Source organism: Ostrinia furnacalis, unplaced genomic scaffold (genome assembly GCF_004193835.3).
Source record: "Ostrinia furnacalis isolate ACB-3 unplaced genomic scaffold, ASM419383v2 OfSCF1435, whole genome shotgun sequence".
Lineage (NCBI taxonomy): Eukaryota > Metazoa > Arthropoda > Insecta > Lepidoptera > Crambidae > Ostrinia > Ostrinia furnacalis.
The window spans coordinates 1-51,858 of record NW_021131674.1 but is presented as its reverse complement, the minus strand read 5'-3'; the positions used below and the strand labels follow the sequence as shown (position 1 = coordinate 51,858).

Below are 51,858 nucleotides of genomic sequence, written 5' to 3'. Positions count from 1 at the left end.
TTGTTAAATAAATTATGTATTTACTCCGCCATTTTCCGCAATTAATTGACAGGGTGGTACGAAGTCATTGGCCAGCTAAATAAGCAGCAGGATTGAAAGAAATGAATATTGCGATCTTTTTATTGGCTTTACGAAGATCGCCAAGTCTGATGATTTATTTGTTTTCACATGAAAATTGGTTTGACCGATTGTTTTTCAAATATGTTAACAAAATTAGTAGGCTGTAATTGTTATCAATATCTGCTGATCATGGACTTTATCACCCATTAGATTACTACTATCGAGGGCGGAGCGTGGGTGTCGTAATAGGGATTAAATTTTTAATGTCTACCACGTCGTGTTTACTACATATTAGCATGATAAATATTAGTCAATTTTATAGTGAAGCGCTCAGTCGTGTGCCGGGGCGCCCTGAAAGTGACGGTTTGTAAACCAGTCACTCCGCGTATTTAATTATCATCGTTAATTGTTAAAAAAAAAACAATTTAATTTAAGTAACCTTTCATCATGGACGCAAAGAACATGAACGGCAGTGCGCCAAAACAAGAAAAAAAGGAATTTCCTAAATATGAATCTCCCTTGCAAAAGACTGTGCCGAATTTTTTTTCGCGGTTTTTGTTTTGTTGGATGATCCCCATATACTACAATGGGACGAAAAGGGACTTAGAAGAGTACGATTTAGTGCCAGCGAAACGACAATACGACTCGAAACGTGTTGGGGATGTGTTAGAAAGGTCAGTGTTTTCAATTTTTCAGGATTATTGAGATAGTGCATACGAAAACTAGTGTATGGTTCCAGTGTATAGTGGTACAAAGAGGTATGTATTTTTTTAAATAGTGTTGCGCCATGCTATGTTTCATTTAGCAATAAACTTTAAACAATAATTAGTCACTCAGGTAATTTTTAAAATAATAATTTTAGGTAGGTACTTACACATAAACATTTTTGTACATACATAAACTTAAATAATTCGGTTACAAGGTAAACTATAATATCTTCTGGATTAATGATGGGAGTTAGATTAGGCTATGTAATTATTTAGTGCGTAGTTTAAAAGCATCAAATATTTCAAATTAGATTTCACTGAAAAGAAATAAAATAAGAGTTCGTTTAAATTAAAATAACATTTGTGTTGTTTACAACACACTAAAATGACTCTCCTAACTAAATAAACGGAATATTCAATAAAACAAACAAAGTAATAATTACAGTCAATACTAATTGCACAACATACGGTCTGCAGTGGAAATCTAGTTTTAAACGTTCGATAACCTTCAGTAAACAGTAAATAAGTATTTACTTAAATCTTGAAAAGAGTACCGTTGTTGTACTATACAGGGTGTCCTAAAATTAGCACGTCATACTGGACACCAGAGGTAGATGAGCTTAAGACGTATCGAAAGTTTATAAGTCCATTTTTATAAATAACTAATCAGTCATAATAATTCAAAAGTTATGAAACTTTTCAATGGAAATATTAGGTTTGTTCGATGTGTCTTAGGCCCAGCTACATCCAGTGTCAGTGTAACGTGCTAATTTTGGGACATCCTGTATATCGGATCGGCAATAAAATATAATATAGGTATTTTATTGAGATTATTTGATATTTACGCGCCACACATTTACGAGATTATTAGTGATGATATCTGCAATTATCATTGCGTAACATAAATGAACAAAATGAAATGTCTATTTAGGTTGGTCAAAGTATAAATAACTAGCGGATAATTTTTGGTAGGTAATTAAATTGTTGTGGTTTAGTTGATCAATTAAAATACCACCTGATTCATCGGTTTAACTCATATGACGTACATTCATTTTAAATTGAATATGAATACCTATCATATTATTTGATTACGATGTCGGTATTTTGATAGCTAAATTAACGTTATTTAATTAAATAAAGACTATTGCTGGCAACATCATGACTTTTAAACCAACAATTTAATTTCGTTCAAATGATTTATAAAATAGGCTAAATTATTTCAGTTATAAAATGCAATTACTCGTACTTCCATTTTCTATGTTCAAAGAATAAATTTTATTGAGAGGTACTCGTACCTACTAGGTAGACAATAGCAAGGTACTTCAATTATATGTGGGCATCAAGGTCATCAATAAAACACTGTTTAAAGTAGGCCTGAACCAGCAGACACCTATCAGTTTTTTTTACTGGAATTTTACAATTTGTATTACTGCCTAGTAAGAACCACACGTCTTTAAATGAGCGCCAGGGTAATTTTCAAACTTTTCACTTGTCCATAAAGTTTTCCATTGGAGTTCCAAAGCGTAATACAGTGAGATAATAAATCATATCAACCGAACGTTATATGATTTATTACGTACGAACACTAACTGCTAGCTAAATAATAAAGCGCAAAAGCCTGATTTGACCTATTTAATAATTCGCCAAAATTTCAGTAGGTAACCAAGAGTTTTGGCGAATTTCTGACGCCATTAGCTATCACGGAAAAAGTGTATTGACTGTAATTTAATATTACGTGACTAATATACTGAATCCGTTTAAGTATCTGTATAGAATATTCTAGAAAACGATCGCACGTACTAATCTTTTACTATAAATTTCCTTTTTAAACAATGTGATTAATTTATTGAGTTTTTTTGATAAGATATTTAATCTAAAATAGGATCTCAATTACTTGCAAGAAAATTTTAGGTCTACTACGACCATATACATTTATAACTTTGTTTATCTAGAATTTACACCAGAGACTCAGTAAAACAGATTTAAAAGTATCATGTAAAGACCTTAGAAACAGATAAAGTTATAGTAGGTAAGTACCTACGAACGAGTATCAGCATGATAGTTTCAATGAGTAGGTACTTATTTGTTCAAGTCTTTATGAGTGATTTTTCCCACATATTTAATACGTTGAGATTATAAGCAGACAAAGGATTAAAGTCCTTGTCTTGTATAAAAAAAATATCCTTGTCTTGTTTAAAATGCAGTCTACCTGTCTACACATTTTTCACCCAATTTACCTTAAAATTACTTTATTTTCTAAAGGCACTTTCCACTTGTTCCAGTTTCCTTTGCCATTATAATCCTGAATATAGCTTTAGATACAAATACCTCCAGGGATTCATAGCCTTTGACAAACTGAAATCGAAGCGCACAGAGGCGTGAGTCATTTTAAGATGCGCAGTGAATTCAGACATGCATATATTTTTGACTAGGTGTCCCATTTTCTACTACGAGTATGATAAAAAAACTATTACAGAAGTAAACTTTACGTCAGCTATCGTCACTTTTCTTTCACTTTATTAAGGAAATGCATATTATTCATTACTTGGAAATTTCTTCTATTACGAGTAAACTGTAGAAAACACATGCTATTTCCGTCATACAATTTTACAAGAAATTATATTTTTCTAAAATTTACCGTTCAACCCATTTTGTCTCTCTGTACATTTGTTGTTCGAATTAGTTTGAGGTTCTGTTATTTAATGTTTTAGCACTTGATTGTATTACTAAATGAGCATTTGTCCTCAGATATTGGCTTAATGAAGAAGCTGCAGCCAAAGCCGCTGGAAAAAAGCCATCGTTGCTGAAAACTTTCGCCAAAGCTTTTGGGCTAAGTTTCATATCTGCTGGGATAATGCAGTTTTTATGTGTTGGTATAAGGTAAGCTACAGACTAATGTATTTTTTTCTATTCATCATAATAGAAGGTAACTAAATGTAAAACACAGTTAACGTCATTCAAATGTGTTTTCCATAATTTCAATGTACCTATGACTAAGATTATCTTTTCCCGGAATAAACAATTTTATTAATCATACACTTCCAATATATTTTCCGTTACAATTATTATTCAACGATAATACATATAGCTACTAATCCATACTTATATAAAAAGTAAGTGTCTGTAACCTTTTCACGCTTTAACCACATTAAAATATAAGGTAGGAAGAAAGGGGAAAATGTGGGAAATATTTGTCACTCTGTGAGAGATAAGCACCTATTGTATGAGCTGTCCAGATGACGCGTTTTACTCGTGCATTTTAGTCCAGTCCAGTAGTTTTAAACTGGAAAGTTTACCGGAGTTCAGAAAATTAGTATTTATGTAGATTTCGATGTGGTCTTTTTAAACCAGATAAATACCAATTTTCAAAACTCCCGAAAAACTTTCCAGTTAAACACAATATTTCGAACCAAATAACTGGACTACCTATATCGAATCAACTAATTGTGAGAAATGTGAGATACTGATGTTTGTTCATTCATGTAGAATTTTTGATAAATACCAATCTATTATTTAATATAGGACCTTCACACCGCTGCTGTTCGCCCAACTGCTGCAGTACTGGTCGGTGGGTTCCACCATGTCGAAGGAGACAGCCGCGATGTACGCCGGGGGCATGATCCTGGCCAACTGGGCGTCGGCTTTACTCAATCACCACGGGAACCTGGCTGCACAGCAATTCGGAATGAAACTCCGAATTTCTGCTAGCTCTCTTATGTTTAGAAAGGTAGATTACATCAGCCATTTGTTAAGTCAAATTAATAATAATTATTAAGAAGAATAAACTTTTCCTTTCAAACAACCCTCGCCAAAGGTTGTCTGGAAAAGCTCGCTCTTATAAGATAAAGCAGCATAAATCGTGTAGTTACAATTTTTTGTGTTTTTAATAGGTAAATTTTGTATGGGTTACACTGAATATAAGAGCGTAACGGCGCCGAATCATTTCATGAAAAAGATTTAATTATTTACATAATTCTTGTTACGTTAAGTACAATTAAATGTCAGTACCTCTAGTAGGAAAAACTTTCGAGTTCGTTTCGTTGCGTATTCAAAGTGTCATCGAAAAATTTTGTATGAAAAATTAAACAGCGCCCCCTATATTATAGCCGCCCTAGGGGGCGCTGTTTAATTTTTCATACAAAATTTTTCGATGACACTTTGAATACGCAACGAAACGAACTCGAAAGTTTTTCCTACTAGAGGTACTGAGCAAGTGAGCATGTCGATGACGCATTTTTACTCGCTCGTTTCGAATCGCACGATTGAAAGATACACGTTCTAGAAGTTCGTATCTACATATTACAGGGTGGAAACGATAAGTGATCTCACTCGATTATTTCTAAACTATATAAGTTATCCAAAAACAGCTGATCCTGAAAGTGCTTCACGAGCTCTATCCAACGGTACCAACAATAGGTTACAAAATAAACTGGATCTATCCGAAAATTCAATGTTTCCAGCTTCCATACATTTAGTAAAACCACATAATATTAAAAACTATACAAGATATCCAAAAACTGGTTACTGATCCTGAAAGTGCTGCACGAGCTCTATCCAAGGGTACCAATAATAAGTTATCAAATAAACTGGATCTATCCGAAAATTCAAAGTTTCCAGTTTCCATACATTTAGTACTGCTACAGTCATCGCACTCATGTCTTGATAATATTGTAGTAAGTAAAGCATAAAACAAATGTTTTCCATTAATAATTTTAAATACGAATGCAATTTACGAGTTCATTTTAAGTGTTTATTAATTATTATTTAATTAAAAAAAAATATACTTCGAATATTGTGTGGCTGGCATACATTTAGTATGGAGGCTGAAAACATTGAATTTTCGGATAGATCCAGTGAAATCTGTAACCTATTACTGATACCGTTTGAAAGGGCTCGTGAAGCACTTTCAGGATCAGTAATTCGTTTTTCAATATGTTGTATAGTTTAGAAATAATCGAGTGAGATCACTTATCGTTTCCACCCTGTATAGTCCACATGTAGTCGCGCGTTTTGCCTATGTAAAACGCGTTATGTGGACTTAGGCTGAGTACCATCTTACTTTAACTTTGACAAACGTCAAAAATGTATCAAACTTCATACAAAAAGCACCGGTCAATGTTATTGTTACGGTTAAAATTAGGTGGTACAACTCAGCCTTAAACGTATGAAGGCCGGTCATATTATTAGGTTTCACACTATTTCAAAACACGTTTTTGACTTCCATTATTAATTTGTTTAGATAATGCGAATGAACAACAGTTCTCTGGGCGATACGACAGCTGGTAAAGTTGTGAACATACTTTCGAACGACATGCAGCGGTTCGACTTGGCCCTACTGTTCCTGCATTACATCTGGATCATCCCGATACAGCTGGCCGTGGTGTGCTACCTGGGGTACCTACAAGCCGGGTATGCAGCTCTGGTTGGGCTGGCATCGCTCGTTATTATAGCGTTGCCCATACAAGGTGTGTACTGTGAGGATTCCGCATACTTGAGCCTAGATTTTAAAGAAGGAACTGGCAAAAACAAAAGCAATAAGTAAAAACTAAGGACCGTATAATGAAACGAACCTCAAATCTTTACTTTACTTACTTCACTTTACTTTAACGTTTCAATCGAGCTCAGATTTAAACTATGATTAGTTGAATTTCAATCCTAAGCTAAGACCAATCATAGACCTGAATCTAATATTACTTGACTTTGTTATTTTTCGATTGGTAAATTGATTTATGATTAAATTAAATCTAATTCTACAGGTTATGTTGGTCAAAAAACCGGTAAAGTCAGATTCCGGACTGCTGAAAAAACAGATGAGCGGATTAAAGTTATGAGTGAAGTTATCAGTGGTATACAGGTAATTGCATTAAATTTATTAATTTATGTAAAAGTACCTACTTAACATAGGACACATCCACAAGGATAATATTTTGTCCTTGTGGATGTGTCATAAGTAGATACCTTTTACTTTTCCCGTTTTCGGAACAAATACTGTTGCGATTGGTTTTACTAAATGACCATTGAAATGGGACTTGTTTTAGGTGATCAAAATGTACGCTTGGGAGATACCATTCCAAAAAGTGGTGAGCGAGAAACGTGCCAATGAGCTGAAGGAGATCAGAGTGGCTTCGTACTTGAGGATCGTCTTCCTTGGCTTCATGCTGTTCACGGAGCGATCGGCCCTCTTCATCACAATCCTCGTCTTCATCTTGTTCGGCAACACAATGTCAGCTAATGTTGTGAGTAAAATATGTTTAATAACATCTGTTGCATTGTTAGTACTACATAATACAATTTATTTATTGGTCCCTAACCTTGCCATGTGCGTTACTAAGTGTAGGCATAGCCATGCAACCAATTCATAACAGTTTTGGTTTTTGACGCCATCACACTTTTATTCTTTTATCGATTTGTTTCAACCACTTTTTGTATATTTTTTCATTGAAATTCTTTCAATTATATTTTGTTAATTAATGTGAAATAAAACCCCTTTTTTAACATTATTAATTTAAATATTTATGCCCTCAGATATACCCTCTACAGCAGTTCATGAGTGCAGCCCAAATCAATATCACTCTAGTCCTACCCTTGGTGCTCGCATTCACAGCTGAACTTTTCGTCACCATAGGAAGAATCCAAGATTTTCTACAAGCAGGTACAGTTAATGTATAATTGAATCAAATAATGTTGCTTTTTTAAAATCACAAACTTAACAAGAGTATTTATTTAATATTCAAATCGTCATAACCTTGTTGATTGCATTAAAGCACCTGTCATCAAAATATTAAATCATCATATTTATGACACAAATAATTAAAATGCCATTAAATGTTATTATCAAGATAAGTAACCTAATAGGCTAGATGACAAAACTTCAATTATTTGTCCGTCAGACAGATGCAGATGCTACATCGAGTTGAAATGGCGCGATACGTCACGCTTGAGTAGAATTTTTACTCAAAAGTGACGTCACGCGACATTTCAACTCAATATAGGTACCTAATAGGTACTGTAATTATTCGATTATGGAAAAAAATAAAAAAAATATGAGTCTAATACAGGGTGGCCCAGAAGAAAATTCACTTTTGAAAATTCAAGGAAACGAAAACTATTCATATTTGTACAACTTTAACTATTGCAATTTAAAGGAAATTTTCTAATTATCTGTGTGACGAACTAAATAGAATTTCGATTTCATTACCCAGTCATCATCCATATTATCCCCAATCCCAACTAATATTATAAATGCGAAAGTAACTCTGTCTGTCTGTCTGTCTGTCTGTCTGTCTGTCTGTCTGTCTGTCTGTCTGTCTGTTACGCTTTCCCGCTTAAACCTCGCAACCGATTTTGATGAAATTTGGCATAGAGATAGTTTGAGTCCCGGGAAAGAACATAGGATAGTTTTTATCCCGGTTTTTGAAACAGGGACGCGCGCGATAAAGTTTTTCTGTGACAGACAAAATTCCACGCGGGCGAAGCCGCGGGCGGAAAGCTAGTGAATTTATATAACGTTAAAATCTGATCTGAATTTACTGAAAATATCATGTTATCTATGAAGATAAACGAGATTAAAACCGCTATTAAGTGATGTTTGAATGTAATATAACTATAGAGATTAAATTATTATGTTAGATCTATAAAAAATGATAATGACAAACTGTTGGAAAGAACGTCTCAAAAGAGAAGCTATTATAATGCCTTTCCTAGATTGCTCACAGACTCCAACATCCCATACTACGAGAATCGAGCATTTTTGAAAAAATAATCAATTCTGCTGAAGTCTTATTTGCAATCATTTAAATGGTTCGCAAATATTTTATTAAGAAAAGTAATTTACATAGAATGAAATTTTTCAGAGGACCGGCCCGATTTGGCAAAAAATCCACAATCTGCTGCGCCAATGCAAAATTTGTTCAACAAATTGTCCGCTGAAGGGGCGCTAGAAAAGGGCGATGACCATGTCAGGCCCCTTTCGTATCAAAGAAAGTCTGAAGCTAAGATCACTGGTAAGATAGAAATTAAATCCCTTTTACACTGTCTTATCTCAAAATACCTTTGAAACTTGAAAATAATAAAGATACAAAAAAAATTACAAACTCCACTCTTGTGGCGGAGTTTTGGGCTGACACTGTGTAGGTTTGTTGTCGACACGAAAGAAGAAGAAGAAAATGCAAAATATTTTATTCATGCAAACAAGTCACATATCAAAGTTTTGGATCTAATCCTTTTAAGTTTTACCGACTTGTATTAAGATCAGACCGCTCTATCTAGTAGGATGTTGTACGCGATAATATAAATGTATTACAGTTTTTTTTTTCAACAATTTTATTTTCTCTGAAACATTGCTAAATTAAATAAATTCTTCAGCAGCATACCTAATTGATTGTTTCTGTATATTTCCAGTGGTAATTTGCCAAACAAAGTAATGGAAATGACACCAATTTTTCACAAAGGTTTTTCTTTCAGAAACGCCTCCAGTGAATGTGAAGCCCCGCAAAAGCGTGTCGCTTCCTGGTGACATCGCTGTAGAACTTCGCAACGTGTCAGCCAGCTGGACGAACGACCCCACTATGTCGGCGCTTAGCAACGTGTCGTTAAGGCTGCGCAGGGGCAAGCTCTGCGCCGTTATAGGAGCCGTTGGTTCTGGAAAGGTTTGTTGATTAAGCATTTATTGGCAATGCATAACGTTACTGAAACTCAGATTCAAAGTTTTTTTACAAAATTTAGGCCCTTTGTAGAGCACTAATACACACCTTAAATAATTCTTGCCCTACCACCACTTCACGAAAACATATCAGCTGGCGCTTACAAGGTGCTGTATTCAAATTCTTCCAATCAACTATTACTAGATATCGGATAAACAAGCTACAGGAAAAGATATACATTAAAATACGATATCATACACGCACACGTTAACGTCCATGACTCTGGGCATAAATCATCGTCCTAATTGCGTTAATGATTGCCCTACATGCATTACATGAATGATTATTATTTCAGTCATCAATACTTCAAATGCTGCTGAAGGAGCTGCCTCCATACTCGGGTACGGTGTCAGTGAATGGGACCGTGTCGTATGCGTCGCAGGAGGCGTGGCTGTTCCCTAGTACTGTGCGAGAGAACATCCTCTTTGGACTGGCTTTCGACCCTGAGAAGTACAAAAGAGTACGTTCAGTTTCTTAACAAACACGTGATTAGCAAAGGGCTGTCGTGCTGTGCGTTGTTGCTGTTTTGATAAAATGTTGTCTTCGTCTTTTTTATTGACTATAATATACCTAATGCCACCAAATTATCGCGATTATATCATGCTTATCAATAAACATGTAATTGCAATTAAAGAATTACGTAGCAGTATTTCCCTATACAATCGTGCCAAAAAAAGTGATTTTGGCAACGTATTTCAGTTTAATACGAGTAAGGTACTAAATGAAAAACCTTACCTTATCTATAGTATGAACAGGTATTAAGGAAGTCCAAATAATCACGATTCTTCATTAACAATTTTGATAAGAAAACAAAATACGGAGAATTTCCACAGAGCACGTCCGCAAGATAAAAATCGTTCGAGGCACCTGAATAATGCAGAAGTTGCAATGAGAAAACTGATCCAAGGACGACGATAGGAAAACATTATTATACGGTATTGTTTTTGGTTCAGGTGTGCAGGGCGTGCTGCCTAGAGAAGGATTTCAAACAGTTTCCCTACGGCGACCAGACCCTGGTAGGGGAGAGGGGGGTGTCCCTCTCGGGGGGGCAGCGCGCCAGAATCAATTTGGCCCGCTCCGTCTATAGAGAGGTAGGTAATTGGTTTCTTATTTGTTATTTGTTGCACAAACAGTCGGTTCATAACTCAATAACATAGTCGAAGTCCACGTTGTTTTCCTTCGTCCGAATGTCAGAAATCAATTTTTGCAATTTATTCTAAGAATGTAAAATTACAAAATTTTCATTTGGTTTCGCCGTAATATAATAAATTTTATGTATATTTTATCTAGTTTTTACACATTGGTTTTTACACGGCACGAAGACAGGAACATATTATAGCCTCATTTAACGCAGATACGAGTATAAGTAATAAAAGGCCGCGGGTTTAAGACCCAAGGCAGTTGATTTTTTATTGGAAATTATGGGAATATTTATCATTCTAAATTGACCAATGTCAATAACTAAAATTCATGGTGCTTTTGTAACAATGTCTTTAATTTCAGTTGTGATTTAAGTTTTTAAAAATTTAGGAAAACGTCTTTCCATTTCATTAGCATATCAAAGATAAGAAAGTAGGCACCAAGAAACAAGATAAAACGTGATAAATGGAACGAACTGAAAATTCAGGAGGATATTTTATTATAAAGTTTAAATGTTTTAATGCTTTCCTACCTACTTCTATGGTTTACTCGTATGTATACCTATGCAAAATAAATAGATTTTGCATAGGATAGATAATCCTGCGTTACGGTATATTTTATAAGCAGGATGACGATGCAATTTCATATAAATTATTATCTCATAGAGTCAGGGTTAGATTAAACCCTTACACAGGCATTGTTACACATATTTTGATTAATAAATACTCAGCAAGATCTGATAAGATTAATGTAAGCTAAGCAAATAAATTGATCGGTATCAAGTATTTTTGTAAGATAAATCTAATAAATTGCGTCAATTTACATAGTTATTTAATTTTTAGCGTTAAGAGTCGCATCTCAAACTAATTTGAAAATTATAAATAACTTGAAAAAATCGAACTGCCTAAGGCGGGAATTGAACCCACGACCTTCCGCTTGCCGGGCGACTGCTCTTCCAACTGAGCTACTTAGACACTGGATGAACCTGTCGAAATTTTCAAGTGTAATACGCTGTTACAGCCAGCGTTTGTTTCATCAATGTTGAGTATACCTACCCTACATCTAACAGATGTAGATATTTCTGTTAGATGTAGGGTAGGTATACTCAACATTGATGAAACAAACGCTGGCTGTAACAGCGTATTACACTTGAAAATTTCGACAGGTTCATCCAGTGTCTAAGTAGCTCAGTTGGAAGAGCAGTCGCCCGGCAAGCGGAAGGTCGTGGGTTCAATTCCCGCCTTAGGCAGTTCGATTTTTTCAAGTTATTTATAATTTTCAAAAATGCGTCAATTTATTTTCGCACTATTGCTGAGTTATTTTCACTAGGTACTTATATGGCGTGACGTCACAATTCACATTTTCCTAAAACGTACAAAACAGGTTACAGCCGAAATATGAATTTCAGACACAATAGTCAGTACGTTAAATAAATGACCACATCCTGGATTTTTAAAGTTATTTGTCATTGGGAGAGTTAAATTTATTTTATCCTGCAGTCTGACATCTACCTATTGGACGACCCGCTGTCGGCGGTGGACGCGAACGTCGGTCGCCTGCTGTTCGAGGGCTGCATCAACGGCTACCTCCGCGGACGCACGCGCATCCTCGTCACCCACCAGATACACTTCCTCAAGGCTGCCGACTATATCGTGGTGTTGAATGAGGTAAATAGCGAAACAATACCATTGGCGTTTTTGATAATTTTATCCTTAATCGTTTATATAGTTTTGTGTTATTAACCGTAGGTATTTTAGGTGCCGAGACGTAAACAAGTTCACTATCTTTTAAATTATGTTTAGGTAGAGACATCTCATAGGTACTTTTTAGAGCAAGTAGGTAAATGAAAATGTCAAAGATACATAGGTAAATGAGAATACAATTGTGTCCTATTTGGAATAAATTTTTAAATGGAATTTTAAGGAACTAATGCCGCAAAGTATATGGAAATAAGCTGATATTAAAACAAAATACATTGCAAATTATCATCCTTCCGTCCACGCTATAATACTCTTTCAGACCAACAATGAACGGCAATGACCTTTGGGATTCTAAAATATTTGTTCAACACAGGGCCAAGTGGAAAACATGGGCACTTTCGACGAGCTGGTTGAGAGTGGCAAGGAGTTCGCGACGCTGCTCGCCTCTTTACAAGAAGGGAAAGATAAGGACGCGGACAGTGTTGGATCAGGTGTCGTAAGTACAGATTAACCGTCATTATGTCCTGTGATGTCCTACTCCTAAGACGAACGATTTAAAAAATGCATAACTATAACGCTAACAGCTTACCTTTTTTCAAGTGGATAGGTACTGCTGTTTTCTAAGAATTGATTTTGATATGTGTCAACAACTAAATAGTCAATAGGCTAGTTTCCTAAAAAAAAATTGTTTAGTCCGTCAGGTTTAATATCAAAAAATATTGGACACTTATATTTTTATTTGTCAATCTAACAAATAATTACTTAGTTATGGTGCGTTGAAGTTCCGCGCGACGTCACAAAGTGCGGCACTTTTATGCACTCATTGACGTCACGTGCCTCTTCTTATGAACTTTGGCGCGCTTTATCTCTTTAAATTTTCATTAGTTTGAAAAAGTGAAAAATACGTGTAGAGTATTTTTTGATAAGTTAACTGACGGACTAATTAAAACACTTGCTTTTTGACCCAGGAAACATCCTTATTGCGATAATATAACCAACGTACGAGTATGCTACCATAAATACTAGTATGTTTATTCTGAATAGATTTTACTTAGAAGTATTTTGTATAATGTGCAAAACGTGCATCGTTAAAAAGAATTAACATGCTCATAGACTGTTATCTGCTGGCCTTGCAATTAACTTATTATAATTTTTGTGACAGTAATATGCAAGTCGAAATTAACTTAAACATTTTGCAAAAAGCAGGATGAAAGATCTAACTCTAGAGACGTGGATCCGCGCTCTCAACTCGACCTCAATAGGTTTGAAACGAGGTCGGCTTTCAGGCGCTGAGCATTTATTGAAACTAATCTGGATGTTTTAACCCTTGCTGGAGCCAAAACTTACTGCGTCGGCATTATTGGCACCGTCTTGCGTTCAATAAACCTAATGTAATAACTTCCAGCAACCGCAGTCGAGGTCCTATTACGGTTATTAAACTAAAATGTTTATTGATTTCATTTTGTACGAAGTAGCAACTTTACGTGAGTTTATAACTGTAAATAATTTATTTAATTCTTTTCCCCGAAGAGGGCAAAGTACTCAGCTCTCAGATAATTACTTAATTGCAATGATCAAACACTAAAAACCTCGGAATGAAATAGAAATGACCTGATAATCTGTTAAGTGCTCTGAACAACTGCTAAGCTTGGCCTCGAGCCAAACATGGCTACGGACCGAATAAGTAAGGTATTTTAGTGTAAAACGATTCGATGATGTCTATTGATGAAAATACGTGACTTTTAGTGTGATAGCATGTGTTTAATGCACTCGTCGTTAAAATAACAATATAAATTAAATGCTCAATAAACGAGCACTGTTTAATTACTTAGGCAATTTTGGGTAAGTGAAGCTATAAAACACATTATCAGTGTTTTGTAAAGTATTCTATAGGAATGGTACTGTTTTTTTCTCGTTGTATGAATTTGGTTAACACTTAATTAGTGACGTCAATAAGTCAACATTTTTATTAGCTAGTATTCCTTGATACGAGTCAAATTGCTATTCTATATATTAACCTTTATTATGTACCCTAACATTGCAAAAAGAAATGCTGTGTATACCTGTAATTGAGGTCATATACGCATCATGTTAAAATGTATAAACTATATGTATGTGACTTTGTTGGTGTACCTAATAAATAAATAAATAATTTACAGGTGGTAAAAACTATGACGTTCGCCTCTTATTTCCTTTCATGTATTAATTTCTTCCGAATTTCAATACAGAGCATTGAAGACAAAGAGAAGCGCGATTTCAAGAGGATGATATCGTCTGCGTCGACAAACGAAAACGATGATATTGAAGAGTTTAAGGCTCAAACTCAGGAGGCCGAGGAAAGGCAGTCGGGCAACTTAAAGTGGTCCGTAGTGTCAGCGTACTTCAGTTCCGGAGGCAATATCTGTTTCATTGCTTTCACGGTGACCATGATCCTGCTGGCGGCGGTTGCAGCTGGAGCTACCGACTATTGGATCAGTTTCTGGTAAGCAAAAAAAAAATATTTTGTGAATATTTCACATAAAGGTCGGCGTCAGATGCTGGTTTCGGTGAGCTCTGTAATGACAAAATGAAAGATCTAGACTATATCCGCGTCTCTACTGTGCTCTCAATTCCTTTGTACGAGTATGAACAAATTAACTTTTCCTTTCTTTATTCTAATGTGCAGCTGAGTGAAGGATATCTTGCTATACATACTAATACTACTAGATAGGAAACTGAAACTCAGTGCCGGATTAAGCTAGCGCGGGACCTGTAGCAAATTTCTATCAAGGGGCCCTTGGTTTGCTTTAGGTTCTCAAGTTTAGGGTATTAAATGAAACAAAACTGTTACAAATGAACTTTTCTTGATTTAATGTGAGCAAATTTAGAGATAACACTTTCAATATCAACTTCTTTAAGCAAATCATGCTCTATATTCAATAAAGTAAGATGATTAAGACGTTCTTGTCCCATCGTGTTCCTTAATTCATTTTTAATACGTTTTAATGTTGAAAAAGAACGTTCGCCACTGCAGTTAGTGATCATGAGAGGCATGTAAATGCGCAAGGCAATTTCTAAGTTTTGAAAACACGATTCTAAAGAATTATTTATTAAAAGTTTATAAAATTGCTGCTCCAGAGGCTCCGGTTTTTTGCTGTCAATAACAGTAGCCACATCTGTTTTCAGCAGCTCTGCAAACTGCACTAATTCGCCACCTAGGCTGTTCTCCAAATCATCTTCGTAAGCACTGACCATACTTAAGGATTTTTCCAAAATCTCTTCTGGTGTAAGAGATTTTAATTGTCGAAATACTTCAAAAATACTAGTAATCTTATGATATGCTTTCATACGTTTAGTTAAAGCAGACAGTACGTTATCAATAATGACAATAAACACCTGAACTTCGAAACGTTGTCCAGGTGTTTGATTTTTAACAAAGTCGTCGAGTGTAGTAGAGCCGCTGAAATGGTCGTACTTTGTATTTCGCTTGATTCGTCTTGATGTCTGTTGCTGGTATTCTTCACAATTGGTCAGATCTTTGGCTCTTGCCTGAATATCTGAAATGTGGATCGCATTTTTTGGACGTAGATGATTCATAAAGAGTGTATCCCGTATTAAGGTCTTGATCAGACGATTGCAGCGAAGCACTAGTCGCTTGCATGCATTCTAGGATTCCGGATTCCATGTAATTGTCATTATTCCCGTTTATAACTTATTCATCGTTGAAACTAGTCCGTAAGCTATTTAAACAGCACTCCGGTTTTTTATCCACGTTACTGAAAATGTCTTCCAAAACTTGCTTAATAGTGACGAAACCACATAAAAGTGCCTTCGTAGCATCAGCTCGGGCTGGCCGCTTGAAGGGTAGAAATGTGGTATAGATGCTAGTCTAAATATATCGATTATAATTAAACATTACAACATTCACGTTAAAAAGTTCGTAAAATAGCTACCTACTTATTTTTATGATTTAACGTGATGAAATCGAGTTTTAGATTTTCAAGTGAAAGTAAAGCATAGCCTAAGCGCGTTTAAGGCATACAAGATATTTTACGCTCCTATCTAAATTAATCTTTTTTTATTTCGGTCAGACAGGCGTTGGAGCGCGGGGCCCCCAAATTCGCGGGGCCCGTAGCATTTGCTACTCTTGCTACGTGGCTAATCCGGCACTGCTGAAACTTTAAACGAAAAATGATAAGTGATTGATTTTCAGGTCCAACAACATGGCTCGTTACGAAGAATCATTGGAAGGTGGCGTACCAGGTATCAAAATCTTTCTCATCTATTTACTTGATTATTTTACCTTAATTTTTAATAGCCCTACGTTCATGATAAGGAGGTTATTGTAATTTTTGAACATGATGGAATAAATTGTCCCAACAGAGTCTGGACTTGACGTGCAAGTGGGTCTGTTCACCACCGGGCAGTACCTGATCATCCACGGCTGCCTGGTCATCACCCTTGTTCTGCTGACGCATCTGAGAATTTTCCCGTTCGTCGCTCTCATTGTCAACGCCTCGAAGAATCTCCACGACTTTATGTTCTCTACAATGATAAAGGGAATCATGAGATTCTTCGATACCAGCTCTTCAGGTAATTTAAATTTAATATAACAGCTATGTTTATAATTTTAGAGATGATTTTGAAATCTTGGTTAGTCTGCAGTTCTGCACGGCAATCCACCAAGTACCAATTCGGCATTTAGGTACTTGGTGGATTGCTTTGATAATCGAATAGCACTTTTTTCCAAATTGCCTGACTGATGTTAGAAGATTTTTCTATGAAAACTTTATCCTTATTTTCAGGTCGAATTCTCAACAGATTTACAAAAGACATGGGAGCGCTGGATGAAATTCTACCTCGAACATTACTGGACGTGGTCCAAATCTACAGTACCCTGTTAGTCATCCTGATACTGAACGCCATTGCTCTGTACTGGACGCTGATACCGTCGTTTGTTCTGCTCATTTGCTTTATGTTCATGGTCAGAATTTACATGAAGACTGCTCAAAGTATTAAGAGATTGGAGGGAATAAGTAAGTTATATTTCATATTAAGTAAGTATATGAATATAAACCCAATTAGATCCATATTTTTTATTAATGTTTTATTTTTTACAGCAAAAAGTCCTGTATTCGGTATGGTGACATCTTCACTCAATGGAATAGCTACTATCAGATCGGCTGGTGCTGAGAAAAGGCTTATCGATGACTTTGATAATCACCAGGTACATTAATATACCAATGCTTTTAATTGTTTGTTAACATGACGATGACAATTAATAGAATTGGTCCGCCAGCTTGTGGATACAAGTTACGAGCATATGTAGATACCATAAGAAACTATTAACGATTAATGTTTGTTACAGGATTTGCATACAGCCTCGTGGAACGGGTATCTTTGCGGAGGCAGTTCTTTTGGCCTTTACCTCGACACCGTTTGTCTTATCTACCTCACTACAGTCATTTTCATATTTATCTATATTGATTTTGGTAAGTTTGTTTTTACTTTCTCGCCAAAATCCTATACAAATACCTACCTATCTCGCATCTTTACGAATAGATAATGAAAATACACAAGTATAATTTACCATAACGGGCCATCGTCTGTACAAACTATGGCTCTATGCTATTTGACGTAGGTACCTTGAAGAAGAATATGAAAGATTAGTAGTTTCATAGACATTTAGTCATGGCATAAGGTTTAAAATAATGTCACAATGGTTGAATATGACGTAACCTTGCAGGAGACCTAATCGCCGTGGGCAGCGTGGGCATAGCGGTGACACAGACCAACGCGTTAACGGCCATGCTGCAGCACGGTGCCAGGATGTTGGTGGAGTTCATAGCTCAGCTCACCAGTGTCGAGCGAGTGCTCGATTACACGCGCATCGAGACCGAGAGCAACCTGTTTGAAGGACGTGAGTAGTTCCCAAGGGTTTAAGTACAATATTAACCATTTTGTTGCGGGAGAGCAACCTCTTTGAAGGACGTGACTAGCGCGCAGTTCGCGGGTTTGGTTAAAATATGAATCATTTTGTTGGGGGTCCAATGGCACTTTCCACTAAATCTAGTGCACCTTTTTCCCTCTGATATGTGGTTTTTATTATTAATTTTGCTGTAATACTCGGAGAAGTGGTAATAAAATATATAAAAACTGTCTTAACAAAAAGAAAGAGTGACAATTTCGTGGGATTTTTTACATTATGTAGAGAGAGAGAGAGAGAGAGAGAGAGAAATCATTTAATATAAAAAAAATGTGTGACTACTCCCTTAACTTACCGGTAACAATATCACATAACACTATTAAAATATTTTTATGTTAATGTTTCCATAGTTTTAAAGTGTGTTAGTCGCCAAACAAGTTGGAATACCATTTAGCAGTCGCTCTGCCATCCCTTTTAAAAAATGATGCTCTTCATCTTTGCTCAGCCTACAGACAGTTCGATATAGATAAAGCACGTGCCGAAGCTATTAAACGGGAAACTAATTTACCCTGTTTTGCAGAGATCGAGTCGATTCCAACGTGGCCCTCGGAGGGAAGGATCGTTTTTGACAACGTCAATATGCGGTACTCGCCTACCGAGGAACCTGTCCTCAAGGATTTGAACATAACCGTCGAAAGTGGGTGGAAGGTAAGAAAGAAGCGAAACGTTTTTTTTAACTACTAGCTGACCCCAGCAAGCATTGTTTTCAACCTCGGGGTATAATAAAACCTCTGAATATACACACAACATTTCATAACGATCGGTCACGCCGTTGCGGAGGAGTCTTGTTACAAACACTGACATAAGATTTTTGTTTTGTATCAACGGGGTATAAAAGATTTTTGTTTTGTTTCCAGGTGGGCATCGTTGGTAGAACAGGCGCTGGGAAATCGTCTTTAATTTCAGCTCTGTTCAGATTTGCGTACCTCGATGGAAAAGTAACTATCGACGGTGTGGACACTTCTCTAGTCGCCAAGCAGGTAAAAGATTGTAAATGAATGAAATAAGGCAAATGAAACAATGATGATCGTTTATAATGAGAATTATAACATTACATTACAACATTTTACAGGAGCTGCGTTCTAAAATCTCAATTATCCCACAAGAGCCAGTTTTGTTCTCAGCAACGATTAGATACAACTTAGATCCGTTCAACCTCTATAGTGACGCTCAGCTTTGGCAGGCACTTGAGCAGGTAAGTTCTTAATAAAACGCTCGTATGTAAATGTTTGTTTTATTTTGATTTAACAATTTTTAACGTTTTACTTTTAGGTGGACATGAAATCTGCTGTGCCATCATTGGACTTCAAAGTGACGGAAGGTGGATCGAACTTCTCCGTTGGGCAGCGACAGCTCATGTGCTTGGCTCGGGCTGTGCTCAGGTCCAACAAAATATTGATTATGGACGAAGCCACCGCTAATGTTGACCCACAGTGAGTATTACGTCACGTTGTTACACCTGAAACATTACACAGGTCTGCAATGGTTTTCCCCTTTGAAATCTGAGCAACGTTTTCTATAGTTTCTGATGTGCTGATTACGAGAAAAATAATAAAAAAAATCCATCACGTCAGGAATTTTTAATATTGAATATTTAAGATTTTGCTCAAAAATGTCTGAGCGCCTACATTTTAAAATTTATAAAACGTCATTAAATTACTTCAGCTTAATTTTTATTCCATTTAATTAATGTAAGGGGACATAGAAATTAATGCAAATCAGTAATTTGTTAATTAGTACCTAATGAGTATATGTAATTCGCATTAAACATGTCGAAAAAGGGATATTTTGGCTTAATTTCATAATGAGCTCATTCATACATAATGAATAGGTAATATTACCTAATTATTGTAAATATTATTAGAAAAGGGTGTAATAAAGACAAACCAAAGGGTTTTTGTATAAGTGATTTAGCAAATTATGTTATTGAACTGCGGATCTTGCAACATAAACTTTAAAATGTCATCGCAAAGTTGTTTAAATTCTCCGATCAGTTTTTGTAATATTTGCGGGAAATTTATGGTTATAAAACAATGAAACAGCATTACAGATTTTGTGAAAAATATTTACTAAAGTTATTTTGGATACGTTTTAAGTAACCAAGACAAAACTTGGACTCCTCATAAAATTTGCAAGGCTTGTTTATTAGAACTTTGCAAGTGGTCAAAAGGATAGAAAAATTGCTTCAAAATCGTTTCGCCTATGCTATGGATATGTCTATGCTCCGACTATAAAAAAATAGTGGCCAAAATGATTGCAAGTTTTGGTGTAATGGGTTGTAACATGAGCATTAAACTTAATTTCCTTAATTCGCCCATTGATTACTTCCCAGAAAATCTAGGAGCCGTTAGTGAAGAACAAGGCGAAAGATTTCACCAAGATTTGAAAGAGCTTGAAGTCCGGTATCAAGGAAGATGTAATACTAGCATGATAACGGACTATTGTTGGTTATTGAAGCACGACTATCCAAACCGGAAATTTAAGCGAAAATCGAACAACCGAAGCTTCCAGGAAAAAAAAGGACCAGGTTTCACAAATAAAATTTACATGTAATTTAGACTAGTAAATAGTTATCATTATATTTTAGTAGTTTTTTAAGTTAAAAGTAATGTACTTCTTTAAATATATATTTTTTTATGTGAAAACTTCTGAATTTTTCCTATTTTCTATCTGTACCTTTTTTTGAAAAATCTGGAGGTGATGGAGAAAAACTAAGTACATATTCGTAATCAGCGCACCAAAATACCTTAGAATCAGCTATCAAATTCTAGAGAGGAAGTTATGACCCTCATTTTGCAGGCCTGTGTTATTAAACTTATTAATTGAGTAATGGTGTCACCATTAAACAATAAAACTAAGGCACAATTTTCTAAAAACAATTTTGTTCCTGAAGATAGATTCCAATGATCTACAAAATGATATTTTCAGTTGCTTTCAAAACAATAATTACTTAATCGAGTTGACAAACAAGTGACTTCATAGTTATCGTTTTGAAGGCTAATAAAGCCTATGTAAATTGTAATGGTAAAATGATTGATAGCATCGAGAAATAAATTACATAAAGCAATCAAATTAATGTTTCTATTCTGAAAAAAAAAAACAGAAAACTATCACGCATCGATTCTACATTATTTGCTACGGTATTATTTATTTTATGGTGTGCTAATTCATATCAATATTTTCTTCCAGGACGGACAACTATATCCAGCAAACTATCAAGGAGCATTTCGCCTCGTGCACGGTGCTCACCATTGCTCATCGTCTCAACACCATCATGGAGTCGGACCGCGTTCTGGTCATGAGCTTCGGCCGCGTCCTCGAGTTCGAGCATCCCTACATCCTCCTCAGTGACCCTAACAGCCACTTCAGCTCCATGGTCAAGGAGACTGGAGAGAAGAACGCGGCCCTACTTTTCCAAGTAGCAAAGGACGCCTATTTCCAAAGCAATCTGAAAGAAAACGCCAGATGAACAGTCCATAGCTAAATAGGTTCATAATTTTAGCAACATTGAATCTAAGAGTTAGGAAATATAACTTGTGGGTTGTTTTTCTCAGTTCATGCACTATGAATAGTGCTCGAAATATTGCGTATGAAACGGCCTATCACTAAAATGTATTAGATATTAAAGTATTTTTCTTGTTTATGATTATGTTTTATATAGTTTAGAATCACTGAGTCATAAGTAGAGTTTCTAAATTATTTGTAAGTAGGTACATTAGCTATAATAGCACAAATCGCATTTATGATTAATTATAAGCTTTAATTATGCGTAGTTGTATAATATAATGCCAGAAATCACAGATGTGTCCTTTTATTTTTATTGTATTTCATTTAGCTATAAGGATTTGAATAGTAGAGCATTGTAAATACACCTTATATACAATAATAAAAATATAATATAAAATAAACAAACTTAATTTTATAATTTAACTGCCTTACCGAAATGTCGAGGATTTATCCTTAAAAAATGTAGTTTAAATGACGATTGGTCCCCAGCAAATTAGTCTCCGCCGAGGATGGCGGCATCGAAAAACACGGTAGGCGAGAAAACATGCTATTAAGATCAGTCCCAATACGAATCCTTTGGCTTTATGCTCATAGTAGTATACCATCCAGGTGTCATCGGTGCAGTTTTGGCAGCATTCACCCATATTTTCCAAGATGCTTTGCTTGATGTTAAGCAAGTACTCACAGTTGCTTATCGATTGCACTGCTGGCATCTGTACAGAGTCCAAGAGAGATAGAGAATAATCATCATCAACATCGCGCTGATATAAAGCACGTGTGGGTTGCTGAAGATTGACGCATTGCAGCAGGGCTCGGGGCCGTCACAACAACCCATTTTTGGATCTAATGATCTGTTTGCTTGGAAATTTCAAATACCTACATTCTACCGACTGACTGTTTTAAAATTTTGCAACTTTGAAGTGACAAAGCTTGTGTGTTATTAGATCAAAATCATTTTGGTTGGTTTAGATTTCTTTTTCTGTGATATTTGATGTTTTGGTGACTTCAGATTTCATTCATTGTTGACTTTGACATAGGGTCATAATATATTCTTATCTATGACTTTCAATCTCAGCATAGACAAGTTACAGGTTGATTTTATATTTACAAAAAAGAGAAACTAAAGATTCAATAAAAACCGCATCGAAATCTGTTCAGCAAAACGCGATATAAACGCGAACAAATATACAGGTTTTTACCATTACCATATAAGTACACACCTAATCCTAGAAACAGATAAGATAAATATTCATTCTTACATAACTTAATTGACCTAGGTGTAATATGAAGTATTATAAGGAACAATGACGAGATTTCGTGTGTATCAAGAGTCTATACCTCAGTTTTTGATAGAGCTCCTATACCTACTCCTAGACCTAGAGAGAGCACACGCTGACGTAGAGACTAATACCAAAAGATACGGTTGTTCAGCGTGATGCTAATACGAAGTTTTACCAGTTTTACAATCCACTACCCTAACCACTACCTTTCTGTCGCCAATGAATTTTATAGCCCTGCGCTCTACCTAGTCTAGTCATAGGTCTAGAGAGGTCTAGTAAGTTGATTTGTCCCAGTGATGGCAGCAATTAAAGGCAACATAGTGGAATATCAAAAGTTGTATAAATAATAAAATAAATATCTTTGGACAATCTCACACAGCGCCGTCTAGCCCCAAAGTAAGCAATTTATATGCTTGTGTTATGGGTGCTAGCTTAACGGATATACTACTTATATACTTTTTTTTTAAATACATACATATTATACATAGCAACACCCAGACCCGTCACAGAAATTAAAATTCATCATTTCAATTTCTGCCCGGCCGGGAATCGAACCCGGGACCTCTCGGCATAGTAGTCCGTTCTGAACCACTACACCAAACGGCCGACATGTTATGTTGTTACACATACCCCGCTTCGGTATCAGCTGACACGGAAGATGATAAAGTTATTTAAAATTTTAGAAAACCTTAAAGAAAGCCCTGAATCTACTTGTCTTATTTATTGTTTGTTCCCCAAATGCGAAAAGTGTCATATATGTATGTTAATAAAACAAAGTTTCTATTTAAATCAATTTATTATTTGAACTTACATCTTAATTATAAAACACAATCACAGTTTTGATATGGATAGTTGAACTCGGTTAAATACCAAGACAGGCGGTCTATTTTTCCGATAAGTGATCCGTATTCTTATAAACTAGATTGATTTAAACATAAGTATTTTATTTTATTTGAATTGATGCTCTTTAGTTTTGATTACATTTCAAAACTGGTTTGCAATGTTGCTTAATTATGCTAAACATTATTATAAAGTCATTTTTATCATTGGTTTTCGAGACAAATGTAATTAGTCCATTAAAAAATACCGACGCGACGGTATTGAGAACCTCCTCCTTTTTGGAAGTCGGTTAAAAGCAATACTCAGGCGTATAATGCAATGAGTAAGAGGGCCTGCTTTTCCTCGTAATGTCCTATTAACTAAATCTTCTATACTTATAATAAATCTGTAGAGAGGTCAATTCTGTACACGAAATATATTTTCAAAATAACTATCAGGGGGTGATAAGTGATCGATACTAATGCCAAAAATGCAATCAGTAAAATTTTTGTCTGTCTGTCTGTCTGTCTGTCCGTCTGTATGTTCCTTATAGAAACAAAAACTACTCGACGGATTTTAACGAAACTTGGTACAATTATTCTTCATACTCCTGGGCAGGTTATAGTATACTTAGGAATTCCCACGGGAATAGGAATTAGCGGGAAAATCCTTTTATATGAAAAATCTAAACCGCTTAAGTAATACGCTTGAAATTTGGCATGTAGGTACCTTAGTAAACTTAAAGCTTAGTTACAACAGGATATTGCGAAATTCCCACGGGAACGGGAGATAGCGGGAAAAAACATTTGTATGAAAAAATCTAAACCGCGTAAGATAGATGAAGGGGATAAAACAGGATCCACGCGTACGAAGTCGCGGGCGGCCGCTAGTCATCAATATTTTTGTTTCTTGCATTCTTCGCCGACAAGAGTCAGCAATTCAAAGAAAATTCATTCATTTCGTCATTATAACGACGACTGGTCGTCAATTCCAAATATTAAAACAAAACTATTTTGTTTACTGCAGGGAGCGTCCCGAACAATATTTTCGGTACTGAACAAAATGAACAAACATTTGGTTCACCCCGCGAATATTGGCAACATATTTTTGTAATTTGTCGTGCACACTGCAGCAGCTGCCTGTTTTTTTTAACAGTCCGGTTTAAAATAACTGTACATAAAATTAATTTGTTTGTACGTAACAACTACCTACGTCCTACATAATAATATAATTATTTACAGAGTTTAAAGAATATTATCTCAAATCATATTGCTTTTTCTAATATCTTTTGATAAAGGTACTGCAGTTTTCCACAGAATTCTCTGAAATAATCTTTGGTGGAAACATCAGCAAAACGTCAATAGAAAAATATAATTGTGGATAGGCCCGCAATTTATTTCTCCGGGTTGGAACTGAAGTATTTGGTTTTTGCCATTTCGAACAGCACTTTGCTCATGTTGTCGGAGGTTTCCCTGACGAGGAAGTTGAGATGGCTGTCAGGGTTGGAGAGTAGGACGTAGGGGTAGTCAAACTCGACCGCTTGACCCTTGTCCATGACTAGCACTCGATCTGAATCCATGATGGTGACAAGCCGATGAGCGATAGTGATCACCGTGCAATCCGTGAACTGCTGTCTGATGGTTTTTTGAATCAAGGCGTCCGTTCTGTGGAAGAAAGTTAAGTGATGTGAGATAAGCATTAATCATCTATTTCTGCAAAACCCCTATATCAGAGAGAACAAAGTCTGATATGTCTTCCAGTCTATTTTTCTTATTTGTTACTATTCATAGACTGAGTTGCACCACCTAACTTTAACGGTAACTATAACAATAACCGGTGCTTTTTGTATGGAGTTTGACAGAATTTTGACGTTTGTGAAAGTTAAAGTAAGATGGTGCAATCCAACCTTAGTCAATGTCGTAACCAAACAGGGAACTACTTACTGCACAAAGTGCAATAACAACTTTATGCGACCTACTCGGGAATGAACCAGGACCGGCCCAGGACTTTGTTCGTTACAGTTTAATTCTCAAATCAACTTTTCACTATGTACTAAAAAGTAATTAGGCAGTATGGATTCAATATGTTCTTCAGAATAAATTAGAAAACACGTCTGTGGACATGTTGCATCCAGTTTTATCGCGCGCAATGTTCTCGCGGGCCTACTGCGCCATTAATTTTTATCGCCGGCCGGGGAATATTCGACATGCCGCCGCCGCGACCAAAATTAAAGCGATTTTTGTTTTTACAACAACGCGTACGAAAATAAACTGGAGTATGGCATTTTTGCGGTTATTAAAAACCGCAATTACACTGCAAATAAATAATTCGGACGAGGTCAATCGTTATTATTGGATTTGCTCTATATTCTGGTTACGTCTGCCTGCTTTACCGCAATTTATGGAGAGGGGAGAGAGCAGTGCATTGAAAATAATGTGGTTATTGAAATTAAGAGTTCAGACCGACTGTCCTGTTTCACCGGGCCGATAAATGAGTCGGATGCATATTTGCACGTGTATTTCAACACTGTTTATTTAGACTAGAGAGACCCGATAAAGTTGTCGGCAACGACATATTTACCGGACGTTCGTTCAGCCACGATGCCCACGATACTGCTTGGGCTGGTTTGATATTATATTGGCATACAGCTTTGTATTGCACCATTCAAACTAGATGGGCCGACTATACGGGGAGTCACTTTGCTTGACTCTAGTGAATGTGTCGGTGCGATTAAAGTTTTCCGATATCAAATGAACACCGACGTCCGAGATAGCCTCGACATGAAATATTATGCTATCTTTTGTGTAACTGTAACATCCTTGTACCCGATTTTTTAAGAGAAAAGCCATTTACAGATTACGGAAGTAACCACCTCTTTTTTACCATGAGTCAGAGGTACAGTGGAACACAAATTCACGTTGCTTTCCACTTATTATAACTACCGGTAATTTCGGCAGTCTGATAAAATAGCTGTGACTCTACTAAAGATGATTATTTAAGATATTAACCCGAAAAACTGTACAAATTCGTACAATATAAATACCCATAACTAGAAATGAATAAAGATGGCAACTTACTGCGGGTCCACATTGGCTGTAGCTTCGTCCATGACCAGCACTTTGTTGGAGCGCAACACGGCGCGCGCGAGACACACCAGCTGTCGCTGTCCCATCGAGAAGTTTGTCCCACCCTCGGACACTTTGTAGTCCAATGCTGGGATAGCGTCTTTCAGCTCTACCTAATGAACATTAAGTATTTCGTGTCAATTGTAGTTTGTAGCACACCGAATGATACATACCTATGTTAGGGCTCCAATACTCTAGCTAGAGTCTAGATCTTTAAAATTTAGTAAGTACAAAAGCTCCAAGAGTGAATAAGAAACTTCTGGACAAACTCGCTCTATTATAGTATGGTACGATATTACCAATCGATATTATCATAGGGAGGTCATTGGCCTTGGTCTGTTGTTCTATTTTAAAATGAAAATCTCTTGGATTTCTCAGTGATTTTCTTTTACAGTGTGAATTTGCGAGAGTGAAAACTAAAGTAACCGATATAATTTTTAGAATAACCACCCTGAAATAGCTGTGTTGGTCACGTCGGTCGTAGAGCGCGAAACCGTTGGGATAAATGAGTTTTAGAGTGCAGATATAAAGTAAAGTAAGAGAACTGCAGTAAATTTAGGAATACCAACCGACTATAAATGGCGTGAACTGAGATATACTGCCGACGGGATATCGCAAAAAGTAGGTAACTACTTTTGAAATACTTAATTATTTAATATTTTTTTCATGTTTTGACTAGCTTTATTTTGTTGCATTTGTTGTATGGGATTAACTATTTATTTTATTTTTGTCTAGCGATTGGAAAAACGGCTCTAAGGGTGTCGTTTAGGAAACTTGTCAATCAGCCTTCGTTTAGTTTGTTTTACAACTAGCTGGTGATAATGGATTAACCATGACATTAAGTATTTTATAACGATTTAATGCATTACTACTAATATAATTTTAATGACGTTTTATATGTAGCACACGAGTTTACTGGATATACTTATATTTCGACAAGAAATAACCTAATTCACTAAAGCTGAGTTGCACCGCTTAACTTAACAGTAACTATGACGATAACCGATGTTTCTTGTATGGAGTTTGACAGATTTTTGACGTTTGTCAAAGTTAAAGAAAAATACTTTAACTATAAGTCTATCCAATATAGCTTGATTAGAATGACGGCTGTCAAACGAATGTGACTAGTGCTGGGTATGTTTCGTACGGTTCACATAGATGTATCGAAAAGTTTTCGAAAAAATGATATAAAAAAATGCACCCAATTTTTCTTCATATCTTTATTCATAAAAATGACAATTATGATTTAAATTTAAAGACAGTAAAATTTAAAATTCATGTCAAGGGTGTATAACCTAAGTCGTAGTCATTATCATCAGTGTTCTTCAGTGGTTTTTTCCTCTCGCTAGAGGGCGGTGGGCATCTCTTCTAGAGCAACGGAATTTTCTAAATGCTATGAATACCCAAAAAATTACCGGTGATTGATTTCCGATGTTTGATTATTTAAGAATGAAATGTTTTTTGGTTTTTAATAGTGAACATTTAGAAAAACGTATAACTTGACTTAAATATGTTAAAAAATTAGTTAGAAAAAAGAAATTTGTTAAATATGTTAAAAAAATAGTTTTAATTTAATATGACATTTGTCGATATGTCCCAACACTAACATTTTTGTAACTCGAGATAACCTTGTAGAGACGTCGTTAATACTCTAGCTTGATTTTTATAATTTCGAATTACTACTTATTGGTGTAATTTAACGCTGCATTTACACGAAATTAACATTTTTATTGGAAGCACTGTCGTCGAAAATATTGTTTGTAGGTCAGACGTGAATTATTTCTTCTCCGCCAATATTTAGCTCTCATTGATCGCTACTACAAAGTTATGTCGTTACTTTTGATGGCAGCTGTCATTCTAATCAAGCTATATTGGATAGACTATATATCAAACGTCAAAAAAAACTCAGCCTTAGTATTTTTAAGTTAGTTTAGTTTTGGGCTACACGAAGGTTTAACTTAAGTTTTACCTGTTCCAAAGCTCGCCAAAGATCATCGTCACTGTAGTTGTCGAATGGATCCAAGTTGTACCGTACTGTTGCCGAAAACAATACCGGCTCTTGAGGTATTATTGATATCTTCGACCTTAAATCCTACGGAATAAAGATGATTTTAAATTAACTTACAAAGAGTCACATAAAGAGTGTCACAAGTTACGGTACTTTTTGGAATGTTCTAGTTACTTTATTGTTTAATTACCTTCTTGGCAATGCCTTGCGTATCGACGCCATCAATTTTAATACTTCCTTCGATATCGCATAACCTGAATAGAGCTGATATTAATGAAGATTTTCCTGCTCCGGTTCTTCCGACTACTCCAACCTGCATAAGATTAAGACAAGCATAAATAAATAATAATAATCATAACATACATAGGTATATGCATTTAAGAATTTCAAGGACTTACTTTCCACCCATCCTTGATCTGAACATTCAAATTCTTGAGAACATAAGGATCGTCAGGACCGTACTTCATGTTTACGTTCTCAAATACCACGCTACCACTGGTAGGCCAGGTTTGTGGTGGGGCTGTCGCTGAAATTATATTCAAAATATTACAACTTTAATGTAAGATAGATAGTTATTTATATGGGGTAAAGCTACTGCAGTATCACAGTTCTAGTATACACAAGCAAAGGTCTTCTCAGAAACATTTTAAGATTGATTCGTGAAACGTCAAACCAAACTGGAGAAAATTATAATAGGTAATATTTAATGATAAGACCGCCTAAATTGTGTCCTATTTTTGTATGTTTCTATCTTTTTCTATTTAAAAACTTATAAACTATAACTAAAGGGTCAAAATATCTGGGTCACAAAGGCATCCAACAATGGTAAATAACAAAAACAAACACATTAACACTATCGTCAAGGAGTAACGTTACTTACGTCCGTCATCCATGTACTTTTCCTTAGGCAGGTTGGTGTATTCGAGGGTCCTCTCTAAAGACGTCATTTGCGCGAGGAAGTCGGCGGTAAACCGGGCCGCCATCTGCAGCAGCATCGTCAGCACCATCGTCTGGCTCACGGCCAGACCCACAGTACCCACAGGGATTATGTCCCCTGCACCACAACAAATACTATGATAAATAATCAATCTAAGGCCAATACTGGGTTTAACTCCGTGTGGTGACGGCAGAGTAGTTAGAGTAAATTTGTCATGTCATGATGAGATGTCAAGATGTCATGTGTCGTAAGACTTAAGAGTCGACTTAGGGACTACACATTAAACAGAGAACGGGCAGCAGAGCGCTCTCTGATAAATATGAAACTGTGATCTCCATCCCGCCTGCCAAGCGTGGAGATTATGGCGAAACCTTTCACTAAAGTGGAGGCTCATAGTCCAGCAGTGGACTGTAAGGAGCCCCTTATGATTTATAATGAGAAATTTCAATCGCAGTCATCAACAACAGCCAGGGATTGAAATTTCATTCAACTCATCATCGTTATCATTAGGAAACTATTTGTGAGTGCCATACCGATACAAAGATTAACCCCCGGTTGCTAAGTAAGTACCACATTATTTTCAAATGTACAGTTGACCTCAATAGACATTATTTTATCTATGTTATCATTCGTTATTAAATCAGATTATCTTTAGTTTAGCATACATTGTCATACCTAATATAGAAATTATGAAAAAAGTTCACTGAGTGATACAAAACTGTATGAACTATAATATGAACAAAGTATACTCGTATTAGGAGTATTTACCAAAATCAATGAGAATGAAGATAGCCATCACTAATCCAAGATAGACAAGGCATAGAGCGTCTATGTACAGGCCAAACGCTGATGATCCTCCCAGGAACGTGTAAAATGCGCTTGAGTGGAGATTCTGAAAAAAGAACCATTCCAGACATCAGAATGCCATAACATTGTAGAGTTTAAAACCTTAAATACAGAAATATTTACCTGTGCTACATCAAATTGCTTCTGAAGTCTATCCTGAGAGTTAGAGCATCTTATGGTTGACAATCCTGATATGGTAGAGTTGATCATGCTGAACACAGGACTCTTTGCTGTTGAATACAACAAATAAAACGTAAGACAACTTGTATTAATTATTAATTGGCATTTATAAAATAGTTCGTTCGTTCGTTCGTTTCAGCCGAAAGACGTCCACTGCTGGACAAAGGCCTCCCCCAAGGATTTCCACAAAGACCGGTCCTGCGCCGCTTGCATCCAGGTACTTCCCGCGACCTTCACCAGATCGTCGGTCCACCTAGTGGGAGGCCTGCCCACGCTACGTCTTCCAGCTCGTGGTCGCCACTCAAGAACTTTCCTGCCCCAGCGGCCATCAGCTCTTCGAGCTATGTGCCTAAAATAGTAGCACAGTTAAAACGTTAAGTTTGTAAGAATTAGTACTTACTGGTACCCTCCAATCGCCTCACAGCCTGTGCTGCGTTCAGGTAGAACTTCAGCAAGAATACGAATATCAGCACCAACACAAAAGTAGGGATGAGCGTCCAGGGCAGAGCCATCGCGTTTATCACCAGCACGCTTGCCATAGACAAGTACATTTGAAGTGTTTCCAGCATACTTCTAGGTAATAGTTCATCCACTGCACCCAGATCCTTCGAGAACCTATTGAGAACTCGACCTGCAAAAATTCCATCGTATTTTTAAATTAACATAAAAAATAAGGAAAGATAAAAAAAATAAGATTTTCTTTCACAGATGGTTGAGTTTGAATCATACCCGAGGGATTAGTGTCAAAGAATCTTTTAACAGCCATGATGAGGTTTTTGAAGACCATGTCGTGGATATTCTGCGAGGCACGCATGCACGACACGACAAAAGTTATGATCCTCAACTGAGAGAACAGAATCACGGTCAGCACGCCACCACCGTACACCCATAGGTACTGGCCGTTGGTCAACAAAGTTAAGTCGGTGTTCAAACCAGGATCTGAAAGTGAAATTAAGAAAGATTATCTAATCTTAAACTGCAAAGTCAGCATGAACCAGACTCAAACGTTTTTATAGTTAACTAGCTTTCCGCCCGCGGCTTCGCCCGCGTGGAATTTTGTCTGTCACACAAAAACTTTATCGCGCGCGTCCCTGTTTCAAAAACCGGGATAAAAACTATCCTATGTTCTTTCCCGGGACTCAAACTATCTCTATGCCAAATTTCATCAAAATCGGTTGCGAGGTTTAAGCGGGAAAGCGTAACAGACAGACAGACAGACAGACAGACAGACAGACAGACAGAGTTACTTTCGCATTTATAATATTAGTTGGGATGATGACTCGTCGATTCTAATGATATCAATCAATGAAACCATGTAAAGGAGTTCTGTTTTAAATCTTACCAGGCTCTTGATCTTCAGGAAGATCTTGAACGTAGTCCTCTACAGCATTAGTCCTGTACAGAAAATCAATAAAGACAAATTGAAGAACTTTTATGGTCGTAGCTTTGGTTATTTTTAAAAGTGTAAAACTTGAAGAAGATTAAAAACTTGCCACATGCTGAGCCAATAGTCCGTAAATGTAGCCGCAGCCTGCGTGACGGTCAGAGTCAGGAGCGCAAGCAGTAGTATCGTCCAGGATTGCACGGAGCGCAGATACGCCCATACGACTGACCACTCCAGGTTACCCTTCGCTCGTTCTTCCGCTCCTAAGACTTGTTCCTTTTCATATTCAGAATCATCGGTCATACTTTTGACGGATATTCCTCGTTTCATTGATGGACGTTTCTTTCCTTGCTAAAAGTTCAAAGATAAAATTAAGTAATTTTTAAGGTCCAGGGTGTTTTCATCAAGCTATTTTCATAACTGAAATGCACTGATAAATATTTGTACTTACTGGATCAGCGGCATCGTCGTCATCGTCTTTCATCTCTGTCAATAGCAATGAGAAATCTGTGGCCGATTTAACTAGTTCATCGTAAGTGCCCATATTTTCTACAGAACCCTGAAAAATCAAACGTATAAATACAATGAAGATTCCGCTAGAAGGTAATGCGTACGTATTATACATATTATGATAGCTCTACACTTTCATAGGGAGCTATTAGGGAGGAATTTGTGTTTTGGATAAAAATAATTGATCTTGAACCTTAAGCAACCAAGCTAAAAGGTCGAAATGATTTGGGAACTACTCGTACCAAGCTAAAGAGAGTCTACCTCGTTCAACACGATGATCTGGTCGGCGTCCCTGAGGTAGTGCACCTGGTGCGTGACGAGCAGGCACGTGCGCTCGCGCAGCAGCCCTCGGATGCAGTTGTCGAACAACAAACGGCCGACATTAGCGTCCACCGCCGACAGTGGGTCGTCCAAAAGATAGATATCAGCCTGTTGAATGTAACTTATTTTACAATCCTAGGGCACACACATCCGATAGTCCGAAGATTTGCCCTATCGCGATGTGTATATAATTTGCTGCTTTTTTGCGTAGATAGTAAGCAGCAAGGACATTGCTCCGCTGTGTATGGCAAAAGGGTCACTGTAGGGGTTTTTATGCATGAAAGGCAGGTATTTGATCGCAATCGCACCTGGTGAGATGCAGTCTTCTAGGATGGTACATATCTACCCTGTAAGTGACTATTCACTCTCGCCTTGAAAAGGCCCGGATTATAGTGTTCAGGAAAGACAGCAGCAGGCCGCGAATTCCAGTCCCTAGCTACATACTCGTACATATAAGATGGTTGTAACATTAGTAAGATTAATGATAATAAGTTGGCTTAACTCACATCTCTGTACACAGCCCTGGCTAAGTTGATCCTGGCACGTTGACCGCCGGATAAGGAGACTCCTCGCTCTCCAACCAAAGACAGATCCCCGTACGGGAATTGCTTGAAGTCTGGTGCTAGACAACACGCTTCGCACACCTGTTAAATCATCATGAGTATTTTGAATAACATCGTGACTGATGGTAACGCATAGATACGTGGCTGATAATAACGATCATACATATTATCAATATAGCTACTTAATCAGCGAAACATACAATAATAAAATATTATAATTAAAGAATTTTAAAGTTGGACTCTGCAATTATGATCATTGTATACTCGTACTAAATGTATGTATCTGATAATCATTTGTCATTTTCCTATCTACTGTGTTGATTGAATCAAGGGCATACTTTTTTGTGACAAAGATGTCATGAGAGTTAATAAATGTGACATTCACAAATACACAAATCTATTAAATACATTGTGAATAGGAATTTATATATACCTTTTTATACTTTTCAGAGTCATACGGCATCCCAAAGAGTATGTTCTCCCGCACAGTGGCCGGGAAAAGCCAAGATTCCTGGCAGGAGTAGGACATGGATCCGTGTACGTTGAGAGAACCAGTCTTCGCTGGCAACTCCTTTAGGAGCAGCTGCAGTAGAGACGTCTGAAATAAATTACATTTCATAATCATCATCAACAGCCCTTTACAGTCCACTGCCGGACTACGAGCCTCCTCCACTATAGTGGAGGGTTTTGCCATAATCCCCACGCTTGACAGGCGGGTTGGAGACCGCAGTTTAAAAGATTGATGTTTTTCAGAGAGCGTTGCTGCCCGTTATCTGTTTGATCTGTAGTCCCTAAGTCGCCTCTTACGACACCCGCGGGAAGAGTAGGGGTTGGTGACAAATGTATTCTACTCTGCCATCGCCACACGGCTTAATTATACGGCATTTGATACGGCAAAATAACTCGCAGCGTCCTTCGGTATATCAGGAAAATAAATCGATTGTAATAAATTGATTATTTTGATTATAATAATTACTATCTGTGTAAATAAGCATTAATTTGATCTGTATTTATTTTATTGAATTATGAATATAATTGATGGGTGCTCCTGCTCACGTTTACCCACTAGATAACAATGTTGTAGAAAGTAAAGATAATGATTTTATTCTAGCTTTTGCCCGCGACTTTGAATTCCAGTCTGTCGCAGAAAGTTATCGCGCTCGCGGTTTCGATCAAAACACTCCATTTATACACCGAAATTATCGGTCCCCCATACAAGTTCAGCTTTTTAAACATTCATCTTTATGACCAAAAGTAGCCTACAATCTCGACCTAAGTCCTATCTACCTCTACATCAAAATTCGTTACATTAAATAATGCGCACAATTTTCACAGTTCCCAAAAAAATCACCTGCTAACTATTCTACTTAGTTAATTGGTAGTTACTTTGTATAACTAAATGGGTATAGATCGTCCATACCTTCCCAGAGCCTACGGGTCCGATGACCGCGCACAGCTTGCCGCGCCGTATGCGCAGAGACAGGTTCTTTAGAGTTGCGTCGCTCGGAGTGCCGTTTGTCCACGACGCAGTCACCCCAGACAACTCGATTGCGAAATCGGTCGACTTATTCGATTGGATTGCTGTTTTATACAAAAATAGAATGTTTTATAAATGTTTTACACAAATGATTTCGAATTATATCGAGTTTTAAGTAGTGATCAGAGTTTATTGATTAAGATTTTGACAACATTTTCCGTACTCCGTGTGTTTATGTTTATAAATATTCATTAGTCACAATGAAAAGGTAACAAAATAATATATGTAAGGGTAAGCCTTCAAAAGCAATTACTTACGGGTTTTGTTTGGTGTTTGATTACCAATTTCAGAATATTTAGTAATTTGCGGCGTCTGGTTTCCTGATTTTGTCTTTGAGGCAAATATGTCTCTATGGAAACCATTTGCACCGTTTGCACCATTTTTTATTAAAGCTACATCTTCCCGTTCATCTGTCAATAAAAACATAGAATAAGGCTGGGCTGCACCATCTTACTTTAACTTTAACAAAAGTCGAAAGTATGTCAAACACCATACAAAAAAACACCGGTAAACATAAGGTGGTGCAACTCAGCCTAATGTACTCAATACTGTATTCATTTTTACAATAATTCAATTTAGGCTGAGTGTAATCAATGTAGAGCATAACAGGAAAGCAGCACTAAGCAAGTAGGGTCTTAATGCCCAGGACATAGCGTCCAATTGATATTAATATTATCTACTTATATTTCTGCGTGCAGATTATTATCAATTTAATCATAATCATAATGTAGTATATCAACGGCTTACTAACTTTATTTGCTTAATATAACCTGAGTTTGCGTTTATCCTTATTTTAGTTAGACACTTTATCTATTACGTTTTTTATGATTACGTTATACTTACCCATCGTTAAGAAGCTCTGCATACGCTCGAGGGTAACCTTAAGTTCTGACAGTGAAGCGATCGCTAACGGCAATATCATGGTTAAATTAATTTGGACTGAGCCCAAGAACTGCTGGATTGGGTAAATCTGAAAAATACGTGGCATATGAAAAACTTTACATAATAATCCTCAGTTTATTTTTAACCATAAACTAATGAATTGGTTCTAAATCCATTAAGGAAATTGGTCATTTTGTGTTCCTTAGATTGATGCGTTGTTGACTTTGTATACTATACATACAGTATGATGGAAATTGGAAAATAATATTAAAGAAAATGGATAATACGAGTAAACACATTTTTTTTTCAGGATAGATTTTATTACTTTTGAATTCAAAAGTCATTAATAAAGTGTTCCCTTTCTCTCTAAATCGAAGCTTTAATAACATTTTAATCTTTACCGTGGTGGCGGCAACCATTGTCCCAGAAAGAACTAGGGTTAGCATCGTGAAGAATAAAATGGCGCGCTCCGTAAATAGCATGAAGCCAAGAATCACGCTCCGTATAAAGATAGACTTCCGGAGAGCCTGCATTTCGTAGGCTCGCGTTGCGCTCACTACTAATTGAAAGGGTTTCTCCCAAGCGTACATTTTAATGACCTGCAAAATAAACTACGCCTCAAAAATCTCGTTAAACACCAAATAACCTCAATCTGCGTGACGATTTTAGAAAACGCCGACGTAATTCATAAGTGAGATGAAATTGCAATGGACGCAATTGTGCAAAAAATAATTCGTTACATAGTGCTAATTCAAAATAGATAAACTAACACAAAAATACAATGTAACGTGAAATGTTATGTAATTACACGAATATGTATTCAATTTCACGTTTTCAGGTTACACTTTTCACACACCATTTTGCATTATTTGAAATCTATTTATTACATTATGTAAATTAACTTAGTGATCATCGCAAATGTTTCATAAAATCTTAATAAGTAAGTGCGGAAGTAACGATTTTATTTCGCGCGGAATTTCAGGCGTTAATCAACACAGTATTTTTATGATAATTGTAATTGATGATAATCATGCGATGACAAATCATTTTCAGTTAACAAGCAAAAGTCATACAATCATTTTGCCATAATTAAAACACGACGTTGGAAAATGTAAAATAGTCTAGTTTAGAGTCCAGAGATTGAGCGAAATTCATATATAAGTTATAAGTTGAACTGAAACGTATTTATCTACATACCTATTTAAAGCTAAGATTTTAGTTATTTTTATGAGAAACATTACAACCACTCAATCACAAATAAACAAAACTATTTGATACTAACCTGAATTCCATTAATGATTTCGTTCATTAGTTTAATTCGTTTGTCTGTTCGTGTCGCCACCGTGCGCCTTATGACTGCCGTTAATTTTGTCAAGCCGGCTGCGAAATATATTTTGTTTTATCAACTTTTTATTATTATGACCGAAATATTACTTTAACCAAAATTAAAAAAAAATGCGGCCAGTCACTACAATGAAAAAACTAAATCTGGGATTATTTCAGCATCTTATCATATATCAGATTATTGCCGTTTGCAAATAAGATCATATTACCAATTTTCAGGCAGGGATAACTAAATATTTTTGAGGTAAAAAAAATAATAAAACGTTATACCAAATAGGTATTAAATGCATACCTACTTTACTTATATCTTATACGAGTAGGTAAGCACGTATTCACACTGGAGATAACTCTAACCTCTACACGTCTTAATGGTTAATATTAGAACACATAGGACATTTATCGCTTCTTATTTACTAGCTGACTATGACATCCACAAAGACAATGGTAAAATAAATACTTAAAAACAAAAGTTAAACTCACCCTGTATTGGCGTTATCAATATGATCACTCCAAAAAGTCCAACGAAAGGTGCATATCCACCTACTGTGTATAAAAAGTATGACACCACTGCAGTCTGGATCGGTATCACCCATAGGTAGTGCATGAACATAAACGCGTAGTCGAACCGCGTTATGTCGTTCGACAAAAGATTCACGAGCTTGCCGCCAGCCACGTCTCCTATGGACACTTGGTTTAGCCGCAGCAACTGAAAAATGTAACTTTATTTTATGGTATTTTGGATGATCATAGATCATAGATTTGAATGTTTTTCTTTGCCATCATTTTCTCATTTTGACGTAACTTTGTTTTGCTGGTTTGTTTGCCGGTGTTTACGGCACACGACTGAATATCAAAGAGAATTTTATTATTTAACTAATTAAAACTTTGTCTTTTTTAAAACTATTCTTTGGTAATTGGTCACGTTTTTTGCTTGATTATTCACGCGTCTGGCATAAAATGTTTCATGATCCTCACTCCTGCCAGATTTAAAAGTAAGTTCCAACTTATATAAGAGTCAAATGTAAAACATTTTTACAGTTAAATCGTATTGTATTAACAATGAAACAAGTCTGCAATACCTTTCTGTAGAGTAAAGCAGAGCATGCAATTTTGACCTTTAAACTGAAGGTCATAACAAATAGTGTGTTGTGGTGCTGGCACATCATAATCACGAAGTTGAGGCCCAGCATGCCGAGCGCATACATGCCGGCGTCAAACCGCTCTATGTCGGAATCCACCGTCCAGTACCGCAGTAATTGAGCAAAGAGCATTGGCTGAATTATTCTGGGGAAGAAGGTATTTTTAAATTATAATAGAATATAATACAGTGAAAGCTCAAGCTTGTTAAAATCTGAAATTTTTGGAGGCTAGTTTTGATAAAAACGTCATTAAAAAGATAACTTGTTTCGATGAAGAATCGATCCTAAAGATGGAAAAAAGTACTGTATTCTTAAACCAGTCAATGTACTCGTAGCTTGCACATAGATACACATAAAAAGATCAATTATATCAATGACAAAGTTACATATTAATTATTTAAACATTGGACTGATTAAAAATTATCAAACCTGCATGTAACTATCGTCAAAACATAAAAGGCGCCCGGCATATATTCGAGCCAATACGCTCTGACAAGCGCCCATCCTAACGACGGCTTCACGTTTTTACTGGCAGCTCGATCCAATTCATCCAGCCATGCTCTGTAGGCAATAGAACGAGAACAATTAAGTTACCTACATTCCTAAAAATAACACAAAGGTCATAAATTAAACTGAAATGCAAGTGAGAGAGAGGAGATGAGAGGTCGTGTGTCGCCCCGCAAGAGCCATGTTTGTAAGCTCTAGCATTTGAGCCCGAGTTAATTTTTACTCTTTTTTTTGTTTTTCCGATGTTCATTTGTTTTACTAAGTATAATTCAATTATTTCTCGGATTTCATTCGTAAGATTTCCATCATATCATGACGGATTCTTCTTTATAACTACAGGAGTACCTGAAATGCAGTAATGTAACTTTCTTATAACTGAAACAAAATCGGAAAGTAGTACGAGATGATCCCCTTAAGCGGGAATCGCTGTAAAATACATATTTTTCAAGGTAAACCAAAAATAAAGACGATTACTACTAGTATATTTATCTATCCAACTTTCCTTACACTCAAAACCAGAAATTAATTGAGGTTTCATTAAAATATTTCACTTTTTGCAAAACCTTACAAAGTGATCATCTTGTACACCCCTGTGGGTAAGATGATCCCCCAGGTAGGGGTAAGATGATCCCTATGATTCTATTCTATGATCTATTCTTTTCTGGTTGTATTCCTTTCGGAGTACCTAATTATACAAACAAATCGTTAAAAAGTTAGAAAAGAAAAACATTTGCGAATTAAATAACGAAAATAACCTATTCTTTCTTAGTACCTGCTCAAAAGCGTTTAAATAATTTAAACGCTTTTTGGCTGGAGCTGTGCTGCATATATCACAAATAAATTCACCTGCTTCATCACCCTCTACCCCAGCACATGCTTTATGGCCCCATTTTCCACATGCATAACATTTTATCCATCCTTCACCCTTGGTATCGCTTGAAAACTTTTCTGTTCAGTACAGCCACTCAGTATCATCTTCTTCAGACTCAGGTGAGTTATATGAAGTTCTCTTTCTTTTATTTCACTTCCCTTTACCTACTCCATTGACTTTTTTGTTTTAATTCCCAGGGATCATCTCGTACATATAGGAAGGGATCATCTTGACCCAAGTCCCACTTTTTGTTAAATATTTGCTACAATAATCTACAAGTACGCGGCCATGTTTTTATGGCCAAAATATTAAAATGAAACATAATAGAAAGCCTAAAGACAACAGTAATTACATTTAACATTGTTTGAATAAAAGTAACATAAGCTCAAAGTCATGCCTATTTTAGATCAGAGGTACACAATTTTTCTTTTTTCTCGTCAAATTCGATGTATCGCTCACGCCACCATTATGATTTGACTGAGGCGGGGAGGTGTCCAGAGCTATGTTTTACCAGTGAAAGAAACTAAATGACGTAAGTGGTTTCAGCACAATCGCAAAGGATCATCTTACCCCAGGGGATCAACTCGTACTACTTTCCCCTACTATCACTCCAGTTTACACTATCACCATTTTAATAACCAACTTCAACAAAAGGAGGAGGTTCTCAATTCGGTTGCTATGTTTTTACAAGCTTTTTATTTAGTAATAATTTAATGAGTACAAAAAAACTTAGCCATTTAGTATTTCTACCACTATAGTTGTTTATTTCCGTGTAGCACAATAATTCGTATTTATTATTAAGTCGGTCAAATTTTTACTCATTACTTTCAGCTTGTTTTTTACCTGTTCTTAGGAAAGTTTCTTAAGTTTATTTTTGTAGATAAGCGACAAATAACAAATATTATTTCAATCAAACACTGCCAATTCAAAGTAAACATTTGATATCTACGTGCCCGCTCGTACCAATAATGTTTTTTATAAGGAAGCAATGTTAACATACCTTTCAAACTTCTCTCCTTGTTTCTTGGAATTGTACACTTTGCTCGGCACCACCAGGTCACTTTCTTCAACGTCTCTTTTGTTGCCATTCCAAATCACAGGGCACACCCACCAAAAAAATATCTTTGAGAAAATATTCGGTTTGTCTCTTTCTTTATGAAACATTTGCTCTGTAGTCTTACCCATTATTATAAATATTTAATATCTATTTAACAATGTAGCACTTCTATACATGAATAGTATTAAAACAACTGTTAATTGGACTGGTCTCTTGAACGACACAAATATCACTGGTTGGACGATGAACACTTATTTCTAGATAACCACAAAATTCGATCGATAAGCTTAATTATATTTTTGATAAACTAAAATGTGTCTAATCATTTTATTTTCTGACTCAATTATGGTGATAATTGGAAATCTTTCATGAAATATCCAAAAAATGTACTAGGCACTATGTTTATATTTTTTTTATAACAAGACACTATATCTTACAAAAAATCCAAAAAATATATTACCCCTATAAACATCATGCCACCGTAAAATATAGTAATCCACATCGTCTCGGTAAAATCTAGTAAAAAAGTCCTCCAAAATAAATGACGCATATTTTACATTTTCATGCCTGGGATAACATAACATGTTAAGTTAAAGTTTCTTTTACTAAAATCTGTAGACAATAGTCAAATTTTGTAGTAAAACATAAAATTCTTTAGTATCTTCATGCGAGTAGCATGTTGTAATAAAGATATTTTACGCGCTAATCAAAAAAAGGACTCTCTTTGTGTTTTTTTAATAATTTAGATGTTGAGCGTGGAATTTCTCAAAGGATAACCCAATTCATTAGTAAGTTTCGTTAGATAGAAATTTCTGAGTTAGATAGAAGTGATATTTAAACGCTCTCAACCCTCGACTCGCGACGTGACGTCGCGGCATGCATAAAAGTTTTAACTACCTACTTCTTAAATGGCCAATATGTTCTGTTTTTTTTTCTACTTTCAAGGCGTTTTGATACGGGTATATTTAATTTTACGATGGTTACATAAATGTAATAAAATACATGAATACTTTTTAAAAATTATATTAAAATAAATAAACGGAACAGAACAGGTAAACAGTTGCTTAATATTAAATAATTTGAAACATTATGTAAATTAGGTTTCTTCTATCACCACTGATTTTAGTTCTAAAATACAAAATATTGAAGCGTTCTACTTTACACAATTTACTACAAATTAATATAGTTCTAAAGTTTCTTAGAGTGCACGGGACAAATTTTTGAACACAATGAATCGCACGTGCACTTGGAATGCATCAACTTATTCTCAATATTTTCTACCAGCATTTTTACATGACACATAGGCACCATATTGCAATCACAATTCGATGACAAAGATCCAACTGGATCAGATTTCACGAGACTCTCATTTTTATCTTGATTCATTACATTACGAAGGGGATAATATAAAGAATCGACCCCTGTATTATCACTAATATTATTTATTTTTTGCGTTTTTGGTTTCATACTGCTACTACAGTCGCACCAATCTATGGGTTCCTCAGAGTTTAAATCTTGGCCAAAACTGACATCTGTACCTGAAGTAGTAGTTGAGAGAAAAGTTTTATTCAATTTCATTTTTGAATCTTTTAAAATCACTCCTTCGCAATCTTGGGCACTTACTTTTGTATCACACGTTAACTTAGTTATCGGCTGTGGTATAATTGGATGATGCGTATTTTTGAGGTCATTAACTTCGTTTAAACCTTTATTTGGCACAGCGTCCATTATGTAAGAAATATCACTATAACGCAGTTTATTGCTTGTTAAGGTGTTCCAAATACTGTTAATGTTATCATTTTTTCCAGAAATAATAGACTTCGTACAAGTACAGGTTCCTAATACACCGTTACAAGAACAATCTACAGTATAACCGATATAAGGAGTAGATTTCCGAACGTCTGGTTTCTTATCGAGTTCAGGAGAAAGTACCGAATGTAGCTCATTATTACTAATAACAAGTCGTTTTTCTTGATCTGAATATTGGACTGTTTTCAAATCAGTTGGGAGAGAAACTTCTTTGACTTCTTGTAGAACATTAATACACTGATTCACCAAAACTTCTTGGGTTCCAAATTCAACGTACGATTTACCTACTCTTGAAGATTCTACGCAAAAGCAGTTATTGAACTTCGTCACTCCACAACATGTGTTTGTTTTATGGGGTCCATTGTTTTCATTGAACATTTCTATAATATCACATGATTTAGTTTCCATTTCTATCTTAGGTGATTGCGAAGATATATTTTGAGTTAAAATTAGTGATCTATTAGATACTTCTTTATTAATTTTTTCAGTGTTTTGTAAGTCAGCTGCTGTATCGATTTGATCTTCAAGAGTCCGACAGTTCTCTTTTTCTGGACACTCAGTATTAGGACTTTGATCTAAACCATCTGTTTTAATTCTACACTTGCATATCGCTTTCAATCTTTGAAAGTCGTTATCTATTAACGTACATACTTTTTCCATCACATTAGGTAACACAGCCTGTTTGTCATCTTCTGTTGACAGGCATAAGCACTGAACTCTTTTGATCTTAATTTTTAAGTATTCTTGCAATAACATGTAAGCTCTATGCCAGCTTCCCTCAGCTGGAATTTTAGGAGCACATTTGCAAGCTATGACACTAGTACTATCAGTAATTATTTGCTTGACTCTTTGTAATATTGCCGAAAATAGTTTTTCTTCCTCCTTAGGTGGAATGCAACAAGATTTACAATTAGATAATTTAAATTCTTCTAACTTTTCTCGTAAATGTGTTTCTAACAAATGGAAAGCATTAAGTTCTAATTCTTTTGATTCGTCTATTTTAGCTACATTGCAACATACACAACTATCTTTCTCAGTGGTGTCTTTTAAACTTTGCGTATCGAGAGATTTGTCTTTGTTCTTGCAATAATCACCATGCTGTTTTGTACCAACATCTCCTGATAAGTTCTTAAATTCATCATCTTTGACACTACTGGAACATGTAGGTTGTATAGCAGGGGGTGTACTCTTATTAGTGTTCATATCTAAATTATTGAACCATACTTCGGGTTGGTTGTTCCGTCGTTTGGGACATTTTTTTTGAGGTAATGAATGATCTTTGTTTGGACAAATATCTTTTTCGGCTACAACTTTATTAGGAGTTGCATTTGTCAACGTTACACCTAAAAATTTAATACAGTATTCACAGTCACTTGGAAATAATGAGGACGTTTTTACAATATGATTGATGTCCGACTCTAATTTGCTTTCCTTTGGAATTTCAACTTCTGAATTTTTTTTCACTTCAGGTGTTATTTCACTTTTGTTTTGTTCTAATACAGTAGGTGTAATATCAAAATTTTGTGTATTTTTCAGGTCAGATTTTCGACAACAACATTTCCTAGAATCGATGCACTTTAAAATTGTAGACTGTTGATCCTTACTTTGTTCTTGGTTACTTCCGACGCCATCAAAACACCTACATACGAGTTCATTACTTTTATCTAGATTTACAGCACCCATGTATTCAGATTCTGTGTTTACGGGCATGCTGCTTTGAAATTCAATGTCTCTTGAAACATTAGCAGATATATTTTTTGTCTGGAATTGAACATCTGTTTCCTTTTTGGAACATTTGGTAGAAACATTTTTAGTTAATTTCTTTTCTGTTTCTTTTTCTTTTTTCACGTCAGGCTTTAAGTCTTTATTTTCATCTTCTATAGTGTCAATATTAGGATTTACATTAACCATCCTTTTTGTTCCACGGTTACATTTACTATCAATATTAGATAAGTCACATTTCCATCTAGCCAAAGTTTCAAGTAGTTTGTCTATAGAAGTGTTGGACGGTGGTTTATGAAAACATACGGCGTTACTTTGACAAAGAGGATGGGCCTTAATCTTTTTTCCTATATTTATATCAACTGGTGGCTCATGGGAAGCTATTGGTTTAGTCCGTTTTGTACTGAGCGTATCTTTAGGTAGAACTATTTTTAAGTTTTTTCTATTTTCAATGTCTAGTGTATTCTGTTTCAAACTTTTTTTGTCTTTCTGTGAACCACACAAACACAAATTGACCGCATATGACCGTCCTATTTTCTTATAAGGCTTTACAGGTTTTTCTATTTGTAGACCCATAATAATATTTTTATTTGGTTTTTTTGGGCTCAAATCAGACGGTTTTTTCCTAATGATACTTAGTTTTTTTGCAATGCAATTTTTATTAGAGTGGTCTGTATTTACTGATCTATGTATAGAATTGCTTTTCCTGTTTTCTTCTTTTTTCTGCTTTTCTTTTGTATGCTCAATTGGTATCTCTTCAGTGACCTGCATAAAACAAAACAAAATTAAACCATAATGTAACAAAGCCACAATATTGTTAAGCTGCAGTGTTATATTTAATCTTAAATTGCAAGCGACGAGAGCGCGAGACATTTACTTGGCTATCGATTGACACGTACAAAAAAATTGAATTCTAAACTACATTATCCCGTATAACTACATATTAGGCAATAATACCTGCCATCCTGATGAAGCTACTGTCGTCACATTTCTTTAAATCGGTTATGAACTTCAGAAGTCATACGCACTCGTAACTTGCAAAACTGCATGACAATAATTGTAAATACATAAGTAAATAGGTGATGAGCAAAAATGTGCAAAATACAACAGATATACAAAGTAAAAGCAAAAAAACTTATTAATGTTTAGAAAACAAGACATGCAAAATAAACATACAAAAAGCTAAAAAACTGGGGAAGTAAATTATAGAGTCAATCAATAATTTAAGTTGAGAGTTGTTTTGGCTAACCATTTTGCATGGTCAAATATAGCTTTACTATGGATTAAAGAAAGCCAAAACTACACTCGACAGCAAATAAATCGCACCTCGCGCGACAAGCACTTTCAAACGTATGCATCCCCACTTCCAACCAATATTGGCACCATTTAGAAGCTTAGTTCTAAAGGACAATGACCAAAAGTGGTCCAAATGTCCACCACCAATGAGACCTATATTGGCTTATAGTCCTTTAAATAGAGATTAACTTTCAGTATGGGACGAAAAAAATAAGCTGTCAGTAAAAAGTTATGACTGTTTAAAAATTGTAGTAGTTTACGCGCTAATCTCAGGAACTACTGGTCCGATTTGAAAAATCCTTTTTGTTATGGATAGCCTATTTATCAAGGATGGTTTTAAGATAACATCACCCTACAACCAATAGGGGCGGAGCAGTAAAGACAAATGTTGTAAAAATGGGAAATATTATTCAAACAATTTTCACACGTACAAAGTCGTATTCACAGTTAGTATAATATTTAATAAAATTCATCTATAACACCGCGCATGCGAAATGACATAACATGCGTAGATTAGTCCAAAATGTGCAATGGATAGAATGATAAATCAAGAACATTTTTCGGATGAAAAGGTAAAAAACAGACTTTTCATTCAGTCATAACTTTTTACTGACAGCATATTTTTGATTGCGGTTTGGTTATAATGAATCAGTATTTAGTAGGCTATTTTAACTACATAGGTCTCGTTAGTGGTGGACATTTGGACCACACTCCATACATTTTTGGTCATTGTCCTTTGATTTAATTAAAGGAAAGGTTTTTACCCCAAAAATGTGTCTGTAGAAGGATTGAGTCACTTCTTCAAAAAATAGGTAGTTACGCTTGAGCCAACTTTTACGGCTATAAAACTGTTAAGTAGGTATTAATCGCTATCCATCTGTTAAAGAGGACACGTGAGATCATTATTTGGTTTTATGACCATAAAAATTGGTGTAATTGATCCCAGAGGTGAGCCCAAAGTGAGGTCTTTTTTCAAGTCACATTTATGGTATATGTTAAGAGCGTTTACGCCGTTTGGCGCAAAAACAGTACTTTTTCAACTCGTTACAATCATTAACCAGTAATATTACAAATATGTTATAGGCATAAATAGTTAGGCAATTTCGTCGTCTAAATAGTTAATTGAGAAAATATTGCGATTAGTTTAGTATTTAAGAATTCTATCAAGATAAGTCCACACAGGTTTTGTAAATTTCCACTTTAGCGTCAGTTTACAAGCTGAAATTTGTATAAAAATACTGTGAAAACGATTTAACAAACATTTATATCCTATAGCATAGATCCTTGGGCAAATAGTTATCTGAGAAAATTTTTAGATTTAAGCATTTTACAATAAGAAATCACAAATTAAAAGAACGTGAAATACCCAAAAATCAAAGTGATTTTTTCACCAATATTCTTCCTTTATTCAACACAAAAATAGCTTAATATTATAGAAGAATATCTTATCTAAAATATTTACTTTGAAATTTAAAATAATTCATTGGAATTTTTTTTCTATGAGTATTTGAAAAGTACTATAAATCGCCGCGCACGAATCGTTCAAATTCAGTCCGCCTCGAGGCGTTCCAGAGTGAGGTCACGTCGCTCGGTGCTCTGCTGACATGTGTCACGCGTACGTTGATCTTTGACAGGTAGCTGGACTTTTATAGTGTATCCGCAAAATCTTGGTGGTAGATTTTGCGATCACGTGGTAATCAAAATATTTTATTGCTATTTTTCATTACAGTCTATTTTTACAACAAATTCTATTTTAGACGTAATGAAAAATAAAATTAAGTTATTTTTAGCGATGAAACGAAAATGAATGACGAAAATTTGGAACAGCAAGTTATGTATGTATACTAATATTATAAAGAGGAATAATACTAACAATTTATTTGCCGTAAATAGGTGGTTACAGAATAGTTAGTTTACCTAGTTGTAGGGGGAACATACACAACATATTACAGTCGGAAAATCTTTGCGGTAGGTACTTCGGATTTTAGTTAGTTGGACAGTGGTCATTTCACGGCCACTTGAATCGTCTCACCCCTCAGCTTTTGGCTACCGCCGGCGCACTAAGCCGGTTGATGCCTAATCTCGGAGGCCCGGCCGCACTGAGTCGCTGACTATACTTTTGCGTCGCGCGTTGGTCCTATATGGGGCTCGAGTATGGCACAGTGCTGTGTTGTAGTCGTGGAGCATCCTACTGTTGAACCAAAAAACCTACACTAAAAAGTAGAAAAATAATTACTAATTACCTACTTATTTATTAGGACGAATTAATATTTATGTAGGTATACCATGATTGATACTTCTGGAGTCGGTGCCAAGATTATGAAACATGTAAAGTTTGCCTGCACCGACTCCAAATTGTATTAGAAACTATACTTATCTATCAAATTAAAAGAATTATCTTCCAATTCCTAAGTATTAAGGAGTTTTACCTTCTATCATCAGCTCATCAATATGAGATGATGATTTCCAGGAGCAAATACTTGAATAAGTTAAGAAAAAGTTTGAAAAACGATATACGTGCCTATAAAATTTGAGGGTTGCCCTCGATTTTCCTTGGATCCCATCATCAGATCTTAACTTGGTGACAATGGGACCACCTCAGAAGTGTACCCTATCGAACAAAAAAATAATTTTGAAAATCGGTCCACAATTGACGGAGTAATCGGTGAACATACATAGAAAAAAAAAATACATACAGTCGAACATATCGCTCACCTAGCAGTATAATGACACATCTACATTTTTCTTATTTTACAGAAATGAGGGTCAAAGATTTTACAAATGTTTGAAACGAAGTTATGAGTTCATTTTACATTTTATCATGGATTTTATGGTTTTAGCAACTAGTATAGACCTTAATAGATACTTAGGGATAAAAAAATCCAGTTCAGGTTTCCAGGAGTTACTTCATAGCAGTCAAAGAAGAAGAAGAACCATGCAATTGTGCCGTTATACTTTTTGACAACTACCAAAAATGACATATATGCCCCAAAGCCATAATTAAACAGGATGTGAAAACTAGAAATAAAGACAATTTGGTTGATAGAAAACAAAAGTTTTTATTTGAAATCAACATACAATAAAAAGTTTAACTAAAATATTATAATAACCTATATTTCGATACCTCTGGGCTCAAAGTACGACTTTTCAGGAGAAGCAAAAAACGATTGTATAGTGTGCTTACTTTCTGTGAAAGTGTTCTTTCACAGAAAGAAGCAGTAGAAAGCGAGAGCGAGAGGCCTCAGCCGACACTCCGGTTATCCGCCGTCGACACCCTGAGCGCAAGAGGACAGCTTATGGCCTCCAACTGTCCCTTCCTAACAGGCCTCGGTCGCTAGACATGGAGGTGTCTGGTGGCGGCTAAGGACGAATGCTACAGGCAACAGCCAATGGCGATGTCCCGCGTTCCTCATATGGATCATGGCAGAAACAGTCAGGTTTTTAGTGGGTGTAGGGGCTACCCACCTTCTGGTAGGAAGAACCCCACATAACCCACTAGCTGCCCCCGCAGCTGGTGGGTATGAAATGTTATGCATTTTCCGGATAAAAAAAGAATAGTTAACAGGAAAACTTTGTTTTGAATAGAACCGATTTGAAAAAATCTCTCACCATTAAAATTCAATTTTTTTCTGCTAAACATAGGCTGTATAAAATATTCTCAAAATAGTAAAAAACCTTTGATAATTTACTATTTGATAAAGAATTTATGTATTAATTATTTATTAGGACTAATGTATACCATGATTTATAATTATGGAGTCTGTGTTGGAAGATTTGAAGATTTTATAGTTTCCTTGAGCTGTCACTTGACAGCCTGGCACACTTTTACGATGGTGGATCAAAGTATTTTGGTTTGACTATAGAGCGTGAGAAAACGCACACAGTCACAATTATTTTAGTGTGAATAAAAATAGCATCGAAATTACCTAAACTTGACATGCCACGCTAGACGTAAACGCTCTTAATCGTTTATTAAGAAATGAAATGTGTTTTTCTTTAAGGATATTTATTGGGCTTTCAAATAACACCAATACTGTTGGGGTACCATGATTGTGTCAGAAGAAAATCTTTAAAGTTCGCGTCGCGGGAGGGTCGATTTATTTGATGTCAAGTGTATTAATAGGCTACGGCAAAGCTGAATATGAGTATCAAATCCGGTTGCAGTGATGGACCTAAAATATTTTATGAGAGGATGAAAGTATTGACGTTTTAAACATAGTATCTCGGCGGGTGACCATACGTTTGGTTTAAACGCAGGACATTTCAATTTAAGATATGTAAACATTTTTTACACGAATCTTTGAAGTTATTGCTCTTCTGGTTAGAGCAAGTCATTTAAATAAGTTAAAATGTCTGCTGTTTTATTATATTCTAACTTTGTGGGAATCTAGCAACTTCAAAAACAAAGTCACATATAATTTTGAAAAATAAAATTAGAAGGACTTGAATAGGCTTTATTATCAGAAAAGAATTTAATCTCCTATTACTTTAGTCATTATATTTAATGACGCATCATCACGATTACGTATGTACCCTAATCGACGCATCCGATAAAGCGCAGATAATCCAAATATTAACTCACCGTAGCACGTTGGACTAGTTTCACAATGTTCTCTTCCATTATCTTTAGGTCTTCTTTTTTTATCGAATCCTGTAAAATGCCACAATTTTATTAAAATACAAATACTTACCCTTTTTGTCAAGAATATCTAATTCAAATCAGCAAGTTGCAAATAACAAAAAAATACTGTTGTCTCTCCCATCGAGATCCAAAATGGTCTGATTCATAATACGAAAAAAGAAATGTGTCCACAATCCAAATAGACTAAGAGCTGGTGAACGCCAGACCTACGTCATTTTATAAAAGCTGAAAGTTTGTCAGCGTATGCTCCCAATATAGGATATAATGTTAGTGAATAATGTTAGTGAATTATGAAGTTTGGGTCGTGGTGGCTTTGGGAGCTACCGTAAAAAAACTATCTGGCAAGGAGTTGGAACTGTCAAAACTGTCTGGCTGTTGGGGAAAATACTTCTAATTATTGCCCAAATATTATACATAAAAATCAGATTTTACAGTTTAACGTAAGTGTAACTTTTACGGTGGATTTTTCTGTATATTCAATAGACTGTAATTCTACTAACGTTATACCATTAAATCTGATTTTTATGTATAATATTTGGACAATAATTAGAAGTATTTTCCCCAACAGCCAGACAGTTTTGACAGTTCCAACTCCTTGCCAGACAGTTTTTTTAGGGTAGCTCCCAAAGCCACCACGACCCAAACTTCATAATTCACTAACATTATTCACTAACATTATATCCTATATTGGGAGCATACGCTGACAAACTTTCAGCTTTTATAAAATGACGTAGGTCTGGCGTTCACCAGCTCTTAGTCTATTTGGATTGTGGACACATTTCTTTTTTCGTATTATGAATCAGACCATTTTGGATCTCGATGGGAGAGACAACAGTATTTTTTTGTTATTTGCAACTTGCTNAATATTTGTGTACGTCCCCACTAGGCATAATTGGGATGTATTTTTCTAATTTGTCATAAGTTGTGAGAAAGCCTGTAGCTACTACTGGGAAAGTATGTGTCGCCACTGGTGACAACCGAGAATAGACGCCAGTTGCGAGGTGACCATAGGTCCCAAGGGGAAATGTACGTGTACGTGCACCACGAGAGGTGAAAACCAAAAGGTAGAGGCTTGAGGATCTAGGCCCTAGAGTGCTGAAGGGTACGCCTGGCCGTCAGCCAAATTTTACGTCGCACCATAGAGGCAGTTCTGCCTGTATTAGAGGAGTGGGTGCAACGGCATGATCGCCTCACACATAGGTTCTGCCGGGCCATGGGTGCTTCGGGCCATTCCTCCATCGTATAGGCCGAGAGTCTGTAGATGGTTGTCAGTTAACACTGCAGTCTTGGCACGCTCC

General features: G+C 35.9%; 3 protein-coding genes and 1 long non-coding RNA gene across 5 annotated transcripts; 1 reads left to right on the top strand and 3 right to left on the bottom strand.

Moving 5' to 3' along the window:
- Window positions 1-378: 378 nt before the first annotated feature.
- On the top strand, window positions 379-21,872 carry LOC114352737 (probable multidrug resistance-associated protein lethal(2)03659). Its single transcript, XM_028304437.1, has 25 exons — window positions 379-734; window positions 3,516-3,647; window positions 4,290-4,494; window positions 6,007-6,232; window positions 6,524-6,621; window positions 6,806-7,003; window positions 7,293-7,419; window positions 8,621-8,770; window positions 9,231-9,415; window positions 9,765-9,929; window positions 10,423-10,560; window positions 12,109-12,276; window positions 12,683-12,805; window positions 14,538-14,791; window positions 16,502-16,551; window positions 16,672-16,881; window positions 17,094-17,324; window positions 17,409-17,515; window positions 17,657-17,780; window positions 18,035-18,208; window positions 18,795-18,922; window positions 19,132-19,254; window positions 19,347-19,469; window positions 19,547-19,707; window positions 21,464-21,872. The coding sequence occupies exons 1-25, from the start codon at window positions 508-510 to the stop codon at window positions 21,741-21,743; spliced, it is 4,107 nt and encodes a 1,368-aa protein (XP_028160238.1). The 5' UTR covers window positions 379-507; the 3' UTR covers window positions 21,744-21,872.
- On the bottom strand, window positions 19,495-22,084 carry LOC114352738 (uncharacterized). Its single transcript, XR_003655882.1, has 2 exons — window positions 21,524-22,084; window positions 19,495-19,733 (listed from the first exon to the last, which is right to left on the bottom strand). It is a non-coding gene; the product is annotated as an uncharacterized LOC114352738 (long non-coding RNA).
- A 2,691-nt stretch (window positions 22,085-24,775) lies between these two features.
- LOC114352739 (multidrug resistance-associated protein 4-like) lies at window positions 24,776-41,320 on the bottom strand. Of its 2 annotated transcripts, XM_028304439.1 has the most exons (25): window positions 41,035-41,318; window positions 39,086-39,217; window positions 38,597-38,801; window positions 37,998-38,223; window positions 37,456-37,553; window positions 36,575-36,772; window positions 36,135-36,261; window positions 35,549-35,701; window positions 35,175-35,335; window positions 34,188-34,352; window positions 33,698-33,835; window positions 33,132-33,299; window positions 32,812-32,919; window positions 32,470-32,711; window positions 32,319-32,371; window positions 31,706-31,915; window positions 31,377-31,607; window positions 30,920-31,026; window positions 30,719-30,842; window positions 29,894-30,067; window positions 29,412-29,539; window positions 29,204-29,326; window positions 28,975-29,097; window positions 26,958-27,118; window positions 24,776-25,544 (listed from the first exon to the last, which is right to left on the bottom strand). In XM_028304439.1, exons 1-25 carry the CDS (start codon window positions 41,217-41,219, stop codon window positions 25,274-25,276), a joined length of 4,011 nt encoding a protein of 1,336 aa, XP_028160240.1. In that variant the 5' UTR covers window positions 41,220-41,318; the 3' UTR covers window positions 24,776-25,273. The 2 variants fall into 2 exon arrangements, with proteins under 2 accessions (XP_028160240.1, XP_028160241.1); XM_028304440.1 differs by lacking the exon at window positions 29,894-30,067 and having other exon boundaries at window positions 41,035-41,320.
- Window positions 41,321-42,164: 844 nt separating this feature from the next.
- LOC114352740 (uncharacterized) lies at window positions 42,165-50,564 on the bottom strand. Its single transcript, XM_028304441.1, has 2 exons — window positions 50,501-50,564; window positions 42,165-45,387 (listed from the first exon to the last, which is right to left on the bottom strand). Exons 1-2 carry the CDS (start codon window positions 50,537-50,539, stop codon window positions 42,280-42,282), a joined length of 3,147 nt encoding a protein of 1,048 aa, XP_028160242.1. The 5' UTR covers window positions 50,540-50,564; the 3' UTR covers window positions 42,165-42,279.
- Window positions 50,565-51,858: the final 1,294 nt, after the last annotated feature.

Bases quoted from the DNA above. Each gene is read 5' to 3' on its own strand.
- LOC114352739 (XM_028304439.1), bottom strand. From the start codon at position 41,219: ATGGGTAAGACTACAGAGCAAATGTTTCATAAAGAAAGAGACAAACCG. The intron at 31,916-32,318 runs GTAAGATTTAAA...TTTCACTTTCAG, and splicing joins TCCTGAAGATCAAGAGCCTG to ATCCTGGTTTGAACACCGAC. The intron at 25,545-26,957 runs GTAAGTTGCCAT...TTTCTTCCACAG, and splicing joins ACAGCCAATGTGGACCCGCA to AACGGACGCCTTGATTCAAA.
- LOC114352740 (XM_028304441.1), bottom strand. From the start codon at position 50,539: ATGGAAGAGAACATTGTGAAACTAGTCCAACGTGCTACG. The intron at 45,388-50,500 runs GTGAGTTAATAT...TGTTTTATGCAG, and splicing joins AACTAGTCCAACGTGCTACG to GTCACTGAAGAGATACCAAT.
- LOC114352737 (XM_028304437.1), top strand. From the start codon at position 508: ATGGACGCAAAGAACATGAACGGCAGTGCGCCAAAACAAGAAAAAAAG. The intron at 7,420-8,620 runs GTACAGTTAATG...GAAATTTTTCAG, and splicing joins CCAAGATTTTCTACAAGCAG to AGGACCGGCCCGATTTGGCA. The intron at 14,792-16,501 runs GTAAGCAAAAAA...ATTGATTTTCAG, and splicing joins GACTATTGGATCAGTTTCTG to GTCCAACAACATGGCTCGTT.